Below are 58,150 nucleotides of genomic sequence, written 5' to 3'. Positions count from 1 at the left end.
TGGGAATGCCTTAATTATTTATTCATTTGTACAATATATATATATATGAAAAATTCTATTGCCGGTGTATGAAGCATACATAGTAAAATACTTACATGACATAATTTGATTTGAAAAATAAATTTTAAAATTTAAATCTTACAAATCAAATCTTACCATTTAAGTGATGTGGATACATATTGACTTGAGAATATAATAACTATATATATATATAGTTATATATTTGGAAATGGTTTTTATACCCAACCGGGCCAGGCCGAAGCCACCCCATTAAATCCCTTGATAGATGGCTTTGCAGGCCAAGGAGTGATAAGGAAAAGGGCCCAGACAGGCCCGGGAAATGGGAAACAAACAACCATTCCTCCAGACTCGGCACATTAATGAGGAAAGACTAGTCAGGATCCTGTCCCTCACAGGATTGGCTGCATTAAATGCAGTGCCATAGCATCTGGAACAAGGGTGATAATTAAAGTGATAGAAGGGTCTGACAAGGGAATGGATATAAAGGGGAAAAGGTTAGTGATAGATCAAAGGTGACTCATTCGATCACTCTCTCTCTAGCTCTCTACTATTTTCCTTTTTCCTTGGCTTTCCCCAAGAGGTCCTAACTTTGGCATCAAAGGTAACACAGTTGCACCCAGCCACCACTTCTTTGACTCTTGCAGGTATCGGGAGTGTCGTCACAATTGGTGTCTACCAAACACGCTTCAACAGTTGGCACCTTTTGTGGGATCCAAAATTCTTTTGGTCTAACATCATCAACATGCCTTTTGTATGCGAGTCACAACGCGTTCTTGCATGACCCTCGAGCAGGAGTCTACGTAGGCAAGCATGCGAGGGAGAGTTGCAGAAATGGAGGAACTTGTGAAAAGATTGACTTTGGACCCATAGGCCCTTCAACGAGAGAACGAGGCACTAAAGCAGAAGAACGCTGAGCTCAAGGAGGCGTCAGACCAAGTCGAACCGAGTGTATGGAAGGGAAGTTGCAGAACACTAGCGACGTGCCACCTTTAGATGAAGAACACAAACGGATGGGCGAAGAGTGTCACAGCCTCATAGAAAAGTATGAGGAGATGGCAAAAAAGAGGAACGTCCTCCGTGGGCTAGCTACTCAACAGCTCAGACCTGCCCCATAGCGCAAGGTGATGGTCGTCCCACTTCCACCCATATTTAAAGATCCTCAGATAGAGATGTAAGACGGGTTGAAAGATCTCGTCAAACACCTGGAGATGTTCAAAACTCACATGACGCTACATAGCTTCTCTTGGGAGATAGCATGCCAGATATTCCCACTGACATTAAAAGGCTCCGTCTGGGCATGGTTCGGAGCCCTTCGGCTGGGCACCATCCACAACTTCGAAGAACTAGGCCAACAATTCTTGACACAGTTCATGACTAACTGAAATCGAAGACGGCCGGCCGTGTACCTTCCCACAGTAAAGCAGAGGGAGGAGGAAAGCTTAAAGGCATACTTATACCGCTTCAATAAAGAGCGATTGACCACGGACAACCAGAACGAGAAGTTCAACCTAGAGGCACTTATGGGCGACCGCTGGCCCTTGAGCCCTTTCATGGTAGAAATCGCACAAAACACCCCAACTATCCTCTAGGATTTCAACGATCGGGCTGACAACTTCATTAATGCAGAAGATTCCTTTCGGGCCTTGACCACCCCAAGGCACACAAGCCCGGAGTAAGGAGTGAGCCGATCCAAGTAGAGCACCGACGCAAAGACCCACAAGAAAGAGACCAAGACAAGGAAGGGACAAAGCGAGAAAAGGGGTGACAATAGAATATCCTCGAGGAAAGCCCACATGAGCATGCACATACAGACGCGGGGGGAAGAACAACCGTGGGAGGGCTTTGACCACGATTTGAAAGCTCGCGTGTATTGCACCTACCATGAAGAGGAGGGTCATCAGATTGAAGATTGTCAGTTCTTGAAGAGGAAGATTATGTCGGAGATCAGGAAAGATGTCTGAGAAGAAGTTCAAGGGGAGATGTTTGGGTGACTGAGCACCCACCGCCTGTCGCCTCCTAGGTGGGCGGGCAAAGACAAGAAGGAGCCGAGACGGGGAAGGTTGGAAGAGCGAAAGCTCAAGGAGGAGAAATGTGAGGAGAAAGTAAGGGAGTCCATGAAAATGGAACCAAAACAATGTCCTATTGGGCGAAATCCACACCAACGCTGAGGGACTCGCCAGCAGGGACGCATCCACATCTGGCTAAAGGGTTACGTCTGAAAGGTGAGACACGAGGAGGTCTTTAGTGTCGGGAGACCACCCAAGCAAGCCTGGACACAAAAGACCCTAATCGTTACCTTTGATGAAAGTGACCACAAGGGAGTGATCTATCCACACGACGATGCCATGGTGGTGACGATGCTAATGGCCAATTACACAACCAGGAGGATATTAGTAGAAAATGATAGTTTAGCCAATATCCTTTTCTGGGAGGCTTTCGTCAAGATAGGGATCAGCTAGGACAAGCTGCGACCTTCCCCCATGCCGCTGAGGGGATTCTCTGGCGAAACTTTATAACTGCTAGGGTCCATAACACTGCCAGTCACTGCATGGAAGGGAAGACCAACGAGCCCAAGTCTGAGTAGCGGAGGAAAGGAAAGTTGTCCCCTTATCTACTGAAGCAGACAACGGGACAACCAAGTCAGGGCCCAACGAACCAGCAAGCTAATAAGCTCTAAAACGGGCAAGAGGCCCCCTTTTTTCTTTTGCATGCAATGACTTCCCATGTAGAAAGCCAAGGATGAGATTAATAAGTGACCTTATGTGTATGTATATGTGTATGTGATTGAGCAACGCAACAACCCTTCTCGCCACCTAGAGCAGTCGATTTTAGATCCCTCCTGGTTTCGATGCTCCGTGCTCACACCTCGACGACCATTCGCCGCCCAGCACGATAGATTTCAGATTCCGCCTAGTTTCTCAGATCGATGCTCCACACTCAAACATTGATGGTCAAAGGGAGGAACACCTCTCATAAGTGTCCTAGTTCTTCCTCACCACCCAGTATGGTCGATTTCAGATCCCGTCTAGTTTCTTAGGTCGATGCTCCACACTCGTGCCTCAGTGACCAATCGCCACCCAACGCAATTGATTTCATATCTCGCCTAGTTCCTCATGTTAATGCTCAGTGCTCGAATCTTGGCAGTCAAATGGGGGAACACCTCTCCTAAGTATCACAGTCCCACCTCACCATCCAGTGTGGTCGATTTTAAATCCCGCTAGATTCCTTAGGTTGATGTTCTGCACTCAAATCTCGGCGACAAACTGACACCTAGCGTAGTCGATTTTAGAGCCTATATGGTCCCTCAAGTTAATGCTTTGTACTCAAACCTCAATGGTCAAATGGGAAACACCTCTCCTAAGTGTCCCAATCCTTCCTTGCCATGCAGCGTGGTCGATTTCAGATCCCGACTAGTTCCTTAGGCTGATGCTCTGTGCTCGTAGCTCGGCGACCAATTGCAACCCTATGGGGTCGGTTTCAGATCTCGCCTGGTTCCTTGGGTCAATGCCCCATGAAGGGGCGAGCAAATGCACTAAGAATGCTACGATGAAGAAAGCCCGACCAGGCCTTAAACAAGAAAATAAAAGAATAGGGAGAGAAGAAGAAGAGAATGATAATAGGCAAGGGAAACATGGATTTGCGAGAACACAAGGGAAGAACGCCAAAATTTACATCTATTATGTGTTCAAACATTACAAAGATATAAAGTCCCCCGTTCTCAAGTGGGGTGAAAAGTGACAAGTATACAATTAAGGGCGGACAGTCGGGTTGGGGAAGGCATCAACTAGGGGTGTTAGCCGGCTGGCCCGGACCGGAGAAACCAACCAGACTGACAATTTCGGTCCGGACCAGACTGGACCAACCACTTCTGTCCGAACTGGACCGGACCAAAGTTAGTCTGGTCCCGATCCCGGTCCAAGAAATAGAGAACCGAAGTTGGTCCAGTCAGGTCTCGATTTAGGGGTTTTCCACCCCGGACCGGACCGAATTAAATATATATATATTATATATTATTTATATAATAATAATTGTATAATTTATTATATAATTTTCATCTAACCTATCACCATTAAAAATATAAAATTTTAAATATGTTATTAACAAATTAATATTTTATCAATTAACTAATATATAATATCAACTAACTAATTATATAGTAATTATATAAGTTAATAATTTAATTTTCATCTAATTTATTATCATTGACCATATAAAATATTTTTTTATTAAGTTAGTTACATAATTTACATTAATAATTCACTTAAGTTTAATTTAGTATTTTAAATAACTTTTTTTATTATTTTATTTTTAAGTAAAAAAGAATAAAAAAAAGAATTAGGCCTGACCAAACGAACTGACCGGACTAATAGGTCGGACCAAACGAACTGACCAGACTAATAGGTACCGGTCCAGTCCGGTCCCTAGGTATGTTCGGTCCAGGGAAATGATGGACCGAAAATTCCGATCCATCACCCCCCTCGGACCGGACCAGACCGAATTGTACCCCTAGTGTCAAGCATCAAGTCACACCCCAGAGAGTTAAGGGAGTCACGGTCCTTCGGGGTGGGCAAGAACTAAGCCAAGTGCATGGTACCAGGGCTATCACGAGGGTTCGCCACCAAGTTTCCTCTCACCCTCTCCAGCCCTTGGGAGTACCCGCGACCCTAACCTTGGTTACGGAGTCGCTTGGTTGCCACGAGTTAAAGCGTGATCCGGGCGAGTTTTTCATTAGTGGTGGTGAGTTCGGTTTCCAAATTCTTCACCGTGCCTCGCAAGACCTCATCTCCCCCTTGAGTTGCAAGTGCAACTCCCCAAACTCTACATATAGGTTCTCAACCTTCTCATTGTCTCTCTAGAGCGCCGCATTTTTCACCACCAATGTGTCTTTTTCGGTCTAGAGTTCCTTGATGCATGTGTCTAAGTTGCAGCGAACCCACTCAGCTTCTGCTAATGAGGTGACATAGCCCAAGCAACACTGATCAACCTCCCTCACCTCCTTCTCCTGACATAGCACCTGCTCTCGCTTCGAATCCCTCTCTTCCACAGTTGCCCTTGCGACAAACTCATGATGAGATACCTTATGCCTTAGCGCTTCTTGTCTACATGAAGATCAGACTCCTCTTTGCGAAGGTCCTTGATGATTTGCCATAAATGCCCATTTTCATCCTCGATCTCATTGTAAACATTATTGGCACACTCAAGCGTGACCCTAAGCCGAAACATCTCATTGTACACCCATCCACCCAGACTATGTAAGGCCACAACTTCGTTCTCCTCCTTGGCCCGACCATCCACGACCCAGGCCTCCAGGAATTCAAAACCTTGTCAAATGAGAAACTGTTAGAAAGTCGGAGCATAAAGCCTAAACTACAAACGAGGTGGGAAAGGGAAAGAAACCCTACCGGATAGAGCTGGTCGACCATCTCCCTTATCGCCTCAGCCTTAGCCTCTTTGGCACTAATTCCCAAAAGGGGAGATGATGAAGTGTCATCCCCGCTCCAGGGAGCCGAGCCTCCAGGAGGCATGAGAGTAAGGGCTCAGGGAGCGTTAAACCCTTTGCTTCGCAACGGGCTCCTCGGTCCCAGCACAGTTGGTCATCCCCTATTCAAGCCATTCACCCCTTCTGCGGAGTTGGCTGGCCGGGAAACTTCATCACAATCAGCAGCTGAGGGGGTACCTTGTTTGACTAACGATATGGTTGAAGGCGAAGACACCGAGTACCCATCCTCGCTCAGCATCATGGGGTTGTCGTGTGAAAGGCACTCGAGAGCAGTGGGCTTGGGGAACATCACACCCACAGAAGTAGCGATTGAGCCAGCGCTAGAGGGACAAAGTCACCACTATCACCACCCTAGACGGTCCCCTTGGGCTAACGAGAAGCGCCACCTAGTACTGATGAGGCCTCCCAATCAACATCTCCCAAGACATGGGTATGCACGAGCACTTCTGGGCACTCGGTGAGGACGATTACCCTAGGAGCATCGAAATTTGGATGTTGCAGGGCCTCAAGGAATGTCGCCTCCAGCTTCTCCTCGTCCAAGTTAGGGCCGAACCCCCCCCCCTGAGATCACTGCGGGGTAGGAGGAACATCTTGGACAGACAGAGATGTGGACGTCACCTCTGGGAAAGGCGCTCCAGACTGCCTTAAATCATTGTCGAGCCCTTCCAAGTTAGGGGAAGTCATTTTGTCCTCCGAATAGGGTCTCTTCATGCCCCCCCCCCCTCGAGCTCTCGGACGGTCACTTCATCCCTCGTGGGTACGCCTTTAGAAAGTCACGATCCACCGCATGAGATCGGTTAGACGTAATAAGGAACCAAGTGGGTACACCGGTTGAATGCGAGCCCACTCGTGCTTGGACAAGTCGATCTCAATCTTCCCATCATCGAGAACAACTCCCCAATTGGATCGAATGAAGAATTCCTCGGCGGCAGCTTCTCCAGGTGGGAATTCCCATCCCTCACCCGACACGAAGAAAAATTTGGTTTGCCACGACTTGGCATTGGAATGGCACGCCTCAAGTCGAGCAAGTTGAAACTTGAGACGATAGCAAAAAGTGCAGATGTTTTCCTCCAATGCCGAACCGCGTGGGTGAATAGAAACTCCCGGACAGTCAAGTTTGGATACTCCTCCCTGAAGGACTCTAACACCATCTGTCACACCATGCAACAAGAAGTTAGGATCCTCCAGGAGTTGGGGTGCATCTGAGCTGGGGCCTGGCCCAAGAAGTCCAAGACGTCACGGGCCGAAGGCCATAAGGGAGCCTCACACCATGTGAAAGCATGCCAACATACAGGGCCACCTTCTCGGTGTTACCCCCAAGATCGACTGCCCCCTCACTAGGAGCTGAAACCTCCAAGGCCATAGAATCTGGGATTCCGTATGAGATGCACGATCTGTTGAGTGTTGCAAGGTTGACAATCGTGGACTACCCATGTCCATCCTAGGAGGGAGAGTCACGACGAGAAGGGTTCTTGGAGGCCATCGAAAGCAGATCTAAGAAGCGGTAGCAAAAAAAGAGTCGGTGTCGTTGGGAAGGACGACGGAAAAAATGGAAGTAGGAATTGGAAAAGGAATAGAGACCATTCCAAGAGCGAGGAGGGATAATAAATAGGGGAAAGGCAACGGTTCAAAATCCCAATAGGAAGATTGAGGGGACGTGAGAAGGCGATGGTTATGCCAGTTCCCAAGACGTGGAATCATGCGATAATAAAACGAATTTAAGAGGGGAGCAAGAGTGTGCGAAAAGATAAAATTCCTGACACGCCCACGTGGCAGAAATTTGCAGGGTACTAGAAAGGGAGTTTTATACCCAGTCGGGCCAGGCCAAGGTCACCCCACTAAAGCCCGTGACCAATGGTTTGGTAGGCCATGGAGTGATAAGGAAAAGGGCCCAGACAGGCTTGAGAAATGGGAAACAGATGACAGTTCCTCCAAACTCATCTCATTAATTAGGGAAAGATTGGTCGGGATCCTATCTCCCTTAGGATTGACTACATTAAATGCAATGTCATACCATCCGGAACAAGGGTGTTAATTAAAGTGATAGAAGAGCCTAACGAGGGATTTAATATAAAGGGGAAAAGGCTAGCAACGGATCGGAGGTGACTCATTCGATCACTCTCTAGCTCTTTACTACTTTCCTTCTTCCTTGGCTCTGCCCGAGAGGTCTTGACTTTAGTTTAGCATCGGATGTGAGACTGTCACACCAATCCACCATTTCTTCCGCCCTTGTAAGTACCGGGTGCATCGTCACAACTAGTGGCTATAAAACATGCTTCAACAATATTGGTTCCATAATTTGCATTGTATTAAGTTAAATATATACAAAAGGTTTCCTTTTATTGCAATAAATAATATATCTATTACTATATATAAAAGCAAAGTCATATAATTTCGATGTGACATTCTACTCATAAAAGTAGGCATTCTATCTATTAAATTTGAAATGTTATGTTCATGAAGCAGTAAACCTTTTAAAAGCAATATTTCATTACAACCATTGTAACTTTTAAGTTTAATTTCTTTTCTTACATATAAAAATATAACCGATTCAAGACTCATCCCAAAATCATTAATTCAACATTTATATTATTTTGTATTTTAAGCGGAGTCATATGACTGTGGCATTTTACCTATTAAACTTGAAATGTTATGTTTATGAAGCGGTAATCCTTTTAAAAGCAATGTTTTATTATGAACTGTTGTAACGTTTAAGTTTTATTTCTTTTCATGCATATAAAGATATAAATCGATTCAAGTCTCCACCCCAAGGAACTATTTCAACATTTATATTGTTTCGTCAAATAAATCGTCTTATAAACCGTTTCGAATTTCTCCACTATAAAACCTGCTCTCTCTCTCTCTCTCTAAATCTTTCTCCCTCGTACACAACATAAACAACAATCCGCGCATTGGATGGATTATAGGCTAGTAACTAATAAGCGAGATGCTATGTAAATATATACACACAAATATACATGCTACGTAAATATATATGAGCATACCTCAGAGATGACACACGAGATGTGTAACACCCCAATGGAATGCCCAAATCACGTGGCCTATACTCCAAAAAGACTAGTCAATGATACAATTGGAGCCCTATTGGAACCTTATAAAGAGTAAGAACTTCTCATTCCCAAGCAATGTGAGATCCCATACACTACCTACCATTTTTCATATCATATGGGGTATCACAATCTACCCACTTAAATTCCCGACGTCCTCGTCGGGCCTGTCCATTATAGGTGGCATGGCTCAAGTCTCATATTTCTAGTTGGGATAGGCTCTGATACCATTTGTAACGTCCTAATGGAAGGCCCAAATCACATGGCCTATACTCCAAAAGGACTAGTCAATGATACAATTGGAGCCCTATTGGAATCTTATAAAAAGCAAGAACTTCTTATTTCCAAGCAATGTGAGATCCCATATACTACCTACCCTTATCCATATCATATGGGGTATCACAAGATGTCAGCTACAAATAGGCATAATGCGCAGTAATACATGAGTAATCGTGGATCTCTTTCTTCCTCACAAGCATCACAGTAGAATTCGTCGTCTGAATCATCTCAAACGGGGGATTCAGTAAGGGTGAGGGAATCTAGATGACATTTGTGTTTGATTGCATATGGTAATGGACCACATCGTAGATGGAGATTGAAATCGCAACGATAACAACAGAGAACCCAGGAATCACAGGGTTTGTCACAGGCATTGCACTTGGCTCCAAGTCCTATCTTCTTGACCAACAAGAGAAGGTGTTTGTGACCTCATATTCTATAGCGGAATTAGCTCAGTGCATTCAGCATGCAAGTCAAAATCACACAGCCTACACATGTAGGTCAAGCCATTGCAATCGCTGTAGCACAAATCGCATGGATATCCTACTTGGGTTGAATCTTTACCCGTTGGCCTTAAACGCAGGGTTAGAGGGTGGTTTGTGTGAAGGAGGTCATAGATCTTCGAAGGAAACCCAGCACAAGATTTATGGAGTGAAAACCTGCAGTGATTGCAGATATAAGTTGGTCCTGAGTAGTTTGTTCCACACGCAAAACAGTAGTTTCGGTCACTGCGATCAAAATTTTGAATGAGAAGGGGGTGCTTATGGCTGAAATGTTTGATATCTGCATTTGGTCTTCCGATTCTAGGCTGGTCAACAGAGCACATTCAACATCAATAAAGAATAAGCACCGCTCACAATGGTAACAAATACCCAGCATGCTGTCACAGGCTTGTAGCGAAAGGAATTGACCTGAGTTCGCATTGTGAGAGGGCATGGATGCCTAAAGTTTTGGATCTCTTGTGGGCACTGGAACTCAGCACATGGTTGGTGATGAAAGATGCCGCAAGGATCGCAACCATAGCAAAGGCCCGAGCAGAATTCCCAACATATGAGGCATCTAACAGGATTACCATAACCTTTCTCAACCATTGTCAGCGGATGCAAGTGAGTGAAGTGTTGTAGTTGCTTACAGCCTTGATCTCCTACAGTGGGCATAAGAAAAGCACAACCAATATCCAGGTAAATATCGCATACCTCACAGCGGAAGTAGAAGCCCCTGCAAGCTTTGAAACAAGCGCTGCAAACAAGTGAAATCTCCGCATCAAAGAGCAGCGTGAGAGGATGTGGGTGAAAGGGATTTTGGAACTCTCTCGGAAGCTCTGCGAATGATTTGTGCAGATAGAAGGAGCATTCTATGCTCATGATTGAAATGTTCAATTATCTCCATATCTCCCTGGCCTCTCTGCTTGTTTGCCTTCTATCCTCCGAAAATATTTCGAATTATCCTACATATGTTCACGGCAAGTTCCTCGTCCAGTTTGCTCTTAGCATATTTATCCGTATCAAATAATTATTTCAACGAATGGTTAACACAAGAGCGCGAGTCAACGCACTTGCTTTCCAGGTCCATGGCCTTTCCACCTTGGGGTCAACGTCTTTATGCTCATTTTTCTTTTGCCTTTATGTATCTTCCTAAACCGTGACTACATTCATTTTTGCTTTTATGCTCGAGTCTTTCTTGAAGCGCATATAGAGAAAACAACACCTGCATAACTCACTTGAGGTGGCTCGTCAGATAAATTTACAAACTAATATGAATTGAAGTGGTGCATCAAATTCTAAAGTTCTTTATACTAAAAATAGATCTGATATATCTTATCAAATCATGTCAATTTGTGAGATTATTTTATAGATCTAACACTTAGCTTACTTCAAATGCACTTCTCTTCGAATGCTTGGCTGATTTCATTCAAGTTCCTTGTGATGATTTTTATATGAAAAATGCTATATACGACCTCATTTTATTCCTATCTTATTTTGTTAATGTGGCATTAGTCATCAACCCTTAAATTTGTTACTTTTGACAAGTTAAAAAAGGAAATAGATCTGATGGTTGATGAATTAACACCACATCAGCACAGTGTAATAGGAGTGAAGTATATAGTATAACTATTTTTATTAAGGTCATAAATTTAGCAAGAACATCATTAAGAAATATGAAAATTGGGTGGTAAGAAACTGACAATCTTGCTATAGAATTTTAAAGAAACATTTTGAAATACAGCATCAGTAGATGTTCCACCAAAATTCAAGGGCATCCTACTTGCTGAACCACTCGGGAAGAAGATTAATAAAATGGCAAAATCAATCACATTCCTTTTTAGAAGGGCTTTACAGCTATTATCAAATGAAGATATATAGGATTTTCAGCAGGAATTACTTGTGAAATTGAAACTTTCAATTTGACCCATGGAGTCTCACCTACACCCCTTCGAATTCAACTTCTCTGTCTCTAACGAGGTAAACATGAAGTTCCCAGAAAGCATAGCTTCTTTGTCTGCAAATCCAAATTCCACAACTTTGTCAAGCGAACAAACTAGGAAACGTATTAGTGAAAACATCCAATAGGTAACAAGTTGGTGCAATTTTCAAAGGGAATATACTCAAAAATCAGAAATACCAAGTGCATTGTAGGAAATAGAATATCATATGTTAAGGGGACGTGTGGGCAACCGATGAAGCTCTGGCTATATCATCCACCCCACCCCTCTCCCCCATTATCTCTCTATCCTACTCCCTTTTCATCTCCCTTCTCTCCTTTTTTTTCCTCCTCTTTTCCCTCTCACGCTTTTGCTGCTGGATCATTTGTCACCCTTCAGCCAAAGTCAGCCACTCATGTGCCGCCTGATGTGTCTCTTTTCCTTAGTAATGAAATTATTTTACCGAGGGAGAAAAAGTGTGTGCGCGTGCGTGTGTGTGTTGAAGACAGGGAGTTTTTACAACCCATTACCAGGTCAAGCTGGTTTGTTCTTTACTTACCATCCCCAACAATTTTCATAACCCATAAAAAAAATAAAAAAAATAAAAGTGGGTGTTCAACGAGTTAGCTATCCTATCTGGTATCAAGCCATCTCCCGACAATTTTTTTTCTCCTCCCTTCCAAATAAAGGGATTATTAAGAAGGGGGGGGGGGGGGTAGGAAGGTTATTCTACCTGTTTGTCTCATGAGTGAAATGTACCAATTGAGCTGACTCAACCATTTGAATATTTCCTGTACTTTAGTTCAATGTATTTTATTTATTTTTTATATAAGATTAGTTCAATGAATTATATTTATCAAAATATAAATTAAAATCAACATACGATCAACAATTAATCCATTACAGATTGAAAGAATATAAAGATTCAAAGAAGACAAAAGATAGTACCCTACCAGTTAAGGACAGGGATTATTTCCTGTCCCTTCCTAATAAAGGGATTATTAAGAAGGGGGTGGGGTAGGAAGGTTATTCTACCTGTTTGTCTCATGAGTGAAATGTACCAATTGAGCTGACTCAACCATTTGAATATTTCCTGTACTTTAGTTCAATGTATTTTTTTTTTATATAAGATTAGTTCAATGTATTATATTTATCAAAATATAAATTAAAATCAACATATGATCAACAATTAATCCATTAGAGATTGAGAGTATATAAAGATTCAAAGAAGACAAAAGATAGTACCCTACCAGTTAAGGACAGGCAGCCAACTTCCCGGCGAGCATACCTTGCCATAGCCTACAGATGTATTCAAATATTCAGTGGCCTGATGTGTTCAATAAAAGCATAAAGGTTTTTATGCTTGAAACATTACATAAAAACAAAATAAAACATAAGCAATATAATAAGCAAAATAAAAAAGAGAAGAGGCAAAACTTTATAGATCACATTTGATTGTGACAACTTTCTCAACCATATTATTTTCACACTGAGATTACATCTACAGGCCAAACAGAATATGCAACCGATGTGATAGGCATGACCACTCTATCAATGAGCTACTATTTTTTTTTTTTTTTATGATGAAGAATCCGTTGTGCAAATGTGACATATATTTATCCCATTAAACTCCGGACCCGTGTAGCGTGCCCCATCACACAGATCAGGTAAATCATCAACTTTTCACCGATGACGTGTGACCCCTAGAAATTGTTTGCATCCAAGGATCCCAGGCCATTATGACTTGAACCAACCCCTAGGTGTTCAAAGAACTAACTCTTCACCAGGATTTTCTCTGTGATCAGCAACCACCACATAACTTTTCACCAGTGTGGCATAGAAATAATACATGGGGTTGAAGCTCCAAAAAATAGGCATTTTAACCAACTTAAACTTGGAGAATCAAACAAGGGAATGGAAGTAAAAATGAGAACATGCCTGAGCTGTTCGTGATGCAGCATCATTTGGCTGTGATGAACCATCATCAGAAAATATATTCCTGCAACACATACAACACTAGTGCAACTGTTAAGGAGGACAAATATAACATTGAACGTCAGAAATGGTGTCCCTTCAACAGCAAATTAGCTTTCAATAGATATTGCACAGTTACTGAGATTGTATATCCCTCCAAGAAGTCTCCAATAACATAGTTTTTATATTCCAATATTGCGCAGCATATTAGTGGAAGCAATTATTAGCTAATACTTGCCAAAACAATTGCTTTTTTATTTTTGGTAAGTAGCAAATAATCCAATGTCATAAAAAGAAAATGTATGCATAGAAGGAGCACATTATACTCACATAGTGATCACTAATGACTTCTCAATTGTCTTCATCAGTCTCTTTGAACAAGAAAATTGAACATAAAGCCACAAACCTTACCATACACCAAAGCAATGAAATTGACAAACAGTTTCTGTACCACATAGGGAAATGAGGCTGATATATGTAACTGGCATCAAGTCTCATGAGGGTTCTAAGATCTGTTTCTGGTTTGACAGTTGGTGTGGTGATTGAGCCCTCAATAGCACGTTTCCGATTATCTTTTGATTGGCATCTGATCGGTATGCTGCAGTTTCTGATTTGCTTTGTCGTTCTAATGGCTCAATCCAGTGGGATATTTGTTTAACTAGACATGATTGGGAGATTGACAAAGTTTCAGCTTTTTACATTCTTTTATACTCTCTGAGGCTTGGTGTTAATGATGAGGACAGGATGTTGTGGAAGTCTAAGGGGGGTAAAAAGTTCTCCGTTCGTTCGTACTAAACTGTTGACTTCTCATAATAGTCCACCTTTTCCTTGGAAGTGTATTTGGAGGTCTCACGTGCCTTCCAAAGTTGCTTTCTTCATTTGGACTGCTCCCTCGGAAAATATTGACATTGGATAATTTAAGGAAGCGGGGTGTTATTGTTATGGATTGGTGCTACATGTGTAAAAAGAATGGGAAACCCGTGGATTATCTGCTCTTGTATTGTGAGGTGGCAAGGGCTTTATGGGAGGGCATTTTTTGTAGAACCGGCTTGGCTTGGGTGATGCCTTTGAGAGTGGTAGATCTTCTAGCATGTTGGAAAGGGCTTCATGGTTGCACTCAAGTGGATGCGGCATGGAAGATGGTCCCTTTGTGTCTCATGTGGTGCATTTGGATGGAAAGGAATGAGTAGTGTTTTAACAACAAGGAGCATACTTGGAGCAACTTTGGAATTTTTTTGTGCACTCTTTGCTGTTTTGGTTTTCTGCTTTAGTGACTAACGGATCTTCCATTCATGATTTTCTGATGTCACTTTCTATTTCCTAGAATGTACTTAGGTGTTTTCTTTTGTATACTTCTTATGTACATGGGTTTCGCCTATAAATTTGTTTCTAATAAAACTTCTTCTTACGTATAAAAAAAAAAGTCCCGTCAGTGAGAATCTTATTCTGACTTCCAAGTCACAATTTCGGTATATCCAAGATATTCATATAAACTTCTATTCAATAATTATTTTTATCATTTTGATGGGCGACTTTTATCCAATTAATACCATAAACAGTTGACAGTTCAGTATATAACATCATCTGGCTTTATATATATATATATATATATATATATATACCAAAACAGTGGAAAGGAAGGAAAGCCGAAGCTGACTGAAGAAGAAGAGAAGGAAGATGAATGGAAGAGATCAGAGTAAATTGCACAATATTATATTATGCAAGCATAAATTAAAGAGGCGGTTAAACCAGTCATATGCATGAATGAATATGCAAAAATTATTGTAATAAACATATAAGCTTTATTAAAATTAACAAGTTTAAAGTAATTACAGGCATAAGGTAGTGCAGATTTGCACTTACAAAATCAGGGTGTATTAGGAGACTCAGAATAGGGAAAGAGGATAGAAGATTTCTCTCGAAGTTGAGTTCTCCTTAAGCTCAGAATGAGGTTCTCCTTTCATAATGTAAGGAGTTCCTGTTTACAATTATTAAAGTAAAACAGTAAATCAATCCGTGAGTGAACAGTGATGAACTGTTTAAGCACGGGCACAAGTGGTATCATCATTATGTCTTCTAGCTGTCTCTGTGGCCGGCTACTTTCGGCATAAGATGACAAAATAGCATTCGGTCGTCTCTATATATTCCAGCTATCTCTGTGGATGGCTGCTTTAGGCATAAGGCGACAAAAATCTGATTTAGGCATAAGAAGACTCTGGTCAATCTTCTTTGAACTCATGTAATAGTCAATCATCTTCCAGTTTTGGAATACATTCCGAGTCATGACCAAATATGTTACTGTACGAAGCCTCTGAAGATGCTTCTGAATTCTTATCGTCTTCAAAATTGTTACTTAAGGACTTAGACAGTTGTTGTTCAAGCAATTTTATCAAATCTTTTTTGTCAAGTCTGTTGAGGATATTATCTTTGGCAGACTTAACAGATTTCTTTGAGGATGAGCTGGTGGCTTTTCCTCTTGCTGAAACAATTGGTGAATTAGGGGCCTGAATCATTAAAGGGTATTCAGGAACAGGTAAACCAGATTTGATTGCTGGGAATTCCTTCTTGTCTTGTAAATCAGGGGCGACTTGAGGGAAATCTTTAATCATCTGGCTAATCACTTTTTCAATATATCCAAACTTATCCCACAATTTTGTGAATTAAGTTCAAGATATAATATTAGCATTCTTTTCATAATTTCATTTGAAGATCCACGAAAATTTGTAGTTTTTGCAAAAATAGAGCTCATAAGGGAACATGACTGAGTGCCGATTCAGTTTTGTACCAGCAACCTGTTCATAGAATGTAAAAGCTTTTGCAAGCTGCTCAGGAAGATTCTGGAGAATTAAACCATATCGATCCCACTATTGAAGAAACCAATAAGGGAAAGTTCCTTTCAACCTTGTATCAAAATTGATGAACCAGAAATGACTCATATCAGGAACCTGAAAAAACATGAAGCGATTCCAAACAGCCATATAATCAAAATAATTATAACTCAGTGCAGAGTCTGGGAGTCTTTTAACAGTCTAAGGATTTGTTCCCCATTCTGCTTCTGTGATAACTCGAAGAATGTAACCACTGTGATAAATCAGTTTTGTGGAGTCATTCTTATCATAAATGGGTTTTATGACGAGAGTTGGTGAGAATCAAGATACTGGAATAGTACTGGAGATTTTTTGATGAATCTTTAAGTATCCAGTGGAAATTAGGTGGAAAATTAGATGAAGCTATTTTGAACGGATCTATTGACACAGAACGATTAGATTCTATATAGAACAGATTGGTTACAACAGGCTTCTTCAAATATTCTGATTTTCCTTTTGGAAGGAAAAACTGTGGAGTAAATAAAGCAATACCTTTTGATGCCACTGCTTTCGCATATGGATCAAAAGATGTAGAAACCATAGACGCAAAGGTTGTAGGTTGCACAATTTTACCAAGAGGTGTAAACCTATTAGTAATATCCAGTGCTGTGGAGGGAGCACTGGGCACAGGTGTTGATCCAGACTCATTCTTGATGAGTTTTATACTGAGAATTGGTGGTGGAGGGTTTACTCTCTGTTTTTCTTTTCCTTTTTTTTGCTCACGCTCATGGTTGGGTGTCTGTAAGAACTCTGGTAAGAAAATCAGGGATAGAATTATTAGTGCCTTTGATGTATTCAATATCAAAATCAAAAACACTTAAAATACCTTGCCATCGTGCAAAAATATGTTTTGATGCAATGTTTTGAACATCTTGTTCTAGAACAAATTTAGCACTCATTAAATCAATACGAAGTAAAAACTTCTTGTTTAGTAAATCAGATTGGAATTTAGAAATACATAGTATTATAGATAAATTTATTTTTTTAATAGTACTATATTTTTCTTGTGCAGGATTCCAGATTCCAGAATGGAATCGAACAATTTGTTCAGAAGAATCTGGTGAAACAGATTGTTTCAAAATGCCGCCATAAACAGTGTTAGAGGCATCTGTTTCAACAATTTTAAATGAATCAAAGGTAGGGATACCAAAGCACGGAAGAGTTTTGACATGTGCTTTGATTTTCCTTACCAGATTTGTATAGATTTCTGTCCAATGAGGAGGATTGGAGAGGAGTCGTTTGAACAAAAGACGACATTGTTTCCTCATATCCTTATAGAAATCAGCAACATAATTTAGAGATCCTAAGAATCTCTGCAATTATTTTTTGTCAGTGATGACATCAGAAAATTTGTCGACGAAATCAATAGCTCTTTGCATGAGCCTAATTTTACCTTCAGAAATATCATAACCAAGGAATCTGATCTTGGTTTGAAATAATTTGATCTTTTTCGCAAAAACTACAAGACCATTGATTCTAATGATGTCTAGAAACGAATTCAAATGTTTCCAGTGTTCATCAATAGATTTGGAAAAAACAAGAACATCATCTATATAGACGATGGTAAAAGCAGAGAACGAATTGAAGATATCGTTCATGATATTTTAAAACTTACTTTGGGCATTTTTGAGACCAAATGGCATTACATTCCATTTAAAATGACCAAAAGGGGTAACAAAGGCTGTCTTGTACCTATCTGACTCGGTTATTTGGTTTGCTAAAACCCAGACTTGAGGTCAAATTTGGAAAAATTAACTGCATCACTCAACCTATGAATTAAGTCATTTTTATTAGGAATATGGTACCTAATCCACTCTAAGACTTTGTTCAGAGGTTTGTAATTAATGACTAAACGAGGGGTACCTCTATCTAGCTCAGCATTTTTCTGGACATAAAAGCTGGAAAAGACCATGGGGATTTGCTATCTCTAATTGTCTTTTATCTTTAGATCTGCAATTTCAATTTTGCAGAATTCTAAAGTCTGACTATTCATTTGAATAGGTCTGGCTTTAGTGGAAATAGTATTTTCATCAAAAATTTTGATATAGGGAAGAGAAACGATGTGTTTCTTCTTATGCCAAAAAGGTATTGCTTTAATTACTCCACAGTTTTTCTTCCTAAAAGAAAAATCTGAATAGTTGAAGAAGCCTGTTGTAACCAATCTGTTCTATATAGAACCTAATCGTTCTGTCAACAGATCCGTTCAAAATAACTTCCTCCTATTTTCCACCTAATTTCCACTGGATACCTGAAGATTCATAAAAGAATCTCCAGTACTAATCCAGTATCTTGATTCTCACCAACTCTCTTGTCATAAAACTCATTTATGATAAGAATGACTCCACAAAACTAATTTATCACAGTGCTTACATTCTTCGAGTTATCACAGAAGTAGAATGGGGAACAAATTCCTGGACTGTTAAAAGATTCCCAGACTCTGCACTGAGTTACAATTATTTTGATTATATGGCTGCCTGGAACAGCTTCATGTTTTTCCAGGTTCCTGATATGAGTCATTTCTAGTTCATCACCTTTGATACAAGGTTCAAAGGAACTTTCCCTTATTAGTTTCTCCAATGGTGGGACCGATATGGTTTAATTTCCCAGAATCTCCCTAAGCAGCTTGCAAAAACTTTTACATTCTATAAACAGGTTGCTAGTACAAAACTGAACCAGCACTCAGTCATGTTCCCTTATGAGCTCCATTTTTGCAAGAACTACAAATTACCGTGGATTTTCAAATGGAATTATGAAAAGAATGCAAATATTATATCTCGAGCTTACTTCACAAAATGGTGGAATAAGTTTGGATATACTGAAAAAGTGATTAGCCAGATGATTAGAGATTTCCCTCAAATCACCCCTGATCTACAAGACAAGAATAAATTCTCAGCAATCAAATCTGATTTACCTGTTCCTGAATACCCTTTAATGATTCAGGCCCCTAATTCACCAATTGTTTCAGTAAGAGGAAAAACTACCAGCTCATCCTCAAAGAAATCTGCTAAGTCTGCCAAAGATAATATCCTCAATAGACTTGACAAAAAAGATTTGATAAAATTGCTTGAACAACAACTGTCTAAGTCCCTGAGTAACAATTCTGAAGACGATGAGAATTCAGAAGCATCTTCAGAGGCTTCATACAGTAACATATTTGGTCATGACTCGGAAGGTATTCCAAAGCTGGAAGATGATTGACTATTACATGAGTTCAAAAAAGACTGACCAGAGTCTCCTTTGAGATATTTATCGCCTTATGCCTAAAGCAGCCATCCACAGAGATAGCTGGAAGACATAGAGACAACCGCAAGGTATTTTGTCATTTTATGCTGAAAGTAGCCGCCCACAGAGACAACTAGAAGACATAATGATGATACCACTTGTGCCCGTGCTTAAACAGTTCACCATTGTTCACTCACGGATTGATTTACTGTTTTACTTTAATAATTATAAACAGGAACTCCTTACATTATAAAATGAGAACCTCATTCTGAGCTTAGGCAGAACTTAACTTCGAGAGAAACCTTCTATCCTCTCTCCCTATTCTGAGTCTCCTGATACATCTTGATTTTGTAAGTGCAAATCTGCATTACCTTGTGCCTGTAATTACTTTAAGCTTGGTAATTTTAATAAAGCTTATATGTTTATTACAATAATTTTTGCATATTCATGAATGAATATGGCTGAGTTTAAGAAGGTATTCTTCTTTAAGCTTAGGATTCGTTATTTGAGAAATCAAGGTTAGCAAAAGGTTTTCTTGTTCTTCAAATTTAGTTAAGACATAGACTGTCTTACCTTTGATCTGGCAACAAGTATCATTACAATTGCAACCTAACTTGAACCAGTAGGATCAAGAGATCCAGTTTCTAAGTAATACTCTGAATCACTAGGACTGAACTCAAGGATATCAGATGATGAAGACGAAATTATTTCTAGAAGTTGAAATAGTTCTTCTTTATCATTGTTATCAATATCCAGCTGATTAAGCTTTTTCTTTAATTTTTTAGTTTTCTTAGGACATTTATCAGCAAAATGTCCTGGTTTGCCACAAATAAAACATTTTCCTAGAGAATAATCTTTTGGTTTCTTTTTTTTGGAAAATGGCTTAGAAAATGATTTTTTATAAATTTTCTTATAAAATTCATAATGGGGTTTTCTCCTGATACCTTTATGGAGTTTCGAAAACTTGTGCTTCCTTTTTTAGGGAACTATAGCAGGAAGTCCAAATTGTTCACAAAATATTCTCATTTCGTATTTGGCTTTCTTACTATTTCTCATCTGCTCACGAAGTATTCTTTGATCATTATACATATTAATACCAAGTTTCTTTATTACTGCACAAATGTCACCATAGGTGTATGCATCGTAATTAAAAGACCCAGCAATAGTAAGTTCATCCTTCACTTTGTAAGTGAATAAGCGAGGTAATCCATCAATGAATTTTTCTTTCAGTAAGGCTTCTGACTATCATCACGAAGCATTACTTTGGAAATGAAAACATCCTGATACCATCTATAATCAGACATCTAATGACATCTAAGATTATTTAACTGGTCACTAATGCAACTAGTTATATCAGATGGTGTTCCAATGAAATGTTTTAAAATAGTATAAATCAAAGTATTAACTCCATCGGATTGAGCTGTCCCAATAGATTCATCAAAAATAGGTAACCCTTCATCATTACACTTGATAGCGTTCTGAATGGTTTCCTTGGCATCTCTGATAAGATGTTTATCCCACAAGTTTCTTAAAACACCGGAAAAACATTTTGTTAAAATCTTAACAATATCAAATTGCCTAATATTGTTATTCACATAAGCATTAGCAACAAGCGACATTTTACTCATGGTATTCATAATTTATTGTTCGGAGAAACCATCAATATTCCATTCGTAAACTTTGTCGGCAGAGTAAGAAGATTGGTTTTGGAAAACTTTTTCTTCAAACTGTAAATCAGGAGGAGGTCTAAAATATCAGTTCTTCGTTAGACTCATTGGTTTGGGTCATTTTGAAGAAAATCTGGCAATTTCAAGTTTTAAAGTAATATCTTGAAAATTCTTTTCAAGTAAATCAAGATCCTTTCCTTCAGAAGAGTGTTCGCTAGAAGGCTCATCTGTAATTTCAGCAAGAACTTCTTCTATTTCTTTGTTAGACAAAGCACTAGTAGAAGGCTGTTCTTTCTTCAGATCATTAAGCATTTGATCAATCTTATCTAAAGTCTTTACCTGTAGATTTTTAAAATCAATTTTGGCGCGACTTTCCGGTAAGATAATCATAAGTTTTTCAATTGTTTTTTTTGGTTGATCTGTAGTCAAAACCAAAGGAATAGGATCAGGTTTTTCAACATTTCCTTCAATCCGATCTAACTGTTGTCCGACCGTATGAAGAGCAAGATTCACAAAGTTATTTTGAGAAATAATCTTTTTTGTTTCTTTAAGAATCTTGTCCTTCTCAGTATCTCTGGAAACAATTTCGGAGATTTTAAAAAGTGAAGCAGGTCTCTCAACCCTTTATGGGTAATGAGAACAGTCTCCAAAGGCGGATGGCTAGACTGAACTACTATCTTACCTTCTTCTTTGACAAAATTAATTTTAACAACATTCAAAGTATTGTTAGAAACATAGATATTTTCAACCAAATCAAAGAAAAGAATATGTTTTTGTTGCTTATTCATTTCTTCTTTCCATTTCCTTTTAACACGTTTTTCTTTTCCAAAATATTTTGCATGATAGGCTTTTCGCCTAGTACTTTTTTGAAAGTTTGTATTATTCAAAGAAATCAACAAGATAAAAAACAAATGGTTTATTCAATACAGTTAAACTGTAATGAATTGGTGCAACAGGAGCTACCATATCTGAAGCTGTAGATGATAAAGATGAATTATCTTCTTCTTTATCTACTTCATCATGAATAGGCTGGTCTTTGGAAGATCTAGCATCCTGTGCAGAATAAAAAGCAGAAGTAACTTGAGAGGACGTAGAGAGTCCTTTCAGTTTTAAAACAGGATTAGCAGGTTGGGCTGTTTTAACAGAATTTTCCACAAATTGTTTTGAGATTTTGATTTCTTCTTACTGGAATTTCTAACCCTGCAAATGAAGATCTAGATCCAACAAAAGAATTTCTTCTTAGCCCTGGAGATCTAGTCTGATCAAAACTAATTTTTACAGTTCCATCCATGTACTGTTGTATGTTGTTTGGATAACATTCAACAGAATTTCTGGGAATGGGAGGAATTTCATCTTCCAAAGTCCATTCCTTGGGAAGAGTTATATCTTTTCAAAAAATCATCTTTGGAATAGAAACATCCGCATCTGGGGTCGAACTCTGGATCAGTAGTGTTTCCCCGGATGGGTTTTGCAATAGCATAAGTTTGTTCAACAGTACGAACACAAAAATTAGTATGCATAGATCTTTCAAACCAAGTGGTTCGATAGATCGAATTAACATCAAGTTTTGGAATCTTCCATGATCCCAGCACAGACGACTCTGCTGCTTTAAAAGCACAGTCTTCTTCATTAACTATGTTAGGGGGCATAGTCGACCTGGAACTAATTGTTGAATTGGATTTATTTATCCAACTCATTTTGTCCTAGGACAACACCGACCTTCGCATCTCAGGGGTCTGCAAACTTACCACTCTCGGCCCTCGGGTTTGAATCTATAGCTGCCCTATATGCCTCCCCGGCTTCAAAACGGGACTTATACCTTCGGGTTCCTGACCTACTTGTCGAAGGATGATCCTGAACCAACCAAAGTAGAAACTCCAGGTGGGGGTTGTCAAAAAACAAAATAAGCTAAATAAAGGAGAAGTAATTCACAACAATTAGATACCATAATAGCTCTGATACCAAAACAGCGGATTTTGTAATATATATATATATATATATATATTATAAGAACATCAACTGCCTTTCTAAAAAAAAGCAATGTAGGTTGTAAGAAAGATCATGTTGCATGGTTTAGGGAGGATGTTTTATGCTTAAGAAAGAGTAGCACCTCCCCCCAAGGGTAGAAAGGGCATAAGGAACAAGAACTTCAGGAAAGGAATACTAGAAAATCAAATCCATTTTCAGCCATGGTAATCTGGATTATCTTTTTCTCCAGTTAAAAATATAAGTGGTAAGAAGACTAAATTGCTCAATAGCAGGAAGGCATAGAAGAACAAAAAAGGTACAATATAATTTTTGGGACAAAAAAAACAGACGACCTTGCCCTAACAGTTGGGAAAGAAGCTAGGATTATTTGAAACTAAGTTGGAACTTGGAAAAAATATAGGTGCAGCAACATAGATTTTCTAAAGCTTTTGGAGAACTGAATATAAATGTTAAAAAAAGAAAAGAAAAAAGCAAGTCTTCAGTCCTTTTACTCCTAAATAGTTGGAGAAAAATCCAATCAACACCGCTAAAATATAAGCAATGGCAGAACAAGCTGGTGATTTAAGTCTAACCTCCAAATTACTTTTGGCAGCTCATCTGATCTAGCCTCTGGAAGGATTGCAGAATCATAGGCAACGATATTTCCATAGAATATTTTCTCCAAATCCTTCATCCATCTGATCAATAGTAAGTTAACCTGCCATTCAAAGGGTAAATAATCAGTAGGCACAAATAAAAAATGTAAAGCCTACTCAATAATTTTAGTACACTTATATTGTTACAGATAACTAAATAATAGTTCAATTAAGATCAACCTATATATGCTCCGCTCGCCTCCAATGCCTCAAAAGCTTTCTACCCGTGCAACATCCAAACACAACTAGCCCCAAGAATAATAACTGAACTACAGCAGCACTCTCCCAAAAGAAAATCCATGCTGAATCACTGATATCATGCCATGTTTTCATCTGTTAAACCTTAGATGCCAACAACTGTAGAGTGTAGAGTTATCACCTAAGGAACAAATTCTTTCTAAAACATTCAATTAGGTTCTTTTTTTTTTTTTTTTTGTGATAGGTAAGAGTAAACTTTTATTAATAGAAAACAATTGGCCAAGCACACAAGAAGTATACGCAGAATACACCTAACATACACTAGGCATTGGTAAGAGATACGAGCAAATTATGAAAACCATCCCCATTACAATCAATGACAGAAGCCAAAATAAAGAATCTCTTCAACTCGTCCAAAGAGCACTCCTGTTCTTCGAAACACAAACCATTTCTCTCCATCCAAATGCACCACATGATACAAAGAGGAATCATTTTCCAAACAACAGCAATATGAGCATTACCCCGAAGAACTTTCTAACACTAAAAATATCTACAACCCTTTCAGGCATTGCCCATGTCATGCTGGTCTGGTTGAAGATATCATCCTACAAAGACCTGGCTACCTTGTAATGTAACAAGAGATGATCCAATCCCCCATTTTTCTTATATTTCCTCCTCCCATTTGGAATCCAAATCATCCTATCCTCGTCCCATTCCTTAGGTTCTTTTGAAAGCATACAAAGGTTGAACATGGATATTTATGACAATCTGATTTTTACCATGATCAGTTTTGCGAAAACACTAAAGTACTTTCCAATTTTCAAAAGGAGATTTCTTATAAAAAAAAAAAATTCAAAAGGAGATTAAAACTGAAGATATAAGTATTTACACGTACCCCAGCCTTTGAAACTCTCAGCTCCACATCATGATTGTATATCTCATACAAGTACTGCCCAAATTCAACACCTTCCTTTCCCTCTTCTTTCAGGCGGCGTAAGCAAAGCCACATATGAAGTACAAGTAAAGAGAATGTTGTTTTGAATGTTTTCTCCAAGTTAAATACTGTGTTAAAGACAATAGTTAGTGACAGAGATGTAATACCTTAGCAGACATTAATATTTGGCCAACATTCATCTAAAGTGTATGTCAAAAATACAAAATTCAACCACCAAACCATTTGTGGAAGACCTTAAGTTGTCTTAATTTCCTAGATGACCTTATAAATCACTGAGTTAAGGGTTTTCAAATTTAAGGACTTCGGTGATTCGGCCAAATGCAGTCAATTGTAAGGTACCGGAAAATTGCATTCTTGATAGAGCAAACATTAACATCTGGATAACATTCATCTAAAACGTACTGTAGAAGATACAAAACTCAACCACCAAAACAATTTGTGGCTTAAATTGTTTTAATTTCCTAGATGACCTTATAGACCACTGACTTTAAGGTTTTCTAATTTAATGACTTTGGCTATCTGGCCAAATGCAGTCAATTGTGTAGGCACCAGCAAAGTGCATTCTTGATAGCATCTTGAACAACTTTACCACTAATGAAAAAATTTGATAACACCCCCCCGCCCCCCAAGGAAAAACTGTTGCGAGGTAACCAGAAAAGCGGAAAAATTATAGGGAATAAGGAAAAAATCTATGATATTCATGAAAATAATGAGGGAATCACCTTCATAAATAAGAGGCTTATCAACTTGTGAAATGATTCGCCGGTATACCACATTTGCACCTCGAATAGACTTGCTTTGTTTACTATAAAACAACATCAGCTTAAGAATGAAATGCTTAACGCCCTCATACTTTGGTTCTTCAGCTCCTAGGGGAGAGTCCGGGGCCAAAGCCAGTGAACAGGGCTTAGACCAAAACATTCTGTCTAAGTTAATCTGTTGAATAGTTGCCGTGGCTTTCAGTATCAAGCAAAGTCAGCAGAATGAAATATATATATATATATATATATATATAAAGCACGTGTAGTATTAACACATGCTATTATATGACACTTGAAATAAAATGGCATTTTTATGGAAAGACTTCAGTGCTCAAGAGCAAAGCTCCTGACACAATTACAAGATTATCAAGACACTGAAAGTAGCACACTACAGATTACAAAAGTAGATCTCAAAAATCCACGAGTTCCACAGCCAACATGGGTCGCCTAAAATCCATGATCATAGGAGCTCATCTTCCAAGACCAGGAAAAGTAAAGTAAAACTTATAAAGAATGACAAATAAAAAGAATGCACATGTAAATGAAGCCAAAACACAATCACAATAGAATAGATTCACTAGTAATGATCCAATTTAGGGATCTGTAAATGATTAAGCGTATGTTATTAAATCCCTTTTCAAATAAAGTCGCAGGATTACAACTACAAATTAAATTCCAATCCCAGCAATATATTCACAGAACTACAAAATGGGTAGTTCTTATGTCATACCAGCGGTTCACTCGGGAGACTTCTGTCCATGGAATCAGCAACAACCTTGGCATAGCTACGGCATGAAACAACATTGAAGTCCTTTCCAAATTTCAATTTGTTTTGCAAACCAACTCTCGAGAGATTAGTAATAGTTCTGCCCCATCTTGGCAACATTGTGTGTTTCCTTCAAAGACTCAAACAAGCATTGCTTCAAACACGGAAATCAAAACTATACACAGAGAATTTGAAAGCACCCTTTGATTCCCGATAAAATGAGAGAAAACAACAGGTAAAATCGTCGTTACTTTTGTCTTCAGTTTTCTAAGCAGCAAAATGGAAACTTGATGAAGATTAAGCAAACGAATTTAATGAAATGAACAGAAATACTTACCGGAATCAAAAGTAAGAGCTGATGACCTTCTCTGCTTATGATTGGATCGTTATCACTGATTCTCTGATTTTTTTTTTCCTCTTTTTGTGCTATAGAAAATGGTAACTATCCTTAATAAGTCTTAAACCCTACCAACCCCATTATTAGTGGTAAAGTTGAATGGGATTTAGTCTTAATCATTAGTGAGCCTCTGTAAGCTTATTTCGATACCTTATTAGTGGATTTTTTCCTTTGCTCTGTTTTTCACATAGGATTTAGTTTTAATCATTGTTTTTAATCTAGGATGTGAAATTCACATTTCCTTTTGTGGCATTAAACAATATCAATCTCTATTTTTTATGGTGGTATTAAATGGGCAGAGATTGCTTATATCCTAAAATTGATACCACTGACAGAAGAAACTACTCTTCGAATATATATTGTTTAATATTATTCTGTGTTACTGGGTTTGAATCTTTGTCTATGGTACTTTCATACTTTGTATTGTAGTGTTCTGCTCTTGTATTCTATGGTCTTATCCTCGTTGATCCTTCTTTAGAGTCTAATGGGTATTCATGTCAATGATTTAGAGCAACGACTTGATAGAGAAGGCAAGAAGGGATTCGGGAATTGGAAAGATTTGAGAGAGAAGGCCAGAAGGTATTTGGGAATTGGAAAGACTTGAGAGAGAAGGCCAGAAGGGATTTGGGAAGACGAGAAAGCTGCAAACCCTAAGCGTGTGCAAAGGACTTCGAGACCGAGAGAGAAGCCGGATTCGAGAAGACAAGAAAGGGGCAGTTTTTTTCTTTTTAAATGACCCAGTTACAAATAACCGAGTCACATAACTGGATTCGTGCCCGGATCCGGAATCTTCTTACCCACCGGGCGGTTAACCACCTGGATGCACCCGGGTTTCCGGGTTCTGGACCAGACAGGAAAAAAAACTGGTCCGGTTGCACACCCCAGTACAATGTCGCATACAAAAGGAACACCTAGTTAGCCAAAACACATAGTATACCATGATTACAACACTATCCACGTTATGTTCGACACATAAAATAAAACTTATTATGTTCTAACGGCCATAAAAGAAGCACCTTATTTCACTATTTGGGAAAATGAATCTATACATCTATATTCAATAATAAATTACTCTTCCCTTCTATTCCCCAACCCCCCCAATCCCCCCCCCCCCCCCCCCCCCCCCCCCCCCCCCCCCCACCAAAACGAGCAACCAGACACGGGCTAATCAAAAAATAAGAATCAAGCTTCATCTTGTAAGCACACCTGACGAGGCGTCAACGAATTCATAACCAGGACAGTGACAGATCTGGAGACATCAGCCCCAGAGATCCAGAAACGGGTCAGAACTCAAGAAACAAAACACAAAAAGATATGCGATTATCCCTAGAATATGAAGAAACCAAGTCTTGGGTCCTTAAATTTTCTTAACTACATGCAGTATTCTCAGCAACCAAACAGAGAGGTAGAGAGAGATAGAGAGATAATTGAAACGATGTGATGAGAAAGGAAATTGAGAGAGAAAGCACCTTGAACTTACAGCGCCGCCGACGATTCGTCGGCGCTTAACCTTAATGCCTCTCAACCTCTCTCGGGCACAAGCAGCTTTGATAGGGTTTCTTGGGTTTATATGAAAGGTCGGGAATCGGGATACAATTTAGTGAAAACCCTAGCGCCCTTTTTCCGCTCTTTTTTATCGGTCAAGGCCGATGAATACCGGCGCTTTCAGGATAAGTATCGCGTCTGGTCTAGCTCTGAAAGAAAAGCTGCGATTTTGGAAGAAGCTTCTTGTTTACTTTTGATGGATCAGTTAGCAGTGGTAAAATAATGATTATTCTTGTCAAAATCACGCAGTTCTTAGCGAAAATTTTCAATGATTTTGAGATTTATCCGAACAAAAAGTGAGAACTATGAGGTTGGCAGTCGTGATTCTGAAATGACAAAAAAGGAGAAGAAGGGGAAGACGGAGAATAGTAGCAACGTCGTCGTTTCTATTTGGTCACGGGGTGCGGTTTCCCGCGGCTCCTATTACAAATAAATTGAGATTCGTGGATCATCAATTCATCTCAATTCATATCAACTCACTATTATAATTTTTTTTAAATTTTAATATAAAATATAATAAACAATTTAATTTTTTTAAATTTTAAAATAATAATAATATTTAATTCAACATCTAAATATAATCTGAATTCAATATATCGGTGTGTTAATATATTAAAATTTAAACAAAATTAAAATACTAGTAATTTTTTAATAAAAATTTTTAACGGGTGTCTAAAAGATAAGGCTTATATTTAGATTTTCTTTATAAAATTTGTGGAGTTTTCTTTTCTTTCCTTCCAGTAGAGTAGAATAAATAACTAGATTAAGCAAATTGGTGCATTGACCTTTGTATCCCACTAATTATAAGGGGTTTAAAGAGTGAATTATTGTTTGGAAACATTATATAGGGGCAACAATTAGTGGGGCAGTACAGATGTCCATATCGATAGGAGAGCTAAATTACTTTTTGAAAGAATTAAGGACCCACAAGATCCGGAATTGGCTGCAAGAGAGAATCAAACTTTAAAGACCCATTTAGATACAAAGCGTCTCATCTTATTTAATGTTAATTAATAATTTTATTATTATTCATAAATTATCTTAATTTATTTATTCTTATCTCACTATCCAAACCGCTCTTGTGTTAAGAGAAAGAAACAAGATATTTGTACGAAAATCAATTTTGTTGTAAACTATATCAACATTCTAATGTTGTCCTATTTTACTCAAGTGACGATTTTAATAAATCTTATTTAGTAAAATGCGATAACGATGAATAGTTTCGAACATTATTGCTGTATAAAGCATCACATACATGTAATTCACGTTTCCTCAAAAAAGACACGTTCTCATACCCTGAAGAGTAGTTGGGGGCGGTAACAAGAGATAATAGCCTGCTTTGTAGCCTTATAAATAGGATTTAGAGCGACCCAAGAGAGAAGCTAAGCAAGCTGCGTTGCCTCTAATCATAAAATCATGGACTGGACTCCTAGACCCTGTCTTCTTTATCTCCAACATGCTTTCTTATGTGGGTGAGTAGTTTAACACTTTCAAAAAAAAAAAAAAAAACGGAAGCTTTTTACGAACATCTAAGTAGTCTAACTGGATTGTGATTGATCTGTTGGACTTGGAACCTCTACATCTGGTTATTTTTTGTGCATTTACGAGCCATAAAGATCTCTATATGTTGTTTCCCAGCTATCTTTTTCATATACAGCGTCGAAAGCACAGAGGGATCCTGATTGTTGTCGCCGGCGAAACAGAACGTGGTCCGGGGCGTGCCTCATGTCATCATCTCATTGCAGCAAGCAATGCCTCGAATTGGAACATGCATTCCGGGGAGTATGTAAGTTCTTCGGATGCTACTGTGAATACCGCATAAACTGCTTTTTGCCCTACTTTTACTGAAAGGAAAATGAACCATCAATATGTGCCACTGCCATTTCCTTAGACTTGCCTTCCATTTTCTTTTTTAGTAGTTCCTCATATCCTCTAATATACACAAGGGCAACTATAAAACTACATCATCATGAAGTAAATATAAGAACCACCTTGTGAAAAATAGAATGCTTACCAAATGAGAACGTCTGTAAAGCGAGCTACCCACCCAGAGCATTTCAAGATTGATGCCGGCTCAATGAAAAGCATCCACCAACTTGTTTGGAAAATTCCTTCAAAGTAAAGAAGTTCAACTGTAAGTGCGGCTAAATTACTGTCAGGAATCATTAAAACACATCAAGTTATGAAACATACTGCTTTGGCGTATTTTTGGTTCAGTCTCTCCAAATATAATTTATAATACACCACCTCTGAAAGAGAATTGTAAATGAGATCTCACGTTATTTAGGAGGGAGAAGATCTTGAAATTCATAATGATTCTAAGAGAACTTCGATTGTTAGCAAAGTTCTCTTGAAATATAATCCTAGGTGTGGCTTGAGCTTTTCTTGGGTGGTTACAAACAATGTTGGGTGGTCACAAGATATTGAATTGACATGAGATATATGAGGGAGGGTTACATAGGAGAGTGGTGAATAAAAACTTGATGAATAAGATCTCACGTTGTCTGGGAGGATAAGTTCATTGACACCTATAAAATTATAAAGCAGCTCTAATTGTAATCTTCGCAAGTTCTTTTTAAATATAAGTCAAGATGTAACGTCAGTTTTTCTTAGACCGTTACATAATTCATTCCATTTATCTGGACCTTGGAACTAGAACAAGAAATCAGGAAGTAGAGCTGGACTCAAAAATGGAACCCACCATGGCTTACCTGTCACCAGCATTGTTGGAGACCGTCTTAGCATTGACTTTCAGGGATGAAGCTCAAAACAAGAAACTGCCATGGCTTAACTGTCATCAGCATTGTCAGCGACATTCTGGAGTGTTGATCTTCAATAAAAATGAAGAAGATACATGGATATCACGAGGGATAGAACAATTTTTATCTTTTTTTATTTCTCCCAAGGAAGATACAACAGAGAGAGGTCTTCTATTTGGGTTGATAAAAAAATGTTTTATTCCTATGCACAAAAAGTGATTGTTCCCTTTCTCATGGATAAGGGTCATCAAAAACAGAGGACAACCCACATGAAAGGAAAAGTTAACATGTAAAATGTCAGAAACCCAAAGATTCAAAGAATGAACAAAAACTTTTTAAAGAAAATTTTGCAACAATTAATAAAAGGAAACCTTTTTCCCTCAATTTTGCTTGCTTCCCAGGGAGTTCAATTGCATGCTTACTCATCTATCATATGATAGACAGGAAAACACCCACAGCCAGGCTTGCTGGTTCCATTCAGAACATAAGTGAAATGGAAGAAGGAATAACTTAGTAAGGCTACAAGAGATCCATGCCATCTTTTCATTTAGAAACTCTATTTCCAAGCTTGTTTTTCCAATCAAATCTCTTCAGCAGTTGAAAGCTGGGCTCTCGCAATATATTTCCTATTTCTAAGTTTCTTGTTCTTTTTCATTCTCCCAAACTCGGCCTTTTTCTTCAGTTTTTCCAATTTCTCTCTTGGCCCTTCTATGTCAGCTCGAATAGCTCTCTCTCTTTTCTCATCCGATAGCAGAGCCAATCTGGCGAACTTCTTGGGCCTAACTAGTCCAAGTCTGGCAGTAATGTCCTTGAATGCAGGAACAAGGCCACGTCTAATGAAGCGTCCTTCAACGAGCTTCATCGAGTTTGACTCTGGAAGAGATGTGGCATCTTTCAACTCAAGGTCCAAACAAAATTTTGAGTCCTTTAACCACATCCTAAGAGAGTGTGCCTTAGCTACCAGGAGCCCGCTTCTTGTTCTACAAGGCAGAAAAGGGGAACCCATCTCCCAAAGGCAAGCCTTCAGTGTGCTATTGAGTGAAACCATGTTATATTCTGCCGTCCCTGTTATCAGAACAACCGAGTTTGGAGACTCTGGGTAACCCTGCAACGATGCATCCTGTCATAGTATTGAAAATCCTGTATCAGCAATGCCAGTGGTTCGTGTAGCAGATCCCAGCAGTTAGGATTAAAGTTCTCCGTCAATTATGTAATATATTTTCGTCCATTGCATATTTTGAATATAATAAATATTACCGTACGTCCTCTGTCAAAAAAGGGGAAAAAATCGGATACTTGAATTTTTTTTTTTTTATAAGTAAAATTATTATATATATATATATATCGATAAGAATAATTAAGTACACTGGAAGTATAAAAAACAACACTTAGTTTATACAAGAAAGCCCGTAATGAAATTCTTTGTAAAACTAGTCTTTGATAACGTGAAAAGTAGGGTTTTAAAGCTCAAGATTTGACTTGATGACGACAGCAGCAGCAGCAAAACAATGTCGATGCTGCTGGTGATAATACGTTACCCCAAAAAACAAAAAACACCTAGTAGTAATAATGACATTAGTGTAATAGTATCTTTATTAATAGACACAAAAATGGGTGTCTCTAGCTTGAATACTTCCTATGTATACAAGAAGTAATAGCCACAAAAATGTATTCTAAACTTTTGACATGGCAACCCAAAGATGGTCCTAAATTTAACAGAAATCAAGAGGAGATCTTACCTGCATATGGTCAAGCCATAAAGTAAGACCAACAAGAGCCGAACCAGCAGACAACTTTCTAAAATCAGCACCCCAGTCCTTCAGCTACTCTGCATTCAATGAACTACAAGATATAACCAATCCTAATACTTAATAAAATAAAATAAAAGCAATCCTAATTGAAACAAATATACATGGGCATGTCCATATAAAAGTAACCCAATGTACTTGGCAGGAAATAATTTTCACTTCACTACAAAGAGGTATGACTCTTTCAGATAACAAACATGTTAATTCACTTCCACAGATTTTTCTTGGTTACTTCCAAACCACTCAAGCATTAATTTGCATAAACAAATTTCTAAACAAGCTAAACAAATTAGATGAATAGAAACTTAAAAACCCCATTTGCTAGCACCCACCTGAATACATTGTGGCAATAAATGTTCCTCTTGATCGCCAATTGGAAAACCCACGAAGCAGTAGCCCGAGGTTCAAATGCCCACAACAGATCCTCCAAAGCGTTGACAAAATTAAAGGCAGCATTGTCTCCCATGGGTTCTAGTTTCTCAACACAATTGTCTACCTCTGAAACTAGTGACTCAGATTTTTCTGTCAGAAGCCTACAAAACAATATTCACTTAGATATAGATACGCACGAAATGTATAGAAGAGAACAAAAATTCCGTTTTTGACACCTTGCCTTCATCCAAACATTTGACAAACTAATGATTACCTGATGGGAAGATCAAACCCAGAATCCCACAGTGCATTTAAGAGGACAAGGACTTCACTTGAGATCTCACACAAACTTGCAGCCCAAATAAAGCATGTCCATATTCTATGATCTGGCTCCACGCCAGCTTCCTTCATCTCCATGAGCTTTTGGATTCCAGCATTATAATCTCCATTCTTGACATAAGCATCAATAACTGAACTATATGCAGGCAACGTATCAAGACTTAAGCCAGTTGCTTTCAAATTGTCAATCACTTTTTCAGCTTCATGAGGCTGTCCAGAGCTGCCATAAGAAACCCTGAGGAGGTGCATTGTTGTGATGGTGGGTTCTACTCCTGCCTCTTTCTTTATGCTCAATAGCTTTTCTGCTTTGGAATGTTTTCCAGAATTTCTATACATTTTCATCATTATATGATAAAATGAGCGGTCCAATTTACATCCATCTGACCTCAGCTCTTCGAAAAGTTCCTCTGCTTGTTCCAGCTGCTGCTGCTTGCCAAATGCTGCAATCATGCTTTTGTAGGTGTCAAACTTTGGTTCCAGACCCAGCCTTCTCACTTCATGCATCAGTGACAAACCTTCTTCTGGTCTACGATCCCTGCAGTACATTATAATCAAAGTATTGAAAGTATCATCATCTGGACTAATTCCAGCCTCTTTAATTTGCTGGCACACTTGAACAGTCTTCTTGAAATCCTCAATTCCTGCATATAACTTAAGTATAGAATTCCATATTAAAAGATCAGGTTTAAACCCTGCCTCTTCCATCTCTTCGACCATGGCTTCGACATCCCTTACTCGTTTTCCCTTGCAAAACAACCCAATCATAATCCTATAAAGATGCATGGTAGGAAAATAACCGGCAGCCTTCATTCCATTGTATATTTTCTTCACCTCAAATAAGTCTCCAGCTTGAATGACTGATTCAAGCATCAAAAGAATAGAACTTTTACTTATCTTAAAACCCATATCTTGCAACTCCTCAATTACCACATAAAGCTCGGTCAATCTCCCATCAACAATTAAAGCTTGCAATAGACCATTTATGGAATCTACAGTTGGGGAAGGGCCATCTCTCATTATTGTATTAAAAGTAGCCCTGGCTCGCTCATAGCAACCGCTTGCAGCATAAGCTTGTATTAAAGAATTCCAAAGCTTTCTGTCCACTAATGTACTTTTTTGCTTAAGATTGCCGACCAAGCTTTCTGATTTCTGCCATAGCTTCAATTTCCCATATGCCTCCATAATATCTACATAAATGGAGACATTGTCAAACGAAATGCCTTTTGTTTCTGCCTGATCAACCAAATGGTGAGCAGTCTCGGGCAAGCCCATCTTACAATATATGAGCACCATAATTTGGTAAATATATCCAGAAGGTTCCACACCAAAGAATCTCATGTCAGAGAAAATCTGAGAAGCTTCACCAAAGAGTTCATTTTCTTTGCAGCCTTGAATCAGGGCTTCATAGAGGGTAGAACTTCCACTAAATGAACCAAACCCCCTAGCATTACTATATTAGCCCAAGGCAGCATCTAATTGATTAGCCTTGCAAAGTATCACAACCAGAGCTTCAGTTAACAATTGCTTTGAGCCAAGGAGCATGTTCTCTCAAGAATTCAAGCAATTGACGTGCTTCTAAGTGCCTACCAGACAAACTATAAGAGCTCAAGATAGATAACAAATTATCACGGTCTAGTTCATAGCCATTGCTGATGGCAAATCTCAACATTCTAGCAGCATGGTCATAGCATCCCCCCTTGATAAGGATATAAAAGATAACTTGTGGGTTCATATTGCATACTTTTTCAATATCTCTGATCACTCTTTCCATGGCTTCCAATTTGTTATCCCTCACAAGTACTCGTAGCATCACCTCATAAAGAGCATGATCCGGCATGAAGCCATCATGCACCATTTCCCGATACAATACTAATGCCTTCTTTGTCTCATTGAACCTCAGAAAGGTATCCAACATAACTGAGTACGCTAGATTATCAGGTCTGATTCCAGTTCTAAGCATGCAATCAAATGTCTCTTCGGCCTCTATTAGCTTCCCCACTTTGGCATACGCACACATTAAAGCACTATAAGTCCGCAAAGTGGGTTTATCTCCAGCATTCAACATCTCTGACATCACATTTGCAGCCTCCATTATTTTACTTTCTTTCCCAAACGGTTTCAACCCCACCCCCATATCGGGATGGAGGGCCCTGCGGGTAGCACCCTTGTAAAAAATAATTTAATTTTTTCAAATTCTAAAATAATAATAATATTAAAAAATAATATTGTAATAATATTTTATTCAACTCATCTCTCAATCCAAATGGGACTAAAAAGTAAGCTTTTTATCCCGACTAACACCACGAATTATTAAGTACTCAGAGTTATTCATATAATTACATTATTTTCATGACACAACATCTTAGGATAGAATGGGAATATCACCATCCACATTTTGAAATTACCAATTAAAATTACCGTAATATATCTTTGGACTAGGAAAAGGTGCAATTTGCACACTCCATTGCAGCCGGAGTAGTACCAGAATAGAGAGATTCCGGGAGATAGCTATTTAGCAGGAACTGCAAAACATAAGAGAGAATGCTGGGTCGGCCCAAAAATTCAAAATCAAATATCAGCAATGTATTTTACTTGTCTGGGTTTACCCAAGAAAGAAAGGGGGAAAAAACCCCAAACACAGGGTAATTGAACTATTACTCACTTGTCCTCTCCCATTTCCACCAGGGGAACAATTCACAATTATACTTTGAAAAACTTGATTTATCCTCAACATGTCTCAGTTCGAAACCTCTGTTAGCTCGCCGACAATAAACGAAAAGACCTTATAAATCTTTCAACCAGATGATCTTAATAGGTCCCTATCAAAAACTTAGCATAACTATTCATGAGGTATTTAAGAAACTCTCACTATCCAAACAACACCTAACAGAGAAGTTACAAACTGGTAAACATGGGCAAAAAGGAGCTGTCACTAAGGAATTCAACCTTCTGTGACCAAACACACACACACACACACACACACATATATATATATGAGAACTCTGAGGCTCTCAGCTGTGAATTGTCCATTCAACAATTTGGAGAAAGTCCATTGCATAGTTCCTCCTCTTAATTTAATCCCTCTCCATAAAGCCATTACTGGCCAAGCAACCAAATACAACTGCAGCAATTGCTAACCAAATCAATCATCAACTAAATTTGCCAATTTCCATCTTCTTCTTGATCACCCTATGACCATGATATATAAATGAATCCAAGATCCCTGAAACAGTGAAAACTCCTGAACACAAGAGTCAAACACCATTGTTATGCATCAAAAGAAACATTAAAAAAGAAACATATTCTGTCAGCAAGGAGAATGTTTTGGAGTTACCTCCAATGATGGCGCACATATTAGCTAGCAAGTGTAAAAATGAAATATGCTCCTCCGTGAAAGTGACCTGCAGTATGCAAGTCGGATACAAGAAAAAGTAAAAGTCCATGCCCCAGAATCAGACAGGAAAACTTTGCACACAATAGTTCCAGAACCATAAGTATCTTTGAAAATTTGAATGACCTTTCTTGGAGAGAGATCATAAAAGAAAAATACTCCTGGAAGAGCTTGAAAGTGGGCTTGTTCAGCACTCATAAAATGTTCAGTTACCGAAAACTGCAAAAGTCAAATTGAAGTTCGTATCATGTCATGTTCAATATACAACAGAGAAGTCACGAGTTAATGGCTTCTATGAGCTTAATTGGACCTTTGACTGGATGGTGTGCCCACTCACATCTGTGTATACTGTAGGTACAACCTGCAAAATAAATAGCAAATAAGTTAGAAAGAATGGTGAAGGTAAAACAGATGAAGGTTAGACAAAGGAAAAACAATAACAAAGATAATGCATGGAGTGTGATCAATAAAAAATTATTGAAAAGCGTCAGGCTTATAACTTACATTGAAGCTATCCATTTGAACGCTAGCAGATCGTGTACATGAACACCAGATTGATGGAAGCTTTTTCCAGGTGCAAAATGAAAACTTCCAAGAATCCATATATGTTTCATCCTTCACCTACTTCATCTTTAATCCTATGTAGAAACCCTTCTCTTTTGCACAGCTGAAGAAAATAACTTCTTGTATATTTCTCTTACTATATTAGTGTTACAAACAGTGCCTTTTTATAGGCGTTTATGCTTTACGGCTTTGTACAGAGTCTGAATATTCTAGTCTGGAAAAGGTGAGATTTGTTACAAAAGTTTGTTACAAAGGTGCTGCATAATGGACGTGTCTTCGTGGCCATACTGCACGTCTGGAGCTGCTATGGTAGTGAGCTGGTATTTGGTGCAGTGAGTGTTTTAACCTTGACATCCCCCCTCAAGTCAAGCTGCAAATGTTGTAGACAAGGACTTGAAGATAGCTGCCGGAAGCGTGCTGCGGAGAGAGGTTTGGTAAGTATGTCAGCAAGTTGATTCTTGCTAGAAATAAAAGCCACTTTCAAGGACTTGTTGAGGACCCGATCTCTAACAAAATGGAAGTCGATTTCAATGTACTTTGTTCGTGCATGAAATAATGGGTTGGATGATAAGTGGCACCCAAATTATCACAAGTAAAGGAGCACTAGTGAGCTACACGCCGATGTCTCTGCATAGATGTTGCAACCAGATAACTTTTGCAGCAGTGTTTGCAACCGCTTTAAATTCTGCCTCCGTGGAAGACCTGGCGATAGTAGGCTGTTTCTTTGAAGACCAACTGATCAAATTGTTGCCGAGGAAGATGCAAAACCCACTGGTAGAACGTCTGTCGGCACCCTGCCCAATCAGCATCAGAAAATGCAGTGATGTTGAAAAGTGCAGAAGGAGAGAGTTGAAGGCCAAGAGTGGACGTGTGTTTAAAGTATCAAAGGATACGTTTAACTACTGTCCAGTGAGGGATGCATGGAGCATGCATGAATTGGCATACCTTGCTAACAGCGAATGCGAGATCTGGCCATGTGAAAGATAGATACTGCAACGAGCCAACAGTGCTGCGGTATAATGTGGAATCTTCGAACAGATTGCCTGTGAATGCACTTAGCTTGTTAGAGGTGGCCATAGGCGATTTTACAGGTTTAGTTAAGTGCATGTTCGTCTTGTAAAGCAGATCAGTGATATACTTCTGCTGAGTGAGAAGTAATCCTTGAGAGTTAAATGTTGCTTCGATGCCCAGAAAAAACTTCAAGTTGCCGAGGTCAGTGATTGGAAAGTCACTTCGAAGTGCAGCAACAAGATCGGATATGCACTGGGTTGAAGATCCCATGATCAAGAGATCATCTACATAGACCAAGACAAATAGAGTAGAAGAGCCAGCCATACGGAAGAACAATGATGGATCCGCTGCAGAGATTTTAAAACTGAGGTCCACAAGACGACCACTCAACCTAGAATACCAAGCTCGGGGGGACTGACGAAGGCCATAAATGGCTTTATGTAATCTGCATACATGAGATGAAAATTGCGGATTAGAAAATCCAGGCGGCTGGGACATGAAGACGGTTTCATTGAGCGGGCCATGCAAAAACGCATTTTGCACGTCAAATTGCCGTATGGGCCAATGTTTTGAAACTGCCAAAGCAAGAACAAGGCGCACTGTCGTGGCCTTAACCACTGGGCTGAAGGTTTCTTCAAAGTCGATGCCGGGCTGTTGAAGATAACCTTTTGCGACAAGGCGAGCTTTTCTGCGCTCAATGGAGCCGTCTGCAAACAGTTTGGTTCGAAATACCCACTTGCAGGTCACAGTGTTGGTGGCATGAGATGCGGGAACAAGAGACCACGTTTGATTTGCCAGAAGAGCGTTGAATTCATTTGCCATTGCTTCACGCCACTCTGGATATTTCTGGGCAACTGTAAAACATGAGGGAGTTTCAAGAACAGAGTCTATTTCAGAGACATGGGCACGGGGAAGAGGCCATTTGATGGTGCCATTTGTGAACTGTCAGGGGCGGGATGTGTTGGTGCGTGATCTAGTCAACATTGGATGTGCATGCAGCGGAGGAGCAGGTGGAGAATAGCTCGGTGATGTTGGTAATGGAGATAGAGAGGGAGAAGTTGACGAGGGAGAAGAAGGTGGTGAGCCCAGAATAGATGTAGAGGTAGACGATGATGGAATGGGTTTTGGAAAAATGGGTAGGGCCGCATGAGTGGATGATGAGGCAGGCATGGGCTTTGGATGATGGGCAAAGGGAAACTTGGATTCATTAAACTTAACATCTTTTGATATATATATGCGGCCCAAATGAATGTTGTAGCAAAGAAAACCCTTGTGGCAAGGGCTGAGTCCAAGAAACACACATGAAATGAATCTGTAAGCAAATTTATTTGGATTATATGATGAGATTAAAGGCCAACATTCAGCACCAAAGACACGTAAACCAGTGTAATCAGGTTGCTTATTATATAGAAGTAAGTGGGGAGAGGAATTCTTGAGAGAAGGGGAAGGTAACAGATTAATTAAATATACGGCATGAATGAAAGCATAATTCCAAAATGGGAGCGGTAGTGAGGCATGAGCTAGAAGGGCCAACCCGGTATCAACTATATGACGATGTTTTCTTTCAACGATGCCGTTTTGAGTATGGGCATGTGGGCATGTAACACGATGTTTTATTCCACAAGATGCTAGATACTCAGAGAATGGTCTAAACTCACCCCCCAATCTGATTGGAATTGTTTGATTTTGGTATTGAATTGAAGTTCAACGTGAGCTTTGAATTTAACAAATGTATCAAATGCTTGAGACTTAGTTTTAAGAGGAAATAGCCATGTATATCGAGAAAAGTCATCAACAAAGCTAATATAAAACTTAAATCCATCATGAGATACATGTGGTGAGGGACCCCATAAGTCTGAAAAAATAAGATGAAAAGGAGCTGTGGATCGGTTTGTCCGTGAGTGAGCTGGGACTCTATGGGATTTTCTCATTGCACATGCATCACAGAACACAGGTAACAGAGAAGGATCATATTGAAGACGATGCTGACTAAGTATTGATTTAACTAGCTTGATAGATGGGTGGCCAAGTCGAGAGTGCCAAAGAGGAACTAAAAGAGAACTCGTCTGAGCTAATAAAGGCGTGGACAGAAAGAAGGAGTAGAGTCTATTATTTGTTATCCCTTGAAGGAGGATTGTCCCTGAGATGCAGTCCTTGATGAAAAAGGAATCAGAGAAGAATTCAAATGAGACGTTGTTATCAATACAAAGTTGCCGTACTGAAATTAAATTTTTCTGAAATGAAGGGACACAGAGAATTTTATTGAGAAGAAATGTAGAATTAGGAAAAAGGAGAGAGGCAGAACCAGTGTGAGATATAGGTATGGGTGATCCATCGCCAACACGGAGCTGTTCATCACCATGATACTCAGAAGCATGCATATTCAAGTTTGCTAAATCACTAGTAATGTGATTTGTGGCCGCAGTATCCGGGTACCAGTTGGTGTCAGGAGAGTAACTGGATGAGAAATGAGCTTGAGATGGTTGTGAGACTGTGTAGGCCTGATTGAAACAATGAAAACAACTGATTGCAGAGTGACTGTGGCGATTGCACACCTGACAAATCAGAGAACTGTTAGTGGAAGCAGAGAAGTCATTACCATTGTTACCTCGTCCATGCTGAGAGTTGGAACACCACTTCCTCTGCCACGATAATTGTTTCTACCCCCTCGAGATCCTCGGCCACGTTGGACAGATTGAGATTTCATAGTGAAGTTGGCTGAAGTTTCACTATGAAAGAACTGAGTGTCTCAGTGGTGAAGCATGCGAGCTTCATGAGCTAAGAGATGGCCAAGTAACTCCTCAGGTAATATAGGTTCAATACGGGTAGTGACTGATGATACAAGAGCATCATAGTCACTGCCGAGACCAGCAAGCAAATATGGTACAAACTCAGAGGGAGGAAGAGGGCGGCCTGCAGCTGCCATGGTGTCAGCCAGAGTTTTAGCTCAGCGAAAATAGGTGGAAATTGAATCAGAACCTTTCTTTAAGGAGGCTAGCTTTAACTGGGTTTGTACGACACGGGCTTGAGAAACAAACACAAAGGAGGACTCGAGAGAGAGCCATACAGCTCGAGCAGTATTACAACCAACCACTTGGGCAATGAGAGGTTCTGAGAGTGAAGAAATGAGAATGGACATTACCGTTTGGTCATATTCAAGCCATGAATCGTAGACTGGGTTTGGGGTGGAATCGGAGAGTATGGGTTTTGGAGGAGGACAGGAACCATCTACATATTTGTAGAGGCGCTGACCACAAACATACAGGACTAATTGTATCTTCCATAATAGGTAATTTTTGGGTGTAAGTTTGATTGTGACGGTGTGGGACAGATTTGGATGGGGAAGGACGGGAGAGGAAGAAGAAAAAGACGAAGACGAAGAGGAAGCAGCCATGGACGTTTGTCCTATGGTGTCTCTGATACCAAGCTGAAGAAAATAACTTCTTGTATATTTCTCTTACTATATTAGTGTTACAAACAGTGCCTTTTTATAGGCGTTTAGGCTTTACGGCTTTGTACAGAGTCCAGAATATTCTAGGAAAAGGTGAGATTTGTTACAAAAGTTTGTTACAAAGGTGCTGTGTAACGCCCCAAACCCAGCTGGCCTGGAGAATTACTACCTGTCACTTAAGAACATGTTTTCCAACACAACTAAAATAAAACTCCAAAACTTTATTAGCAAAACTCAATCTCAAGTACTCTAAATAACCACATTGAAACTCTACAAAGTTATTACTGCAGCAAAATAAGCTAAGGAGTCCAAAATCTCCCGGTAGTCATAACAAACCAAACTAATAACTTCAAAAAGTCTTACTAAGCCCAAGCCCAAGATAAAATTAAATCTAAAAGACATTAAAACTAAAGGACATCAGAATTCCTTCTTCTAACATCCTCTCCCAGCTTAAACGTGCTCACCAATCTAATCCAGGTCCTCAGTTGGACTTTCCACATCATCTGAAAAATATTATGAAGATAGGGGGTGAGTTATCAACAACTCAGTAAGCAAAAGTCATATGCTAGCGTGCAAACATGAGCATTTACAAAGTATAGCATGCAGAACAAAATATTTTCTAGAGTTATCATGCAGAACAGAACGTACTTTCAAAAGTAACAGAGCGATGATTTTAAGACAAGTAAAACCCATAATACTTTGGCATAACATAAACTGAGTATCATCATCAGATCCAAACAGAGCATCAAACAGAGCAGAGACCATGTTTCACCCCCGTGGTAGGGTTGTGCTAACCCCGGTGGCCAAACCAGGCAGAGACAGAGGTGAAATCTTTCTTTTATTCTTCTCGGAGCCCCGAGTGTGCACACAGGAAAGACCACAATAAAACCACTTTGTTTCCAAAGTGGGTGCACTCAGAGACAGAGAAGTTGGTACCAACCCAAACAGATCAGAGAGCATAACAGAGCAGAGCAGAGCAGAGCAGAGACAGAGTCAGATACGAAAACCAGTACACCATGCCAAAGGTTTTCAGATGTTATATCAAAATAATACAAAGTATCAAAACAGAATCAGATAGTTTACACACACTGAGCACAAAAGCCAGCACATCTTTTCAAATAAATGCACAACTTTTCATATACTCAATATCGCTCATTTTTTAGATTTCAGAAATCACATGATAGAATTTAGCTCATGTCTACACAATGCATGTCAGAACATATTTTTCTCTTGTTTGTACAAATTTCATGAGTATGCAAATAAACGACCGAGGTTAGTTTTGTTTTTCCAAAGTTCTCATTTCACCACAAAAATATGCAAAATTTTCAGAAAATCAACCTCAGTCACAAATAATTCGTGTAGGGCCTAGCATAGGAACCCCGCTTACCTGACTCCTGCAGCGCATTATCTATGACTTGAATACGGTCTCTATCCGTCTCGTCACCTATTCATAAAAAATAATATAAACTAAATATTAAAGTCCAACAACACAAAATTGGTCTTAGACAACTTAATACCCAAATTTCTAGACCATAATTCAGTAAGTTTAATCAAACTCAATCAGCCAAATAATAATCCGGACAGCCCACACTTCGACCCAAAATATTCTATACCAATCTCAATATTGTCCAATACAAGCATCGAAACCAATGCCAACTCAAATTCCAGTAACTCACACTTATTCCTACAGTTCGCAGTCCCAAACAATTACTAACAATTTAATCAGGACGACACTACACACTACTCTCTCTCCGTTCACACTCTACAACAGGAAAAAATATCTCAACACTTCTAGATGTTAAAAAGGCCCCAACAAACCCTTCTAAACATTTTCAATACATCAAACCAATAATCCAAAAATATATCATCACTTCCTAAAAATCATCAATATTCACCATGACCCACGTCAAACTCAAAACACCAATATTTAAACTCGAAACAGCCAACAAATTTCCTAACATAAACCAATCTCACATAAACAACTACATCATCCAATCCAACCGATCCCCTTACTCCTCGGACTCAGTCCGGCACAACCAATAAATTCACAGTAAATATGAATTAGCGCAGAAATACATTTAAATATCAAAAGTTCTTTGGAAAAATACTTACAATGCTATAATATAATTTTTAAAAGATCACGGAGTTGTACGAAGCGACAACGCAGCAACAAAACAGTGCCAAATGCACTGTGGCCGAGGGTCTCAAAGACCCACTTTTGAACGGGTGCAAACGAAGACCCCAGATTGATAGGGTAGGGCTTAGGGATGTCGGTGAAGCTAGTGGTGGTGGTGGTTGGCCGTGGGTGGCGGCGCAATAGGCGGTTGTAGTGCAAAAACACCCAAAACGGAAATATTGATGGTGGGGCTTCACCGGGGACAGATCGGAGGTGAGGTTGGGTCCATTGGGTTGCTAGGAAGTCGAGGATGATGTGGTGAAGAGATGGTGGCCAGAGGTGGTGCGACGACGGCGCAGCGGTGCAAGGAATGCCGCGGCTTCGTGTGGTGCTTGGAGGCTAACGGCGGCGCGGCTGGGGCTGGAAACCGGAGGGGGAGGTCACCGGTGGGTGGGGGTGCTGGGAAGCCGGGCGGTGTCGACCACCGCCGGCGCACGGTGGCGCTGGGGTAAGAAGGAGGATCGGACGGAGAGAGAGAGGGAGGGGGGGTTGTAGCGTGCGGGAAAGCCAGGGGAGAAAAAGGAAAAGAAAAAAAAAGAAGAAAAAGAAAAGAGGAAAGAGAAAATGTAGGGAAAGAAATGAGGTCCATCCTCATATCTTGGGTCACAAAAACGATCCAACGGAAACGATTTTAACACAGCAAGTAAAATAAAATAATTCAAACGCAGTGATTAAAGTGAAAATAAATAATTAAACCCCACAACAAGTTAATTTAATTTGAGAAGAAATTTAAACGCATAAAAATAATTAATTTAGAGAAAGCACTTCAAAAATAATTTTCGTAAATTAAAAATTATAAAAATAACACAACTAAAAATCCAACAGTTTTAAAACAAGAGAATAAATTTTAATTTAATAACAAATAATCTTTCAATTAAAAAATACACTAAAATACGGGGTGTTACATCCTTCCCCCCTTAAAAAATTTCGTCCTCGAAATTTGTAAGGTCAAACATGACGCTAAAGCAGGAAAGAAGATACAACCCAAAACACGCTCGAAAGGATCATACCATCAGTAACTCCCAACAAGCATGAGTAATGTTCTCTCAAGTCTGTCTCCATAGGCAATTCCATCATACTCGTATTAGTCCTCCAGTGGCACCACACGTCCAGTATTCCTAGGGTGACTATTCTATCCAAATTCTCATCTTTCCACAAGAGCCTTAATACAACATCCAAGCAATCCCAATGATTATTATTATTATTATCGCAACACGGTCTGCGCTAACCTCAATCGACTCCTATGTTAAAACTCACAAACTTTCATTGTATTCTACAAGTTGGTAACCTATTAGCCACTTCCATAGTTAACCATCAATAAACATTTTGGTAGAAGAAAATTCTTGATCTCTCAAAACCATGAAATATTACACACTTTCCTCAAAATCACCAAGAATTCCTTTCTGAATCTGCACCAACTATTACCCTTAAATCTGACATGGATCAATCCTAAAACCTGCCACTAAAATCTCGAACTAATAGTAATCATTATCCAAACTAGACCAACACCTTCAATTCTCAAAGAAATAATCCCCTTGAAAATCCCAATATCAATAACTCAACTTCCATCAACCCCATTAATGGTCACAGATTAATCAGTCTCCAAAATAAATCAAGCTAACACACCAAGCCTGCAGAATTAAAGATTTCAATCTCATTATAAATCAGTCCTTCAAATTGCAATTCTAAAACCTTAAATTATACAAGAATCAATTTCTGAAATCTGTAAGATCGATGAACTTATATCCAATAATAAAACAATCGACTCCCGAAGCTTTCAAAATCTAAAACATTAAATAATAACAATCATTTCCAAAAGTCTGCAAAACCTTAAACTTTTGGTGAAATTTCCGTAAATCTATCCTTAAAGTTTGTTGAACTTACAATCTTCTATTCTAAAGCCTCGTGTCATACATCCATGAAATCGAAAATCTCAAATATCATACTCCCCAAAAAGATCACCCAGACCCTGCTGTTCCTTTCAAACCTTGATATTATAAAAGCACACCAAAAAGTTCAATTTTACTCTGCTAAATATAACAATAGCGTTCTCAGTCGTACCATCTTCCTGCCATAACTTAATCCTTAACCCGCATTTCAGGTTCGAACGAAACGAATAAAATAAAATAAACTTAATAAATAAAATAACATAATTTCAATTCAAATAAAATCAAATCAAACAAAACCAAATAAATTCAATTTAAATAAAAACAATAATTTCCAATTAAACCTTTAAACTCTTCTGGTACTGCACACATGATTTTACCCATTCTTAGCCATATCTTTAACCAACTCGTATAGTCATTCCTCTCATCTCATATTGTAAACCCAACTTCGCTCTAAACTCCAGTACATCTTTAAAATCTAAACCACAAAAATCTAAACCTTAAATCTTAAAAAAAATTATCTCCTATAGTCCACAAACTAATTTTGTCGGATCTAAAATCCCTAAATCTCAAAATCTCAAAACTCAATCATAAAGTCTGCAAAATTTAAAACCTTAAATATTCGCAAAATCAGCTCTTATTGTATACAAATCTACACCTCAAATCTGAAGTTTCTCCCTAAACCCACATATATCCAAAACTCAAATGTTTTTAGTCAGCAGAACCTCAAACCTATCTTTCGGTCAAACTTAGGTCAACTTCAAAAGTTAAACCTTAGATTATTTCCAAGTCATCTCCTGCATCCTAAAGAATAAGCTTACCGGATCTAAAACCTGATATGTTATAAAAATCATTTCTTAGAATTTACAAAATCTAAATCCTCAAATCCCATCAAAATCCATCATAAGATTTTTAGAATCCCAAACTTAAATATCCACAAGATAATCCTTAAATTCCTCAAGTTCCTACACTACAATCTTGACATCCTATGAACCCACAGAAATCTAAACCTCCAAGGTTTATAGTATGCAGAATTTAAACCTGTCTCTGATACCAAATGTAACGCCCCAAACCCAGCTGACCTGGAGAATTACTACCTGTCACTTAAGAACATGTTTTCCAACACAACTAAAATAAAACTCCAAAACTTTATTAGCAAAACTCAATCTCAAGTACTCTAAATAACCACATTGAAACTCTACAAAGTTATTACTGCAGCAAAATAAGCTAAGGAGTCCAAAATCTCCCGGTAGTCATAACAAACCAAACTAATAACTTCAAAAAGTCTTACTAAGCCCAAGCCCAAGATAAAATTAAATCTAAAAGACATTAAAACTAAAGGACATCAGAATTCCTTCTTCTAACATCCTCTCCCAGCTTAAACGTGCTCACCAATCTAATCCAGGTCCTCAGTTGGACTTTCCACATCATCTGAAAAATATTATGAAGATAGGGGGTGAATTATCAACAACTCAGTAAGCAAAAGTCATATGCTAGCGTGCAAACATGAGCATTTACAAAGTATAGCATGCAGAACAAAATATTTTCCAGAGTTATCATGCAGAACAGAACATACTTTCAAAAGTAACAGAGCGATGGTTTTAAGACAAGTAAAACCCATAATACTTTGGCATAACATAAACTGAGTATCATCATCAGATCCAAACAGAGCATCAAACAGAGCAGAGACCATGTTTCACCCCCGTGGTAGGGTTGTGCTAACCCGGGTGGCCAAACCAGGCAGAGACAGAGGTGAAATCTTTCCTTTATTCTTCTCGGAGCCTCGAGTGTGCACACAAGGAAGACCACAATAAAACCACTTTGTTTCCAAAGTGGGTGCACTCAGAGACAGAGAAGTTGGTACCAACCCAAACAGAGCAGAGCATAACAGAGCAGAGCAGAGCAGAGCAGAGACAGAGTCAGATACGAAAACCAGTACACCATGCCAAAGGTTTTCAGATGTTATATCAAAATAATACAAAGTATCAAAACAGAATCAGATAGTTTACACACACTGAGCACAAAAGCCAGCACATCTTTTCAAATAAATGCACAACTTTTCATATACTCAATATCGCTCATTTTTTAGATTTCAGAAATCACATGATAGAATTTAGCTCATGTCTACACAATGCATGTCAGAACATATTTTTCTCTTGTTTGTACAAATTTCATGAGTATGCAAATAAACGACCGAGGTTGGTTTTGTTTTTCCAAAGTTCTCATTTCACCACAAAAATATGCAAAGTTTTCAGAAAATCAACCTCAGTCACAAATAATTCGTGTAGGGCCTAGCATAGGAACCCCGCTTACCTGACTCCTGCAGCGCATTATCTATGACTTGAATACGGTCTCTATCCGTCTCGTCACCTATTCATAAAAAATAATATAAACTAAATATTAAAGTCCAACAACACAAAATTGGTCTTAGACAACTTAATACCCAAATTTCTAGACCATAATTCAGTAAGTTTAATCAAACTCAATCAGCCAAATAATAATCCGGACAGCCCACACTTCGACCCAAAATATTCTATACCAATCTCAATATTGTCCAATACAAGCATCGAAACCAATGCCAACTCAAATTCCAGTAACTCACACTTATTCCTACAGTTCGCAATCCCAAACAATTACTAACAATTTAATCAGGACGACACTACACACTACTCTCTCTCCGTTCACACTCTACAACAGGAAAAAATATCTCAACACTTCTAGATGTTAAAAAGGCCCCAACAAACCCTTCTAAACATTTTCAATACATCAAACCAATAATCCAAAAATATATCATCACTTCCTAAAAATCATCAATATTCACCATGACTGACGTCAAACTCAAAACACCAATATTTAAACTCGAAACAGCCAACAAATTTCCTAGCATAAACCAATCTCACATAAACAACTCCATCATCCAATCCAACCGATCCCCTTACTCCTCGGACTCAGTCCGGCACAACCAATAAATTCACAGTAAATATGAATTAGCGCAGAAATACATTTAAATATCAAAAGTTCTTTGGAAAAATACTTACAATGCTATAATATAATTTTTGAAAGATCACGGAGTTGTACGAAGCGACAACGCAGCAACAAAACAGTGCCAAATGCACTGTGGCCGAGGGTCTCAAAGACCCACTTTTGAACGGGTGCAAACGAAGACCCCAGATTGATAGGGTAGGGCTTAGGGATGTCGGTGAAGCTAGTGGTGGTGGTGGTTGGCCGTGGGTGGCGGCGCAATAGGCGGTTGTAGTGCAAAAACACCCAAAACGGAAATATTGATGGTGGGGCTTCACCGGTGACAGATCGGAGGTGAGGTTGGGTCCATTGGGTTGCTAGGAAGTCGAGGATGATGTGGTGAAGAGATGGTGGCCGGAGGTGGTGCGACGACGGCGCAGCGGTGCAAGGAATGTCGCGGCTTCGTGTGGTGCTTGGAGGCTAACGGCGGCGCGGCTGGGGCTGGAAACCGGAGGAAGAGGTCGCCGGTGGGTGGGGGTGCTGGGAAGCCGGGCGGTGTCGACCACCGTCGGCGCACGGTGGCGCTGGGGTGAGAAGGAGGATCGGACGGAGAGAGAGAGGGAGGGGGGGTTGCAGCGTGCGGGAAAGCCAGGGGAGAAAAAGGAAAAGAAAAAAAAAGAAGAAAAATAAAAGAGGAAAGAGAAAATGTAGGGAAAGAAATGAGGTCCATCCTCATATCTTGGGTCACAAAAACGATCCAACGGAAACGATTTTAACACAGCAAGTAAAATAAAATAATTCAAACGCAGTGATTAAAGTGAAAATAAATAATTAAACCCCACAACAAGTTAATTTAATTTGAGAAGAAATTTAAACGCATAAAAATAATTAATTTAGAGAAAGCACTTCAAAAATAATTTTTGTAAATTAAAAATCATAAAAATAACACAACTAAAAATCCAACAGTTTTAAAACAAGAGAATAAATTTTAATTTAATAACAAATAATCTTTCAATTAAAAAATACACTAAAATACGGGGTGTTACATGCTGCATAATGGATGTGTCTTCGTGGCCGTACTGCACGTCTGGAGCTGCTATGGTTGTGAGTTGGTATTTGGTGCAGTGACTATTTTAACCTTGACATGCAAGTGTCACAAGTATTAAACAATCCACAAACCTCATAAGATAAAAAAGAGAATTAAATGTTTCCATAGGAATATCTAACAAAACAATAATATGGATAAACATCATTGTGTTATAATGCAGAAGTTGAATCAACCTAGCCAAGGCAAAACTGCAGCTTGTTCACTGCATTTGCATGGGTCGTTGTGTATGAGTGCAAGTTTTTGGTATTATATATAATACACCTTGCACCATGACCACTAAAGCATTTGGTATATGATGTTGGCATTGCATTGAACAACTCACAATGTCCAAAGCAGATAGGCTGGCTGATAGGTAAAGATTGCAGAGAACTGCTATACAATGTACTTCTGGTTTTATATGATTTAAATGAATCAAGTGCTCCACTTATGAGGTGTGCATAGTTCAGGCATGACAACATTTAGTTAATAAAGGGCAATACTTCTTGCATTTTGGTAAAAGCCTAAGTTTTATAAGGAAAAGAATGTTTAATTCAACCCAAGTCATTCTTAGCTAGTTAATATCCTCCAGATTCCAATACCAAACTAGTGGGACCAGTTGTGGACTATCTTTTGTTTATTTAGACAGAATATGTTTGTGGAAGATAGATAAAGAAAGCTACAAAGAGGGGGGCCAGGCGGGTTGAAGCTGTCTGTTTCAAGCATACCTTTGACTAAGATATAATACTAGAGAATCAAATAGTATTATGTATGCTTAATCAAATATCAGAGGAAATGAAAAGGGAAAAAATAATCTCTAACTCCATATAAAAGTTTCTCGACAAGATGAAAAATAAAGATACATATCGAGTACAGTAGAAGTATCTTATTCTTCATGTTATTCTTCCAGTATCGAGCAATTTTCACATTCTCTCAAGATCATTACAAAATATTTGAAGATTCAAGACTGATATTTCCAAATAGGCTTCCAGGAAAGACAAACCTGATCAATCATATCAGGGTTTGACATTCCCCAACCTTTCTTTCGATATGCTTCACGAACATCTTCACAGGAATTACAACATTCTTCATCTGACTGCAGTAAAAAGAAACAGGTGCAGGGGGTGAGCCCAAAAACTTTTTTTTTTTTTTTTCCGATAAGTAAGGAATTTCATTGATCAAAATTAGGCAGAGTCCATGTACATAATAAGTATACAAAGAGACACCTAGTTACATTTTCTAAAGCTGAAAAGAAAGTAAAAATTCATGAATATTTCCTCCCTTTAAAACTACAGCTGAAGCCATTGAATCAAAGAAAGGACAAAAAAATTCCATAATTTCTCCTAGCTCTCTCCTTATTGTCGAAGTACCTCTAATTTCTTTTCATCCATATACACCATAATAAGCACAAAGGAGCCATCCTCCACGTCACAGCCAGTTGAGGGCATGATGTTGCCTATTCCAACAAGTTAAGAGCTCCGCCACATAAACATAACACAAAAAATATGTCTTAGTGTCTTGATGTGCGTGATATATCATATAATATAGTTACTTTTATCATAAAATAAATTTAATAAATCACATAAAATTTTGTCAATTTATAAATTTACTTTTCTATAATTTTTTTGGGTCTGTAAGACTTCTATTTTATAAAAACCAAAGTGAGAAACCGTTCGAAAAGATATTTTCTATACTATGCTTTTTTTCTATTTTTTTGTTGAAAAAATATTTACCAAGTTTTTTGCTACAAAGTTACAGTCTTATGTCCTTGGCCTTGAGTATTTAATCTATGTTTAATTTACATGTGGCTGCGATGATGCTACGTTGGTTTGTTGGCCTCGTATTTGAATTTCGTACCAAACCACGTTTGAATTTATTACCAAAGCAAGCTATAATTATTATTTAAGCCCCACGAGACGAATGCTGGCTGAAAATCATAGCCTTCTCCTAATCAATTTGCATTAATTATTTGACTTCACAAACGGTTAAGACATTATATTTGTAAGGGGATTTCCCCTGCTCATTAGACGCTCGGTTGAGAGTAATGGGCTTCGCCCCAATACTCGGCTCCAAGGCCCAAACTTGCCCACAAAACAACTCGTCTACAAGGAAAAGTAAGTAATGATGGCTGATGGGACAGACATGCCTAACACCACTCGACCGTGTTCCGCTCATGGGGACTCGTACAGGGCAGAACAGAAAAGATGGAGAACCTTTGATCTTCCGACAAGGGAACATCGACGAACTACTGAAGACGTCAACAGAATAGAGCAAATCAGGAAACTATGTCGCATTCATGGCACTACTACCCAAGCAAAATGCCACATTAATGACGTCATCGCAGAGGCACACCACATTTAAAGAACTCTCTGACAAAAGGAAAAATAAAAAGGACAGGCTCCGAAGGGGTAGGCACGATCTGTCCCCCACCAAACTCCTGGTATAAATAGCAACTTCTATGTATGAAAAATCTCTCTAGATTCTCTCATTATTTACATACTTTCAAAAATATTCCACTGATTTTAGCATCGGAGACTCCCCGGCCCCAAGGCTACCCTCACATAACTTCTTTCTTCTTTGTTTTCACAAGCCCAACTTTGAAGACCCAAGTTGTTGGAACCTGGCCTAAAAGCGTACAAAACACTACATTAATAGTGGTGCCGTTTGTGGGATCCTTGTAGATCTTGTGTGTATTTCGTATGCCTGCGACAACCAGTTCCAGACAACTTGGAAGCTCACTAATAATGCTAACGAACATGGAAGCTCACTGACAAGGAAGCAAAGCTCCCAAAATTGGAGGAGGAAATGCCGTGGAAGATCGGCGAGAACATATCTAGGAAGGGGTGCCTCCGAGTGGCAGGGCCGCCCTACGGTGGATGACTGCAACTTACCATAATCGCCAGTCTATACCCCAGTAGAAGGTGAAATATGAGATGAGGAGAGACTCAGAAATGTGGAACCAAACTAACCGTTGGAGTTCGTTCCCTTAAACTCAAATAGACTAGATGCCAATGCAAGGATCGGTAGCGAGATGACGATTAAGGTGGATGACTGCAACTTACCATAATCGCTAGTCTATACCCCAGTAGAAGGTGAAATATGAGATGAGGAGAGACTCAGAAAGGTGGAACCAAACTAACCGTTGGAGTTTGTTCCCTTAAAATCAAATAGACCAAATGCCAATGCAAGGATCGGTAGCGAGATGGCGATTGAGGTGTGAAATTCCATGCAACAGCTCCTCACTAAACACTAGGACGTATTCGCTTGGAGCCACGAAGACATGTCCGAAATAGCCCCTGAAGTCATACAGCACAGCTTTAGCGTGGACCCAATGGCCAAAAGGGTGAGGCAGAAACACCAAAGTGTCACCGCAGAAAAGAACGTCACCATAGTTGAGGAAGTGGACCGCCTGCTAGTTGGCAGATTCATTCGAGAAGCCCACTATCCAGAGTGGATGTCCAACGTGGTACTAGTGAAAAAACCGAACGACAAATGGAGAGTGTGTGTGGACTTCATTGACCTCAACAAAGCCTATTCGAAAGATAGCTTTTCACTTCCCCGCATTGTATGCTCAGCTTTATAGATGCCTACTCTGGGTATAACCAGATTCGCATGAACCCAGAGGACGAGGAGAAAACCTCGTTCGTCACCGACCAAGGCCTGTATTGTTACACGGCCATGCCTTTTAGGTTGAAGAATGAAAGGGCCACCTATCGACAGCTGGTCAACCGTATGTTCAAAAGTCAGGTGGGAAGAAATATGGAGGTCTACTGGATGACCTGTTGGTTAAGAGTGGGAGTCCGGAACAACACTTGGACGATCTGAGGGAGACTTTCGCAATACTGAGGCAGTACCAGATGAAATTGAACCCGGCGAAGTACGCCTTTGCTATCGAATCAGGGAAGTTTATGGGATTCATGGTGTTAGAAAGCAGAACCGAAGCCAACCACAAAAAGGTGGAGGCCATCCTCAACATGGCCCCACCTCGAAGCATAAATGTGGTGCGAAGGCTAGCTAGGCAAGTGGCATCTCTCAACAGGTTTATGTCAAGATCTATGTGCTTGCCTTTCTTCAAGGTTCTGCAAAAGGCACAGATATGGGATGGCGAGTGCAACCTAGCATTCGAGGCTCTCAGGAAGTACCTCACAAGCCCCCCACTCCTCAGCCCACCCAAGTGTAGGGAAACATTGACCCTATACTTGTCGGTCTCCTCCCAGGCAGTCTCTTTGACATTAGTGCGCAAAGAGGATGGAGTCCAGAGGTCGGTCTACTACACCAATCTGGCATATCATGGGGCTGAAGCCAAGTACCCCTGCATAGAGCAACTCACCCTCACGCTGGTGGTAACCACACGCAAGCTGCACTCGTACTTCCAAACTCATCTAGTAAGGGTCCTCACAGAGACCCCTCTGAAAAAGATCCTGTAAAGGCCGGACACTTCGGGCCGGCTCATGAACTGGGCAGTAGAGCTGAGCGAGTTTGATATTGACTACGCACCGCGGAATACCATCAAAAGGCAAGTGCTGTCAGACTTCGTGGCTGAATTTATTGGTTTCCCGACGGAGAGCAAATATGCACCTCCCGTGAAGCCCTGTCAAGTTTTCTTGGATGGCTCGTCTTGCCAGGCTGGAGGGGAGTGGGGGTGCATATCGTTACGTATGAGGGAGAGGAGTACAATTATACCATCAAGTTGGTGTTCAAGACCACGAAATTGAAGTGTGAACCGACTCGCAAGTGGTGGTCAATCAAGTACGAGGAAATTTGCATGAAGAGCGAAAAATTGAAAAAAAATACTTGGCACTAGTAGAAGCCGAGCGCCCCCACTTCAAGTACTTCTAGATTCAGCAAGTGTCGAGGGCAGAAAACCAGAAAGTGGACAAGTTGGCATGTGAGGCTTTTGGGCAAGAAGACTCCCCCTGCCAGAGCAGACGGTGGTCCAAATCGTCGAAATGCTCGCCGTAGGGATTGAGGTGATCGAGATACAACTCGGAGCTCCAGATTGGGAGAGGGACATCCTTAAGTACTTAGACACCAACGAGGTGCCTGATGCAGGCAAGAAACCAGAAAGATTAGGAACCGAGAGGCATGCTACACTCTGATCGAGAGAATTCTATACTGAAGAGGCCACTTGACGCCTCTCTTGAGGTGCATCTCCCCTAAAGAAGCCCAATATGTGTTGGCAGAAATATACGAAGGAATCTGCGGCAGTCACTCTGGAGGAAAGGCGCTAGCTGGAAAAGTAATGAGGGTGGGGTATTACTGGCCCTATGCCTTGCAAGATATCGAGGAGTACGTGTGGAAATGCTGGAAGTACCAAGAGTACGCCAAGGTGCCTCACTGATTGCCAAAAGAATTGACGTCGATCACCTTCCCTTGGCCCTTTGCCCAGTGAGTGACCTGGTTGGCCCAGTCCTTCCTGGCAAGGGAGGAGTAAAATTTGTGGTGATAGCTATGGATTACTTCACCAAGTGGGTTGAGGCCGAGGCCCTAGCAACCATCACAACCAACAATATCATGCGGTTCCTAAGGAAGACAGTGGTTTGCAGGTTTGGCATCTTGCGCACTATCATATCGGACAATGAGAGACAGTTTGATTCCGATCACTAACGTAACTGGTGCTGGGAGCTGGGGATTGAGTTCCTATACTCGTCTTTGGGCTACCCCCAGTCTAACGGGCAGTTGAAGGCTACCGACAAGATATTGATGAGAATGCTCAAGAAACGACTTAATGACAGGAAAGGTGCGTGGGTAGAGGAACTTTTCGATGTCTTATGGGCGTACTAGATCATAGTAAAGATACCAATAGGGAAAACTCTCTTCACCCTCACTTACAGCCATGAGCGATGCCATCAGGGGAAATCGAGATCCCCACCTACAGAGTTCAGCACTTTGAGCAAGACTCTAATGACAGGCGGCTAGAAGAACAACTTGATTTGCTAGAAGAAGTCAGACTGGAGGCAGAGGTAAGAACCACTGCCAATAAAAGGAGGGCCGAATGATGTTTCAACAAACGAGTGCGGCAGAGAGCATTCAAAGTCAGAGACCTCGTACTCAAATAAACAATAACAACAACGTGAGACGAGGGAAAGCTGGGCCCCCGAGGGGAAGGCCCCCATGTGGTCATCACTACGTGGAATGCCAAACACCTACAAAAATTTTATTGCTAAAGCTAGCTTAATTATTGTAAATTTATGTTTTCATGCATGCACTACAAATCCTAATGGAAGAGATGTGTTTCAATGTTGAGTTTCAGGAATGTAACAAAATCTCCATCAACAGAATCTACATCAACGTAATTTCCATCAACAAAGTCTTCATCTATTGTTTATCTCCCTGTGGGACACCAAAGGGACTAGTCACGCCAGAGGCTGCTTTGTTCCTCCTGTAGAGGAGTGCAGGTTGGCCCTCGGCCACCTGAAGACAAAAAATTACCTTCCTTGTGAGCATCAATAGGCGGGAGCAGGTCCAGTTACAGACTGCCTGAACAACGTACCTCCCGCAGGGCAAAAAGGGTAGGTTGAGCCAAAGTCCACCTTGTCCCTCCGGCGATAGGGAACAGGTCCCCCTGAGATTACTCGAAAAACTTACCCCAACCTCCGCCACGATAAAGTGTGGGATCAACGCCAGCCTAACCCAAACTTACCCAAACGGGCGGGAGCAAGTCTAGTCCCAAACTTTCCGAACATCCTACCTCCCCACGAAGGATGATAAATGAGTAGGAGGGTCAACCTCCTCGTCCAGAAGAGAGGGACAAGCCCCTAGTGGCAAGAAAAACTTACCCTAACCCCCATCGTGGTGAAGAAGCCGACCAACCACATCGTTATTCGAATTACCTCCCTTGCGGGATATTAAAGGGAAGGGTAGGGCAAAAGATTGCCTTATCCCTCCTGCGGCAGAGTGCAGGTCAGCCCTTAACTACTCAAAGGTAAATACTTACCTTCCTCATAAGTCTCAACAGGCGGGAGTGGATCCAATGGCAGACCGTCCGAGCAACCTACCTCCTCGCATACCAAGGAGACTGGTTGAGCCAGAGGCTACCTTTTCTCCCAGTAGAGGAGAGCGGGACCAGCCGCACGGCTACCCGAATAACTTACCCCAACCTCTGCTACGACGAAAAGTGGGTTCAGCGCCAGCCTGACGTAAAACTTAACCTTCCTTGCAATGTCAATAGGTGAGAGTGGGTCTAGTAGTAGACTTCCAGAACAACCTACTTCCCACGGAAAACAAAGGGACTGGTTGAGCCAAAGGCCACCTTGTCCCTCCCGCAATGGAGAGCGTCTAGCCCTGAGGCTGCCCGAAAACTTACCCCAACTCCTATAGTGGCGAAGGAGCAAACCAACCACATTACCTCATCGGGGGGCAAATGGGCGGTTTGAGGCATTCTGACCCCTTCCCGATGGAGTGTGGGTTAGGTCCTTCGACAGCCCGTATGTTGTACCAAGGAAAGCGAACATCAACAACATGGTAAAGAGTGGCAAGCACATTGCGTCATAGGCCAAAGGACCCAGGTTTGCCAAGTCTAACTCCTACGAAACTAAGGATGAAGTTATGATAGCCTGCTTATTTTTCAGTTAGGAATTAAATATGCAATGTTAATGGGCGGGAGCGGGTCCAGTCCCAAACTACCTGAACAACCTACCTCCTTCAGGGACAAAAAAGATGGGTTGAGCCAGAGGCCGCCTTGTCCCTCTCATGATGGAGAGCGAGTCCGGCCTCTCGGTCACCCGAATAGTTACCCCGCCTCCCATTTTAGCAAAGAGCAGCTTGAATTATTTAATTCGACTCCACGACCACGGTGCTACTCGGAGGGACATAGAGGCAGGTTAGCAAAACGCTTCTCGGCCTCTCCCCCCAAGGAGGCGATCAGAGTCTACCTGACGCGGCTTAACTCTTAGGGGGGATTTCCATTCCCTTCAGGCCGACGACAACGGATGAGGGCCGGCATACGCTGATGACACTTCTTTCTGTTTTAGTTGCATATCAAAATAAAACACAACAACACAAAATGGAAGAACAAAAGGACTAGGCGGGTAAAGCATATCCGAGAGATCGTCGCATATCCGAGAGATCGACGATTGTACC

At 39.9% G+C, this 58,150-nt stretch overlaps 1 protein-coding gene and 2 pseudogenes across 3 annotated transcripts; all 3 read right to left on the bottom strand.

Moving 5' to 3' along the window:
• Positions 1-10,956: 10,956 nt before the first annotated feature.
• LOC121264472 (ubiquinol-cytochrome-c reductase complex assembly factor 1-like) lies at positions 10,957-28,567 on the bottom strand. 3 transcript variants are annotated; one of them, XM_041167655.1, is made up of 9 exons: positions 28,249-28,567; positions 28,191-28,213; positions 26,289-26,454; positions 25,520-25,733; positions 24,738-24,904; positions 23,582-23,706; positions 13,229-13,289; positions 12,541-12,589; positions 10,957-11,367 (listed from the first exon to the last, which is right to left on the bottom strand). In XM_041167655.1, the coding sequence occupies exons 3-9, from the start codon at positions 26,442-26,444 to the stop codon at positions 11,288-11,290; spliced, it is 852 nt and encodes a 283-aa protein (XP_041023589.1). In that variant the 5' UTR covers positions 26,445-26,454; positions 28,191-28,213; positions 28,249-28,567; the 3' UTR covers positions 10,957-11,287. The 3 variants fall into 3 exon arrangements, with proteins under 3 accessions (XP_041023589.1, XP_041023591.1, XP_041023590.1); XM_041167657.1 differs by having other exon boundaries at positions 28,202-28,213; XM_041167656.1 differs by lacking the exons at positions 28,191-28,213; positions 28,249-28,567 and adding an exon at positions 26,662-27,603.
• Positions 28,568-31,274: 2,707 nt separating this feature from the next.
• Positions 31,275-35,678, bottom strand: LOC121265795 (annotated as a pseudogene).
• Positions 35,679-36,610: 932 nt separating this feature from the next.
• On the bottom strand, positions 36,611-51,516 carry LOC121265793 (annotated as a pseudogene).
• Positions 51,517-58,150: the final 6,634 nt, after the last annotated feature.

The sequence above is a fragment of the Juglans microcarpa x Juglans regia genome, chromosome 5D, assembly GCF_004785595.1.
Source record: "Juglans microcarpa x Juglans regia isolate MS1-56 chromosome 5D, Jm3101_v1.0, whole genome shotgun sequence".
Taxonomy (NCBI): Eukaryota; Viridiplantae; Streptophyta; class Magnoliopsida; order Fagales; family Juglandaceae; genus Juglans; species Juglans microcarpa x Juglans regia.
This window is presented reverse-complemented; position numbering and strand designations above follow the sequence as displayed.

What these genes read in the sequence shown, in the direction of transcription:
- LOC121264472 (XM_041167655.1), bottom strand. Translation starts at nt 26,444, where the DNA reads ATGTTGCCAAGATGGGGCAGAACTATTACTAATCTCTCGAGAGTTGGT. An exon ending in GTCTCCCGAGTGAACCGCTG is followed by an intron (nt 25,734 to 26,288) that starts GTATGACATAAG and finishes ACTATTCAACAG; the next exon opens with ATTAACTTAGACAGAATGTT. An exon ending in TGGCTGCCTGTCCTTAACTG is followed by an intron (nt 11,368 to 12,540) that starts GTAGGGTACTAT and finishes TTGGATTTGCAG; the next exon opens with ACAAAGAAGCTATGCTTTCT.